The 72,089-nt window shown below is 35.2% G+C and overlaps 1 protein-coding gene and 1 pseudogene across 1 annotated transcript; both read right to left on the reverse strand.

The window, feature by feature from the left end:
- Positions 1-29,279: 29,279 nt before the first annotated feature.
- LOC114379678 lies at positions 29,280-31,795 on the reverse strand (annotated as a pseudogene).
- On the reverse strand, positions 30,844-39,376 carry LOC114378907 (proline-rich receptor-like protein kinase PERK12). The gene is made up of 6 exons (XM_028337493.1): positions 39,109-39,376; positions 38,920-39,006; positions 34,132-34,202; positions 33,938-34,014; positions 30,944-31,009; positions 30,844-30,850 (listed from the first exon to the last, which is right to left on the reverse strand). Exons 1-6 carry the CDS (start codon positions 39,374-39,376, stop codon positions 30,844-30,846), a joined length of 576 nt encoding a protein of 191 aa, XP_028193294.1.
- Between the last annotated feature and the right edge of the window lie 32,713 nt (positions 39,377-72,089).

A 72,089-nucleotide genomic window follows, 5' to 3' on the forward strand; every position in this document is an offset into this window, starting at 1 on the left:
TATCCGACATCGTGGATCCTGCAGCTTCAATGCTTTTAGCAATTCCAGTATTTTCAGGCAGGATGTCCTGGACATTGTATCCGACATCGTGAATCCTGCAGCTTCAATTCTTCATTTGACATTTCATCTTGCCTTGTGCATTGTGCAGCCCGATCTTATTCTTTGACATAACGTTGGACATCATGTGCAGCAACTCCAGCTTTCCTTCATTGTCTAAGTGCTTATGTTTTAACAAAATCTTAGCCAATCTTTTAAAACTCCGTAGAGCTAAGCACTAACAATTATTATTATTATTATTATTATTATTATTATTATTATTATTATTATTATTTTCTTGTCATGAATGCTTGATTTTGAACACATTTAAATGGGAAAAGGCCATAGTAGTATTAGCAGAGTGACCTTTTGGATTGGACCACTTAAACTTGGTTGTTCATTTGATGATCTTCTCTCAAGTTCATTAATGATGATGGACTTTGTTATATGGCCTAACAGTCTTCATTTTGGAGACTAGAATGATGATGGACATTTTCGTGGCTAGATAATATTCAGAACTTCACAAGTTGATTAACGCCTAATAGCAACACTAATATTTTAATTTTACATGCAATAAGTTTATTAAGAAAGTTATTTATTCTTTTACAAAATCACGTTAAAAACTTGCGATAATTATTATTATATGATATATAAGTATCTACATATTGTATGGAAATTTTTTAATTAATTATAAGAAATAAAAAATTATAAATAAAAAATAAAAAATTTATTTAATTAGTAAACATAATATTATTTTATTGATAATATAAATACCATAAAATGTACTAGTTCTTATTATAAAAAAAAATAAAATAATTTAATTTGAAGATTGTTCAAATTGTACTTTATAAATATCTCATTAAAATGATTGAAGAAATTTAATTGAATAATTAATTATAATATTATGAAATCATGATGTGGAAGCTTAATTAGACTAACATTCTTACATTTTTTGAGCACGACTTTGACTCACAAAACCTTAGATGCTATTATTTTCTTGTAGACAAAACTCAACATTACTTCAGAAAGTCTTGATGAGTTCAAGATAACTTGTTTGTGGCTTATTGTAAAAGTGTCTGGCACCACAAAATAATAGAGTCTCGTTGAGCTTTAGATCCACTTTTCGAGTTCCTGAATGTCGAAAAAGTGCTTCACATGAATGGGTGGTTCATTGTCTATGTGGATAGTAGTGATTTCCAAGGTTGGAATAATCTCGACAGCAGGGGAGTTAAAGGTTTCCATTGTAGGGAGTTTGAGAATTAGGATTTGAATTTTAGAGAGGAAGATGAGGTGTTTTAAAGTAATAATTAATACCAAGAGTTTCTACATTTTAAGGTTTTATAGTGGGCTTTTTCAAAAGCAATCCTTAAGCTTGTTTTCCAAAACTGACTCAACAAAACACGTTACATGTTTCGATATGAAAACGATGTGTTTTATATAATAATAACAAATGCATGATATATCATTCATATATTGAACGTTGTGAGTGTATGTTAAAGTCTGTTGGACAATATATCCTTGGATGTAACAATGGACAACATATAAAGATTAAATCATTCATTAACAGAGATCATCCCAAGTTGACTTCTTGACAAAATCAACCTTTCTTCAGTTAATGATTTTGTAAAGATGTCAACAAGCTGATCATGAATGGGTACGAACTATAAGTCCACTTTGAACATGATCTCCTATGAAATGATGTTTAATTTATATATGTTTAGCTCTAGAATGCAATGTTGGATTTTTTGAAGGACTAATAGCAGTTTTATTGTCACAATAGATGAGAATTTTACTTTCATAAATATTGTAGTCTTCAAGCGGATTCTTTATATAGAGTAGTTGAGCACAACAACTTGTTGCTAACAAATATTCGACTTTAGTAGTGGACAATGTAGTTGAGGCTTGCTTCTTGCATATCCATACTACTAAGTTGCCACCAATAAAGTGACAACTTCCACTTGTGCTTTTTCTTTCAACTTTATCACTAGCATAGTCAGCATCATAGTAGCTTGTAAGTATCAAACTTTCTCTACTTTTGAACATAAGATCAAGATTAGAAGTTCCAATTAGATGTCTAAAATGCATTTAACTGCAGTTAAGTGAACTTCCCTTGGTTCTTCTTGAAATCTTACACATAGACAAACATTGAACATAATATTAGGCTTTGACAGAGTGAGATAAAGTAGTAAGCTAATCATTGCTCTGTACTGAGTCCCGTCCACCTTTAATGATTCCTCGTCCAATCCAAGGTATGTCGTGGGGTGCATGCATTGGAGTCTTCATTTCTTTTGCATCACCCATGTTGAATTTCTTTAATAATTCTTTCATATACTTGGTCAGATGAATATAAATGCCTTTGAGTGTTTGTTTTATTTGTTCAACATCAACTTCCTCTTGGATTAAGCCATTTAGAAATACATTTTTTACATCCATTTGGTATAGCTTCATATTGCTATAAGTTACAAATGAAAGTAAGATGTGTATTGCCTCTAAACAAGCTATAAGTGCATAAGTTTCTTTGTAGTCTATACCTTCTTGTTGTGAGTATCCTTTAGCAACTAACCTTGGTTTGTTTCATACAACCTTACCATTTTCGCCTAGTTTGTTGCGAAAGACCCATTTGTCTCCAATAGTCTTCTTTTCTTTTGGAAATTCAACTAATTTCGAAATATCATTCTTCTAAAATTAATCAACCTTTTCTTGTGTTGGTCTACCCAGTTGTCATCTTGCATTGCATCATCAATGTGTTTGGGTTCCATTTCAGAAATCAGTGTAGTGTGTTTTTGTGTTTTGACTGATGATCTTGTTTGAACATGATCTGCTAGATCACCAATAATTTGACTTTCTACATTATTTCTTCTCATGATGCATCTAGTGGATGCTTCTTGAAATTCTTGTTGAGTGGACGCTTCTATATCTAGATTTTATTTGGACGAACTGGTTGCTATAGAGTTGTCGTCTAGTCGTAGATCTGCAAAAGACTCATCTAGTTCTGATAAATATTTATCAAGCTTATTTTCATCAAATCTTATATGAATAGCTTCTTCAACTACCAAGGTTTTTGAGTTATAAACACCGAATGCCTTTGAAGTTTCAGAGTATCCAAGAAATATCTCACCGTCACTTTTTTATTCAAATTTTCCCAAGCTATTCTTTGTGTTGATAATAAAACATTTGCATCCACATGGATGAAAATATAATATGTTGGGTTTTCATCCTTTTCAAAATTCATAAGGAGTCTTTTTAAGGATAGGTTTTATGTAAATTTTGTTTTGAACATAACATGCAGTATTCACCTATTTAACCCAAAAGTGCTTAGGGGTTGAATTATCATTGAGCATGGTTCTAGCCATTTCTTGTAGTGATTTATTTTTTCTTTCAACTACCCCATTTTGTTGAGGTGTTCTTGGTGTTGAAAAATTATGAAGGATTCCATTTTCTTCACAAAACAATTGAGACTAGTCATTTTCAAATTCTTCCCCATAATCACTTTTGATTGAAGAAATGCATACTCATTTTTCATTTTGAATACATTTACAAAATTTAAAGAAGATACCGAAAAACTCATCTTTGTGGTTTAAGAACATAACCCATGTCCATCTAGAGTAGTCGTCGAATACGACAAGTCCATACCTCTTTCCACAAGTGGACGCAATTCTAGTTGGACCAAACGGATCAAGATGTAGTAGCTATAGAGGTCTAGAGGTAACAATGTTTTTACTAGTAAAAGAGTTTATAATATGTTTCTCCTTTTGACATGCCTCACAAAGTAAATCATCCTTATATGACATACTTGGTAGACATCTTACAAGGTTGCTTTTTTGTAGTTTGGAGATTAACCTCCAACTTGCATGACCAAGTTTTTTTTATGCCATAAGTGATTTTCCTTGATAGATAGTAAACATGATATTTTTTGATCTAAGAGTTCTTCTAATATAATTTTGTAGAGGTTGTCTTTTCTCATGGCAGAGAATAAAGGAGACCCATCTTTACATAGAACGACACACTCATCCTTATTGAAGGAGACACCATATCCACTATCACATAATTAACTTTTGCTCAATAGATTGTGCAACCCTAAAAAACCAAACCATTCAATTCCAATTTCCTCAAACAAATTCTCAATCAAACCAACACACTAAAACACATAGAAATGGAGATATTATCACAAATGTGGTTTCTATTAAGGTTACTTACCGTTCTCTAGAACATTCTTCCATTGCAGCTTCTTTCGTTGCTTTATTCTCAATTACTACTGCGGCGTCAACCTCAACAACCTGTACCTCAATGTCGCAAACCACTCCCCCGCCGCCACGTGCCGCCATTAACTCTCTCCCGCTTGTCGTTGTCGAACCACATCTCTTTCACCATTGCGCCAAACCACACCGTCCATGATGCCTTTTGAGGCCACCACGACGCATGGACGCACCACGTGGAGACTGCATAGGACTCACTCAAGGAAAGGTGCAACTTCACACTCCACCTCCTGAAGCACCACCGCCATGCGCTCCACTCGCCATACCTCGAGCACATGACCTCACACGTCGAGGAGTTCGAGCTCGTCTCAGGCTAGCGGAGGCTATTCACCAACCACACCCCCGCTTCTGGCTCGTTCGAGTCAGGTTGGGTCTTCATCCCCTTCTGTCACTTGTCCACCTTTGAAACCCTAGCCCTCGAGTCAAAACTCAAGAAACTAATTTGAACCACTTGCACAGTTAGATATGAGACCCATTAACACCAAGCAAGACTACCTGATGTGTTTGTGTAATGTGTGATGTGTGTGGATGAAAGACGGAGAAAGAGAGAGAGGATAATGAGTTTATGTTTGTGATGATGCTTCCCGATAAGGAGAACACACGAGAATGATATGTACCATTCAAACATGGTTTTGTAAAACCATTTTTGTACTCATGTTCAATCACGACGGTTTTGTAAAACCATTTTTGTAATAATCGTCCTTAAACTCACAATTTGAAGATTGTTATTCGAAAATCATCTTCATCGTCAATGAACTTAATTACAACACTGTCAACGCGTTATTTTCAAAGAGTTTTTGCAAACCATCATTGTTGGCATGTCGTAATAAACTATTTTTGTAGTATTGCAACTTAAAAAATAATTCTGAAAAATTTCCTCCTGTAAATTACTTACACGCCCTGTCCCCAAAATTACACATGGAGACTTGAATTTTCACATGAATAAGTTTGTTTCACTAACCTCTTGTCAACAATGTTAACTCCACTCTAACACGAAGAAATATAATGTCATAATTGCACACCAATAATACATGCATAGTTAAAATTACTTAAAAGCTTTCTTATTGAGCTTTAAGACACTACAGTCCATTAATCACATCAAAAACACAAATAATATAGACCCAGATTTAAAAATTCCTTCATGTTTCATTTTTCTGCTTTCATTTCACTCGAAAAAAATAATTAACAATTTATTTTATTGTCGAAAGAGAAGCAAGACATACAATTAAAAAATAAATAGAAGTCACTATCTAGAGTATTGATAGAGCTCCAAATTGATTTGTTTGGGCTGCACCACCAATAACACAAAAGAGAATATGTACTTTTCTTTTACAAAATGAAGCATAACTGATAATAAGTATTAAAAAGAACTTAACTGGTTAGAGATGAGTCCACGAAAAGTCCATTCTCCGATAGAAACACACGCATCAATGTATCCTTGTGCTTTATCTCTGCCTACAACATAGAAAAAGCCGTTATGCTAATTTACAAAAGAAAATCGAAGAAAAGTTGTAAAGTGCATACGTGAATGTGGGAGAAAAGATTGATTTTGACAAAGTTGTTAGCAAAACGAAGCAAGCTTCTAACCGTATAAGGGTTTATTTTAAAAGGAAACAAATTTTTACCAAAATTTGTTCCACCATTCGTTGTGGTTCGACAAGAATAGCCCATTAGATCCTTCTACAATCTCTTTTCTTCCTCCACACCTCGAAATCTTCTACGTGGCATCATCGACTGCGCCTCTTTCCTCACTGACTGCTCCTTCTGCTCCATCGTCTTCAACCTTGTTGTCCTCTTTCTTTCATCTCATTTACTTCTCTTGAAATCTTCTAAGCAACATCATTCCCTTTCATCTTTCTTTCCACTCTTTGGCTCTTCCTCAATTTCCGTAATAATTTTGCCCTTCTCTTTCTTTCATCTCTTTTGCTTCTCTCTTTCATGTTGAAGGTTGCGGTGAAAGAAGATGAAAGGGTAATGAGAGAAAGAATAGAAAAATGAAAAGGTGCTCTGAGAAGTAATTGTAAACATGACCGGGAGGGAAGAGCGATAAAGGGAGAGAAGAAATAGAAAAATTGGAAAGTTAAAAATATATTTAATGCTCAGTTATTTCCATTATTGGTTTCCAAGTTAAATGTGTTCTCTTTTCAAAATCCAACTATCTTATTATAATACTCCAATTATAAAGTTGTAGACAATATAATAAAATTACAATTTAAAAATCATAATAAATACAGAAATAATAAATTAAAGACTTAATACTCCAATTAAATTTGGAATTTAAATTTTTTAATATATATTATATAGATTAAGTGGATCAATTAATTATTTTCATTTATATATTTTCGAACACGAAGCATTTAAAATTGAGTTTCATGGAGCAACACTAATGGATTCATGAGCGTGCATTAATTGCTTAGAATGGAGATAGATTTATTTATTTATTTGTTTAATAAGAGTATCCAAGAAGTAATTGCATGAGAGAATGACACATTAGCAAAATGACTTGCAAGAAGCCACATTTCAAAATTTCATAACAGAAGAAACCTTCAATTAGTATAATTATAGATTATAGACGGGGCAAGTTAAAAAGTGATGGTAATTTCTTTAACTATTGTTTAAAGGATGGTAAATTATAGGTCAATAAATATATAACCTTCGGGCTAAGGGAATTATGCATCATTTGTTGGCAATCTAGTGTGGTAAAGAATAAGACCATTAATTCTAAGAAAGGAAGCCTTAAAGAAAAGATATTAAGATACTAGTAGGACTATTGTATAACCAAGGATAACCAAGAAGACTAGTTCACAACTAACCACTAAGCTTTTGGTGTTAAATCTTGTGACTAGTTTACTCACCCATTCCTTAATTTCTAGTGACTAACTTATAGTGTTTCCCTTACTTTTGGGGGTGCCAACATGATATTGTGATGTGTGTTACAACTAATTGACTTCTAGCCGAATAACTTTACTTGCACTACCTTATGTTCAAGAGTCATGTTTGATTAAGTGTTTATTGATTTATGGTGTTTATATAAGAATGCATAGTATGAACCTTTTTGAGCTTTTTATGTGATTATATTTTTAGTGATTGGATGTTGGTTTTGGGTATTCTAAGAGTTCTTTATGATAGCATGCTAAGGATGAAATGTTAAAGATTGTAGAACAATTGGGTGATCATGAAACATACAACATATCAAGAAGCTCAATAACAATTAAATGTGTTTAGCATTATTGTGTTAGAACTTATCTTGCTTCATTTTTTTAAATATCACTAGGATCTTTTAACATTATACCCTTGGAAATTTCTCATATGTGTGAAAATATTACATACCAAAATTTGAAATTTTCAATGGAAGTTGAGTTTTATAGAAAGTAACTCATGCTGAAATTTTGTGAGTTGAATTCAAAACTTATATAATTGTTTATTTACTATTTGACTAGGATTTCTAGTAAAAAAAAAAATAGGACAATAAACTTATATGTGTAAATGATATGCTCCTTTACTTTTATAGCAATTTGGATTAATTTGCATAGGTAGAAAAATAAAGATGGCTTTAGATGACAAAAAAATGACTTCAATAACTTCTTTTGCCTTTTTTAGTTTGGTTATATTTGAGCACATGAAAAGCACTTGAGTTTGAAAAGTTGTTTTGTCTTCATATGTTTATTGTTACTTTGGAATGTGTTTAGAGAGTTATTAAACATAGAAGTATTAAAAATAATAATGGAAACTCACCTTATTTACCCTTTATTCATTCATTATTATTTGGAAAAAATAATTATGAACAAAATAATTCATGATTTTTGGTGTTTTAAGATTTGGCTCTTAATAGTCTGTTCATTTTCATATGTTAAAATTTGAATTTTGAAATGTCCTAATTAAGTTATTATTGTTGTTGAAATGACTGCTTTAGTCGTTACATGTCATATTGACTTAATTGTTGACTCCTCTAAAAGATTCTAATATTTACAATTTTGTAGTTGCATTGTATGAATTGGTAAATGTAGTTCAACTTTATGAACATTAAAACACAATTGTAACCCTTTAATGTTACATCTTACTTTGTTGATCACCTTGTGGTGTAAATGTATTATACTAAAATAAAAAGATGTTACCAAAGCTTGTTTCTACTTAATATACCTTAAAAACGAATGATATGATTTGGATGGAGTGTAAATGTATTTTCTTAGAGACTAAACATGAGTAGTTAGTGGGAATATGCACCTAATATATTGAAAATTTATATGAAATAGAAATCAAAAGATTTTTCTTACCAAAATGTGTTCTTCGTTAGTACATACTTGTTGTTTAGATTTTTAATTGTTGCCTAGAATCTTGTATTAATTTAGAATTGAATTGTTTGCATGCAATAGTTCTCCCATTTGAGTTTTGGTAGAAGTCATATTTCTAGATCTTGAATTATGCATTTGATTGAGCATTTGTAGTTTAATATTTTCTATTCTTCTTAGCTCAATTGACATCTTTGTTACCCTTTTTTTCTCACCTCAACTCAGTTTTGGTCTTAGGCAAATGATTGAGCTTAATCGAGAATTGTAGCTAAGATTTTGTGCTTACTTAACCTATCTATCTTGTGCAGGACCTAGAAGACACTACAAAAATCTAAATGGAACGTGTGAGTAGTCCCTGGAAAGTTGAGAAAAAGATCTTCGATTTTGTTATAAATAAGCTTTGGCCAATTCTGCCATTTAGAAAGTCAAATTGAACTTGGAAGTTAGAACCTCCGCACTTGAAGAATTGGGTTGCAAGTTTGGGCTTTTGTTTTGTGTAGTTAGTTAGTTAGTTACTAACACTATATATATTAGTGTTAGTTAGTTAGTTAGTGAGAGAACTTCATTTTGTACAAAACTTGTTGTGCAAGCTTTCTCTTTTTCTCTCAATTGTTCTTCATTCTTCTTCATTTTTTCACTTCTGTTCCACCATTTTCTTGCAAAATATTTCATGGTTTTTCCATTGGTGATGACCATGAAGGGCTAAACAATTAATCAATCCAAGGATCCACTCCAAGCAAGGCTGAATTTGAGTTCTAGTTTGGTTTTTCTACTCTTTGTGAATGTTCTTTCTCTTCAAACCCATTTTCATTTTTCATGATTGTGATTATGTTTAGGATTGAAAATGGATTAGGTTATGGATTGATTTCCTAATTTCGAAATTTAATCACAGATTGTTTGGATGATTACCCATTCTAATTTGCAATTTCAAACAATTTAGAGATTGATTCGATTGAACTTTCTCTAATGCATTTGAGTGAACTTTCATATTGAACATCATTCATAGTAATTGTGATAATTCTATTTGCATTGGTTTGGTGAATTGGATTGATGCTTTTAAACTTGAATTGTGTTATGTTCTTGTTCTATGTTGTTTCTTTAACTCTATTTTTGTATTTTCGCAATCTCTTACAATCGCTTACAAATTGTTTGATAAAATTCCTCCCCTTTGTGTTTATAAGTGAATGAATGTAGGAACCATATCGAATCATATTTCTGAGTTCGACCTTGGTTAATCATGTGCTATAGCATTCCCTAGTAAATTTGTTTTTGAACGATTCAATAGTCTTTATCAGCATTGTACAACTATGGTAAAATCAATCGTTATTGTTTGTATGTTGCCTTAAATATTAAAGTAGGTAAATCTAAGAATGGTTGTGCATCAGGTTGAGCCAACAGTGGTAGTGACAAATACTTGTAACTTGTAACTTGTAAAGTTACAGGATGAGTGACAAATTTTGAAGAAAGCATCAGTTAGTGGAACTTCACCAAGTTCCTTAACTCAAGCTTTACTCCAAACTTGTTACAATCGGTATTTTTTGTCCTCCCAAGCCACTGTTGGCTCAAACACAAATAAAAAATATTTGTTGGTTTAATTGCACAATGACTAATACTCTATCATCTTATAGATGGATAAGTAGTTTCAACCTTTAGTTTTTTCTCTCAAGATGAACAAAGTGTTTTGAGAGTTATTCTAAACTTTACAAGAATTTACATAGAGAGCTTTTTACATAAAGAATGAAATAATGAGCGCTTCAAAATCATACTTCATATCTTCAAAGCTTCTGATATATATAGGCCTCCTTCAATCAAGTATTCATTGTCTCTAAACAGACATATTTCCTCTCTTAAGCTTGCCTCTGAAGAAAATGGTCGTTGCGACATTAAATAAATGCATTACATGCACATACTTCTTCATGTTGAGAAACCACTCTCCATCACTAGTGTGTTAAACACTACTATATGAAGCCACTTCCTTTTATGTCTGAGCAGGTCTGTGTAGAAGAGCTCTTCTTTTGATGGTGATTGAGGAATTTTAGAACTTAGCTTCATTTATTCTTCATAGGATTCAAAAATTCCTAGGAGAATGTGTCTGCAAAATAGATTTCAAACACATGGTATTAAATGATCTTTAATTTTGTATCAAATCATAATTTTATCTTGCTATCATCTGAAACATCAGACATCGACTTCACAAATCATGTTCCGATAGTGCATGAGACATAACTCTTAATCTTTGTATTTTTTTAGATCTAATAAAAATAAATAAGGTCCTGATTCATTTTAAGACAAATATATTTTGACTTAACAATCTCCCTATTTTGATGATGTAAAACAAACAAAATTTAAAAGATGAAAGCAGACTTATAAGATATCACATAAAAGTATTAGTCAGTCTTATCATATGCAAAGAATATATATTAAAAATAGATCATAAAGCATCTTAAGACTTTGAGATGAAGTTTGAGTAGATAACAGAAAACACATCATTTTATTCATATAAAGATTTTCAGATCAAGAAGATGTGCTCTATGTAAAAACTAAAAAGTTCCAGGGTACAAAGAACCATAATAAATCCCCCTGAACTGATGCTTTCTTCAAACTTTGTCACTCATCCTCAGATGATTTTGAGCTTCAACATTTACTTTTTCTCCCCTTGAATTGATCTTTTCTTAAAACTTTGTCACTCCTCCTCAGATGATGTTGAGCTTTAGCTTTTACTTTTTCTCCCCATTTTGTTTGGCAACTTCTTCATCAAGTTTCCTGAGAAACTCTTCACTAGAGTCACCAGAATTAGATGAGAGATGAATAAGGCTACCAGGTGGCATTGGAGGACGAGGAGGTTTCTAGCCAATGATCTTCTTATAAAAGTAATCTCAAATCATGAACCATTTGCGAGCCTCCCCAACATGAGCATAATCCTGCAAGGCTTGAGCAAGGTCTTCTCTAGTTATAGCTAGTTCAACTTCAAGCAAACAGACATAGGCATAGGAGGGTGAAGGATCATATACCTGGACAACCATGGAATCAAAAGCATCTTCAACATAACATTCAACTTCTCCAATGATAGGATCCACATGGTGTGTGAAGAAGAATTTGGAGAAGGGTAGGAACACCACAAAGGAGAAGGTGCAATCAGACATAACATATAACTCCCTTGTCCATGTACATACCATGTTGAAAGGAGTTTCTTGGGTGAAGCAAGTATGGTTTAAGGTTTGATAGTATCGCCCAACTTCATGATCAATTGCATCTGTAGGTGGCTTCTCATTAGGGTCCAAACCAAAGCAACATTTCTTTAGTCTATAAAACCTCTTCATGGCATACCAATCTCTTAGAGATAAGGGGAGCAACATGAGCAACATGGTGAACAACCTAAGGCTAAAGCTTGAAGCTCAAGGAAAAGCTTGAAGAAGTTTTTGAAGAAGTTTTGGCTTTTACATGCCCAACTCCTTTGAGTGGCATTTGTATTGGTTGTTGCATCTTAGTATATTTGATATCTATTTTGCATTATGCATCATCATGGTTATTATGAAGAAAAGTTTCTAAGTTAGGAAAATTTCTTCAAAGGCAAAAACTCTCTATTTTTAATTGATTACAAAGTTGTCGTAATCGATTACAACAAGTTGTCTGAAGCTTAAAGAGTTAAGTCTCATATTAGTTTAATCGATTATGATACTATTGTAATTGATTACATTATTTTTTGAGACAATGACTAATTTATTCAGGAGCCTCTACTTTAATCGATTACCAGGTGGATTAATCGATTACTTGTCTCTTGTTTGAGTGTTTAGAGGTGAACAAGAATACTTTAATCGATTACCTAGAGCATTTACTTGACTACATTGTTCTTGAGTTGTTTTCCAAATGTTGGATGAACACTTTAATCGATTACTTATATAATCTAATCGATTACTTTGTTAAAATAATTGATTACCTTATAGATTTAATCAATTGCAGGAGGCTATAATTGTTTTCTCTATAAATAACCAGCTTGTGTTCTCATCTACATATCAAGAGATTATTAGAGAATACTTAATACATCTCAAAAATAATATCTTAGCCTCAGAATGAGCAAGAATTTGTGCTATTATTAGTGAATAAGAGAAGAAAAGAAAATAGCTTTATAGTAACTCACAACTTCTAAATTGTTTGGTTTGAAAGATCTTTTCTTGAAGATGAGTTATGTCTTTTGAATAGAAGAATATCACCTTCTCAATCTAGCAAGGTTTTTGAGGAATGATTGGTCAGGTTGTATCTCTCCTACTTGGTTTTTCTTGTGTATGGTTTTTAGACGGTCTTTTTGTTTATGCGTGAATTGCTTACAACATGCTAGAATAGAGTTTTCTAGTTTGGGCTAAGAGTATGGTTCTCTTAGGCTTATATTCACAAAGGATCCTAGTGTTGGGTGCCTTATTCTTTTTTTCCAGGTGGAAATTGTAGATTGGTTGTGATTTCCTGTAAGGATTCTTAATGCATAGTGCAAATTTAATTCAAGTTGTGGATTAGATAACTAGATTAGCTTCTTTAGAAATAGAGAGTGAAGCAATATAAAAGATTGTGTCTTTTTTCTCTTATTCTAATCTTTTTCTCTGATTCAAGGTTTAATCAACTCATTCAAGTTTTAAGAAAAGTCATTTGAGTATTAATCAAGATTTTAAAGATTCAAGTTTTATGACTATGAAAGATAGGATGTTAATGAAGGATCATGTTTAAGGAAGGATTGATTAAGTATTAATTACGTTCAATTCATATTTTTTTTGTGATACGATCCATACAAAAGTTTTTTTGTAACTGTGTTTTTTAAAAAAGTGCATTTTGTTTAGAAATCCAATTCACCCCCTCTTGGTTTATTGAGTTCCATCATATTTTTTCACAATCCAGATTGGTGAGCACAGTCTTTTGTTTAAGAGCTTCAAGCTCAAGTTTAAAAAGATGATCAAGTCAAGCTTTAACAACTGGTGGAGCATCTTCATCATCTTCAATCAGCAACTCCTTACCTTTGCAGTAATGGGCCTTTTGATACAAAATAGGCTTATTAGTGCCTATCTGAAATTGAGTGTCTAGGGGAGCTAGGCAAGAGAATTATGACCCCAACATGAAAGTCATGTGAGTGTTGAACCTTTGAATTCTATGAAAAGAAAATTTCCTTGATTTGATCTCTTCTCTATAGGTAGAGCTTCATTTGAGGCCATAGTCTGATAGCTCATAGTCTTGAAAGTTCACACTTTCTTCAGGTTCTTCCAACTGAATCTCCTATGTTTGAAAAGTCTCTATGGACTTGGTGCGATCCCAAGGAAGAACAACACTGAAGGTACATAAGAGACACATCGACTATTATAGATCCAAGGGAGTAGAGAAAGGCATTTCAGCAGACTCAGACTCTCTACTTTTCCATACACTTGCACCAGGAGGATACATTTTTCTATCTGTAGGCCAATGCTGAAAAATTAGAATGTTAGGGTCGGGAGTAGCAGTCTGTCTTGAAGGGAACTCCTTGACCACTAGTTCTTTATTACCATATACGCCAAATGTGTACTCCTCTTCAAGCAAGGTATCCCAAGATGAATAAGAGAAATGATCAATACCTGGAAAACCTACATTCCAGAACTTGGTGAGGTTCTATTTTTCCAACTCCAATTGTTGCATCTCTAGATGAAGAGTGTGAGTCTCAATATCAACATTTTCCTTCCAAACTCTATTGCAAGTCTATCACTCTAGAACTATGTATCCTTGAAAACAATGAAACAATCTAGTGTGAAGGTACAGATGCACTTGAACATCTAGTTGTGTCTGAATAGGCGATCTTGAAGGAAAGATTCATGTTGTGTTTTCCTATTTAGTTGGTTTCATCAATCTATGATTGAGCCTATGGGAGATTTCTGAGACCCGTAAGGGTTCTTCATACTTCATCATCTATGTCCTTGCTTCTAGACCCTCCATCATTACCTCTATAGAAATAGACTATGTGATGTAGCTCCATGTAGAGCTTGTAGGCATTGGATCTTTATCATCCATGGAGTCCTTTGCTTCTTGAAAATCAATGGCAGTAGAATGGAGAAGGAGGAAAGGTGATTGGAGATGCCACTTTAAGGAGAAGATGAGTCAAGAACAAGCTCACCACCATAGGAGGTCATGGATAAGAGCTTGAAGATAGGAGAAGATGAGTGGAGGGAGAAAGAGAGAGGGGGACATGAATTTTATGCCTCAAATGAGGTCTAAACTTTGAAGTCTAATTTCTCAACTGATCAAAGTTGAAAAAATGCACACACAAGGCCTCTACTTATAGCCTAAGTGTCACATAAAATTGAAGGAAAATTTGAATTTCTATTCAAATTTCACTTGAATTTGAATCTATGGAGCCAAAATTTCACTAATTATGATTAGTGAATTTTAGCTATGGTTCAGCCCACTAATCCAAGATCAATTTCATGATTCTCCACTAAGTGTGCTTAGGTGTCATGAGGCATGTAAAGCATGGAGGACAAGCACAAAGTGTGACTATATGATGTTGCAATTGTGTGTAGCAAGAAAATGCTCACCTCCCCCTTAGGATGGTCCAAAATTTAATTGGATTGAGCTTAATGCATGTAAAGCATGGAGGACACATCAAATAATGCACTTAATGCATGCAAAATTACAAAACTACCCCTAATACAAAAACTAGTCTAGGTGCCCTAAAATACAAGGGCTGAAAAATCCTACATTACTAGGGTACCCTCCCTACAATATGGAGCCCTAAATACAAGGTCCAAAAATAATGAAACCATAATCAAATATGTACCAAGATAAGTGGGCTCATACTTAGCTCATTGGCCCAAAATCTACCCTAAGGCTCATGAGAACTCTAGGGCCTTCTCCTGCATCTCTGGCACAATCTTCTTGGAGTCTCGTAGCCATGACTTTGGTGATGGGTCCCCTCCTCGGGAGGATTGCATCATCCCCTCCCTCTTAAAGAGGATTTGTCCTCAAATTTGTAGACCCCTCATCATTTGAACCAGCTACACCAGCAAAAGGGACCAAATAAGTAATGTCAAAGGTATTGCTAACTCCATACTCCTCTGGGAGGGCTAGCCTATAAGCACTATTGTTGATCCTCTCCAAGACCTGAAAAAGACCATTACCTCTAGGGCTAAGTTTGGACTTTCTCTTAGTAGGAAATCTATCCTTCCTAAGATAGAGCTAAACCCAATCCCTTTTATTAAGCACCAACTCCTTCCTTCCTCTATTGCCTTTAGCTGCATACACCTTTACTTGGTTCTCTATTTGGTTCCTAACCCTCTCATGTAATTTCTTCACAAACTCTGACCTAGATACCCTTTTTTTATGTATAAAAGAAGTGTCAAGTGGAAGGGGAATTAGGTCAAAAGGTGTGATAGGATTGAACCCATAGACAACCTTAAAAGGTGATTGCATGGTAGTTCTATGAACCCCTCTATTATAGGCAAACTCTACATGAGGAAGGTACTCATCCCAAGACTTGTGATTGCCTTTTAGGAGAACCCTTAACAATATGGATAGAGATTTATTCACTACCTCTATCTACCCATCAATCTGTGGGTGACAAGTGGTAGAGAAAAGGAGCTTAGTTCCTAGCTTAGCCCATAAAGTTTTCCAAAAATGGCTAAGGAACTTAGCATCTCTATCAAACACAATAGTCTCAGACAAACCATGAAGCCTCACAACCTCTCTAAAAAAAGGTCTTGAGATGCGACTAGCATCATCTACCTTGTGGCATGGTATGAAAGGTGCCATCTAGCTAAACCTATCCAGCACCATAAAGATAGAGTTTACACCCCTCTGGGTCCTAGGAAGCCCAAGGACAAAGTCCATACTTATATCTACCCAGGGTGCAGATGGAATGGGTAAGGGTGTGTATAGCCTATGAGACATCACCCTAGACTTGGCTTGTAAACAAGCCACACACCTAGTGCAATACCTATGGACATTTTTTTTTCATATGGGGCCAAAGTAATTTTTCCTTGGGGAAGATAAGAGTCTTATCAATTCCAAAATGCCCCATTAGCCCACCCTCATGACTCTCTTTGACCAACAACTTTTTAATGGATCCTTGGGGTATACAAAGCTTTCCCTCCTTGAACAAATACCCCTTAGCAATGTAGAATCCATCTTGGGCCTTGTGCTCACAGCTAGCATAAATGGGAGAGAAGTACTCATTAGAAACATACAATTCCCTTATGTTATCAAATCCTAAAATTTAAGCTCCAAGGGAAGAAAACAATGTGTGTCTCCTAGAAAGAGCATCTGCAACCATATTGGTCTTTCCCTTTTTATATTTGATAACATATGGGAACTCTACCCATTTTGCATGCCTCTTGTTTAACTTGCATTGCCCTCTAATGTACTTAAGTGATTCGTGATCACTATGAATAACAAACTCCTTGGAAATAAGGTAATGTTCCCAAGTTTAGAGGGCTCTAACTAAGCCATAAAGCTCCTTATCATATGTGGGGTAGTTGAGAGCGGCACCATGAAGTTTCTCACTAAAGTAAGCAATAGGGTGCCAACCTTGCAACAACACAACTCCCACACCTACACCAGAGGCATCACACTTGTCGCAACCTACCCTTTAGTGGGAAGGCGAGGTGAAATAGAAGGTGCGTCTTCCAAAAAGGAAAACGCGTGGAAGTCGCCAACAACGTTTATTCGAGGAAAACATTAGAAAAACCAAAAAGAGGTATGTGAATTTTGAAAATAAGGGTTTAGGAGTTATTTACGCATAGGGAAGGTATTAGCACCCCATACGTCCGTCACAAGGGACGACAACCTTTAATCGAGTGTGCATAATGTGACTTCAAAATTGTTTATTTTTCCTTTTTATATTTTTATTTTTTATTTTTTGGGGTCAACAAGGGTGTTGCCCTTGCTCCTACGTATCCTCAGGTGCGATAAGAAATTCAAAACTACGTAGTTCTTTAAGTATGAAGTTTGTGTGTTAAATTGATTTTTATGTTTTTTAAAGATTCATTTTAATTGCGAACAAAAAGTCGTTTAAGGCGTTGGACCTTGAAATGACCTTTTAAATTTGAAAAGCAGAGAGAATCGTTAAGGCGTTGGACCTTGAAACGATCTTTTAAATTTGAAAACGGAGAGAATCATTAAGACGTTGGACCTTGAAATGATCTCAAGTAATATTTGATAAAAAAAAATTAGTTATGAGTTGGTTTTATCTTGGTTTTTTTTATTAACTTCTAATCTCTTTAAAGACAAGTTTACAACACTAGTGATCGATTAAGATTGAACTTTACGAAGAAAAAACGAGATCGCCAATGATAGACGGAGGAAATGAATATGCACACAAAAACAAGGGGGACCCCTAAGGGTACATAGATCATATGCAATCCTCAAAAATAAAAACTAACCGACGGTCGCACGAAGAACACCAAACAAGGAACGATGTAGAGATTGATCATAGTCGCGATTCGGCAATGCCTCAGCTTCGTTTCCTCTTCTTTCTTCTTCTTCTTCTTTCTTATGTCTCTCAATTCCCTCCACCTTTGGACCTTTTTAACCTCCCCTCAGCCTCCCTTATTTATAGGAAAGTGGGCATTTGGTGGACTTGTAGCTCGCCCAGGCGAGCTCATGCCTTAGTCATGAAGTAACTGGCTCGCCCGGGCAAGCTGTAGCTTGCCCAAGCGAGCTTGTTTCTTAACATTGAAGTCTTTTGGTGGCCTAGGCGAGCCAAAGGCTAGCCTGGGTGAGCTAGGGTCTAAGAAACTCAATAAAAAGACCCTTTTGCCCCTCCTTTTCAGTATCCTTCACATTCTTGATCAAAACATTGAATGATCTTTTGTCTTGTGCGGTAACTTGTGTTGGAAAACCCAGTTTGGCTAGTGGGAATTAGTGAATGATAGTCCCCGGACAAAATTAGGGTCTGACAGTTGCCCCTCTTTACTTATCTTTTATTGGAAATAAAAGGGAAGTAAAGATAAGGACACTAATTTCATTCAAGCGACCTTGCTATTTGATTGGGAAACTGGAAAAAACCAAGGAAGTGAAACTGAAAAAAACATGAGGACATTGAAGTTTTATGAAATGTAAAACGGAGGACATTGAAGTCTAGTAGAGCGGAAGACATTTGAAGTTCTTCTTTTTTTATATTATATTTTTTATTTTAGCATAGAAACAGAGGACGTTGAGTCCTAAGAAGCACAAAGACAAGGACATTGAGTCCTAAGAAGAACAAAGACAACGACATTGAGTCCTATAAAAGACAGAAGATGTTGAAGTCTTATAAATTGTAAATGACATAAGACATTGAAGTCTTGCATATGTAAAAGACAGAAGACATTGAAGTCTTTGAAATGTAAATGACTGAAGACATTGAAGTCTTTGAATGTAAATGACAAAAGACTTTGAGTCCTATAAAAGCATAAAGACAGAGGACTTTGAGTCCTATGAAAGATAAAGGCGAGGGCTTTGAGTCCTGTAAAAGATAAAGGCAAGGACTTTGAGTCCTATGAAAGATAAAGGCAAGGACTTTGAGTCCTATGAAAGATAAAAGCGAGGACTTTGAGTCCTATGAAAGATAAAGGCGAGGGCTTTGAGTCCTATGAAAGATAAAATCGAGGACTTTGAGGCCTATGAAATCATAAAGCAAAGGATGTTGATTCCTATGAAACAAACCAATAGGTACTAGTACCAAAGGGCTTAACCTTATAAGAAAGCAAGAGGTTGACTCTTTGAGGGGGCCTCTCATCTTAAACTCAAAAGAGAGAACATTAGATTCGAGAATTTGGTATATAAAGAGAAATCTATGCACTTATAACCTAACATGATTTTTGGGATGCAGATGCATGCAAGCTTCATCTTGAAATGCAGTAAAATGCAAAAAAGTTTTGAATCATGAAAATTGTGTAATACTCATGACATTCTTTCCTATTTTTGTGATTTTGGTTTTGATTTGATTTGATTTTCTTTTTTTGGAAAACACAGATTGACTATCTCTTTTTGAAATACGTGATAACTCATGAGACCTCATCCTATCTTTTGCAAATCTCTTCGGGGACTCCCTCAGAGTGTATATTTTGTTTGATTTAGTCACTTGACAATTTTGGAGTGACGACAATGGAGCTGTTTGACATTTAATCAATCAACCGAAATATTGATCCTAGGGTTTTCCCATGTCCTTTCATTTAAAACTTTGACGATTTTGCACAGCAAGAACATATAAGGCTTTGGGACTGATCGCATGTACCATGGAAGGATGGCAATGGATGGTTAAACTTTGGTGTATGGCCAAACGAAACTTTCCTGACTTGAGATTATAGAGTGATGCCAAGGGTCTGTCAATCTCGCCAAAACATTATGACATGGGCTGATCACGAAAGAATTTATATAACGAACCTACCCTTAGATTCGAAAGGAATCTCAAAGAGTTTGCATGAGAGACTAACATCAGATGTACCCTACTATCACAATTGTCTTTGGGCATATTCCACGAGCTCCTGGTCAAACGAGTTTTCTTCTCCAATGTGCAAGTGCAAAACCTCGAGGATTCTCTTATATATATATATATATATATTATTTTTTTTTCAACAATCACAAGTATGCGTGGGTTCCATTCCAGAATCCCAAATTAAAAGTAAAATTAGTCATTCCTTGATCCACATGGGCTTTATTGAGCTTGTAACGTGGTCAAGGGTAAGAGGGCTATGAAAGAAAGGATTAGAGAGGCTCAAAGAGTGTTTAAGGGTTACATTGAGTAAGAACCTCGAGAGCGTTGCTTGTACCTTTTGGGTTCGGCTCTACTCCTTTTGTCTCATACATTAATCCTTATTATACTTTTGTGCCTTCCTTATAAAATTGAGAGATCTTTTGTCTCTCTTTTTCTTCACTCGCCTTTGGTGGAGTTTATTTTCTTTTTCTTTTCATTGTTGCCCAACTTCATGCATGTGTTGTTTGTATTGCTCTTCCCACCGGTTTAGTAGTGGTTCCTACTCAGGGTTTTTATGTTGTTTTTTGTGTTGTTTTTAGAAAACAAATATGCATTGGCTCAGAGGGGGTAGCAAGGGATAAATTAGTGTTTGGGATGTTGAAACACGGCCATGTGTCATTTCGAATCTTGACTAGATACTTTTATAGTTTGGATTTTGGGACAAAAACTTTTATAAACACATTGTTGATTGTTTTTTCCTTTTTTATTTTTTATTAATCCTAATTTTTGCCTAGGCCACCCTTTCGGATTTTCAATCTACTAAGTGAGAACTTCTAATCTGCCCTTAGGTTCGCTTGAGGCTCATGCATGGTGCCTCTCATTGCCCCAGTGTAGGGCTCTGAGGTATCTATTGTTGTCTTTTGTCATGACCTTATAGCAATAAAAGAAATTGTGCAGGTTCTCGTAAATGAATTTTCAAGGACGAGAAATATTTAAAAGATTTTCAGTTGACAGATTAAGTCAAATGACTTCTGTTCTTGATAACTCACTTTTCTCTCAAAAAGAAAACTTTTAAGAATGATAAAATGAGGTCACATGAATGTTTGTACTTCTTATTTTTGATTTGGAACATAGTCAATCAAACATTTTTTTTAACTTTTTACTTTACTCGTCGTTTACGGCACCCTCACCAAACGTGGAGAATGAGCAATTTATGATTGAATAGACTTGGAGATCAACTTAGGAGCGCAGGTCACTTGAGCAAACAAACCAACGACTTACATTCACATTTCAGTGAAAGTTAAATAAGCAAAGATGTAATTGTGAGAGAATGAGAGACAAAGACATCAAATTTATCCATATTATTATCATTCTGATTGTTCTTTATAGTGATACATAAACCTGAAAATCCTAATGAGTCATTGGACACATCTAACAACAACCTTCAAATTTCTCCAAGCATCATACAGAGTATTGCTTGACGACATTTGAACTCACAAGCGATTTTCCTCCTCGAATCTCAACCAGCCTGTATCAATCAGACTTTGCACCTTATGTTTTAGGGTTATACAATGCTCAATGGAATGCCCCGGAACTCCCCCATGATAAGCACATGTCACGTTGAGGTTGTATCCTCTGAGAAATGGAGGTTGAGAAATCTTTGCTGGGCAGCGACTGTAGCCATATTGACCTCCATCATCCTTCTCATACTCATCATGGCTTCCATCATTGTGGTTATTTTCTCTTTCATGGCCTCCATGTCAGCCTTCATCTACTTTTACACCTCCTCTATTTCACTTATTACTCTAGCCCTGGCACGCGTTCGGTAAGGGCATCGTAAAACGCGTTCTTTCATTTTGATAACAATGATTACAGTTATGATTTCAAGGAAAGAATGCAATGAGCAATGCAACCAATATGAAAAGAAAAATAAGCATGGATGTATGTGAATGATGCATTGTTGAAGTATTGCAAATTTTTACACAAGACATTCAATAGAACATAGGGTCGAATCAATTCAGACAACATTATTCATTACATCTTGTCAGAGTCAAAGTGCAACTAGAAATACAACATGGACATCAACAATCTCAAAATTTTGTAATTTATTTAGCTCAATCACGTGTTGGCAGTAGCCAAAGAAGCTATGTAAAACTCGATCCATCTTTTGCCCTAACTTTTGCTAGTTGGTAACCTTCATACTTGACCTTGACTTGATGAAATCCTTTTCTTAAAAGCATGTGCTTGGTTTGTCCCCATAATCCAAGGAATATAAATTTTGATTTGTCAATACTTCGACAACCTATCATAGAGATGAATGACTAGGGCATACGTATGCTATGCATGACATATGTAATTATGAGATCGACATGAACGCTCGAAGAACCATCCTTTCCTAGTTAACAATGCATTAGGTACCATGTTCACGTGATTTTCAATCATTTTCAAGAGAAATGAGTGTATAACCCCAACATGGTTTGTTTATAGCTATCATCATGGTACCCAACGCATGTAACTAAGAATGTGGTGTAAACTTTCATGCTTCATTGTGACCTTACATTTTGTTCTTTTTCTTGTTTTTAATTTTTTTGTTTTTTTTTTTTGGAAAATGCAAGGCATGAGCAACTAGGTGTTAGGATCATGCATGAGTGAACATAACATGCAGACAATGAAAATAGAATGTATGCAATTGCCAAAACAAAAGCATGCTAAATGTAGATGTATGATAATGCAATGACTTATGCAAATGTGATGTGTCGCAACTTACCCTACGACGGGAAGGCGAAGGCCAAATAGATAAGCCAAAGCGTTCATCTCCAAGGGAGAAAACGAGCGGAGTCGCCACCAACGTTTATTTGAGGAAAACATTAGAAAAACCAAAAAGAGGCTTGGGAATTTTGAAAAAAAGGGTTCGGGAGTTGTTTATGCATAGGGAATGTATTAACACCCCACGCACCCGTCACAAGGGACAACAGCCTTTAATCGAGTGTGCAAAAATGTGACTTCAATATTATTTATTTTCCCTTTTTATATATTTTTTTATTTTTTGGGGTTGTTCTAACCTACCCTCTCGCAGATTTTTTTTAAAGGATAAAAGGTTTGGGAGTTGTTTACGCGCGGGGAAGGTATTCGCACCTCACGCATCCATCTCAAGGGATGACAATCTTTAATCAAGTATGCAAAATCATGACTTTGATATTTGTTGATTTTCCCTTTTTTATATTTTTTGTCTTTTTTGGGGGTCGACAAGAGCGTGGCTCTTGCTCCTACATGTCCTCAATTGTGATGAGGAACTCAGACCTACGTAGTTCTTTGAAAGCAAGAAAGTTACACGTAAGGTTGATTTTAGATTTTTGAAAGGTTCATTTTAACCGATAAAAGTGAAAGAGATCGTTAAGGCACTACTAAAAAAATGAGTTTTAACATCATCCTATTAATATTGGTTATTTGAAAATCGATGTCGTTAAACACTTACAACATCGATTTTCAAATAACCGATGTTAAAACTGAATTTAGTGTGATTTTAACATCAGTTATTTTAAAACTGATGTTGTAAGTGTTTAACGACATCGGTTTTCAAATAATCGATGTTAAAATCATACTAAATTTAGTTTTAACATCGGTTATTTCATAACCGATGTTGTAAGTGCTTAACGACATCGGTTTTCAAATAACCGATGTTAATATAAACTCTTTTTCTTTAATTATTTATATATTTTTTTAAAAATCATATATTGAGTTATTAATTATATTTTAATTAAAAAATATATAATAATTAATAAACAATAACAAATTCAAAAGGTAATCATTTAAAAATTAAACTAATTTTTTAAAATAAATTTTGTAATTTTAATTTTATTATTTCATGATTATCATTTCAATATAACACACATTTATATAAATTATTGCATATTATTTCATTTGAAAATAAAAAAAAAAACTATTTTTAATATAATAGAATTTAACTTTTATAGAATTTTTATACAATATTGGTAAAAATAATTATATCATAAAAAATTAAAATTTATTATTAATATATTTTATTTAATTATTATAAAAAAATTTAGTTTTTTTCTTCTTAAAAAAGGTCATAGTTTTCAATACTTTTTGTTTCATCCTACCAGTCATCCTTTAAAATAGAAAAGGAAATAGGCCATGAAGTTCGAACCAAATTGGTGGAGTATAGATTAAAATAAAAAAAAAATACTAGATTTGAAATTAGAGTTGGCTTAATAACTCACTTGCTACTTTTATAGGAGGAAATAATTAAGGACGAGAATCATCAGCTTAGCTTGTTTCAAGACCGAAAAGAAATAACTAAACTAACCTTATAAAAAATAAGTTTGGTGATTTCGTTTCATATATTTATTTTATTAAAAAATATATTTGAGATTTCGATGATTAATATTATTTGTGATAATTGTTCCCTTAAAAGAAAACATCATGTATAAATCAAATCAAGGTTTGAGTTAACTAATTTACACAATCATTCTTTTTTTAGAAGAAAACTTATATGGTTGTATATTATACTGTGTAGCTAAATAAATGAAAACTAAATTGTTGATTGTGTCTATCAACAAACACTGGTTGTTTCAACTTAACCAATCATTCAGTAATCTTACGTTCTAAATATATCAGTGTTTAATATCTAGGTGAAAGGGTTTTTCGTTCATAGTATTTCTATATGACTTCAACAAAATTATATATTTTTTTAATTTAATTTCATTTTTAGAGTTCACTAGATTTATTCAAGTCTTTTTTTGTTAATGATTCAAAGTCTAAATCAATTACTAGTTAATAAAAAATATTAAAGAAAATTAAGTTTGCGTGATCGTTAATCTTTTGTATAGCGTCTTCTTTAAACGCGTCGCCAGGAGGGAAAATAAAGTCCCTGCATGTTTTATTTGGATATCCATCCTAAATATAACAATCCTAAATTGGATTGTCTTGTTTATTATGCTTGCGTGTTAGAATAAGACACGGCTAGAAGAACCTCCGCACTCACGTTACAGTATAATCTTTTCAAAAGTAAATTAAGGTATATTCATTGTTGTTAAAAAAATATTATTAATTAAAATATTCAAAACCAACGAAGTTTTGAACCATTTTATTTAAAATTAATAATAAATACACTCTTATTTTCTTTATTTGGTCTTGTTTTAACAATAAAAAACAATACTGACCTTTTTTTAACTAATTAAAATATTTAATAAAACATATTAAGTATTTCTTAATGTATTAAGTTCCAAATTAAAAAAAATATTATTCAAGTGGGTAAATTAATTTGGCACATTAATGTGGTGTAAAGCTCTGTCTTACCCAATATATCGCCAATCACCACTCATTAGTCCATCGTATCTTACCTGCCTTGAAAAAAATTTCCATACATGTTAAGTTAAATCACTAAAGGAGTGCAAATTTGATTGGAAAAAAAAAAGAATATAAATAGATTTTAGAAGAGTAACTAGTAAGTAACCCGTGTATACGCATGGATCACTTGATGAACCAAACTTTAAATGTTGATGTTCATGTGAATTTAAAACCCGTGCATAGGTATGGGTCACTTGATTAAGGGAACCTCAAAGGTTGATGTTTATGCGAATTTAAAACTTGTGCATACGCACAGATCACTTGATTAAGAAAACTTCAAAGATTAATGTTCATGTAAAACAATTATTTCAAATCATAAAATTAACAAACTATATTAAGATGAATCTCATGAGGCTCAAACATAATAAAGAAAATAAATGTTTAAAACTACAAGGGTTAAAAAGTAAAAAAGAAACTGTAGTTAAATTCAGAATTGAAATTTCAAATAAGTCAAATAGTTTTTTTTATAAATATATGGCAACATGTCAATTATAATACAAATTACTCCATATTTATATTTATCAACTCACATAACAATAAGTTGATTGTTAATTTACATTTAAACACTTGAATTTCAAGCAATTCAGCAGTGACCATACTATTTCCTCTAATTACATGCAATAAGAGGGAAAAATTATCGATTTCAAATCCATGTTCATGTTCTGTTAACTGCAATATCTTACCAACTTAAATTTAAAAGACAATGCAAAAGAATAGGACTCACCACCATCCCTATGGCATTTTTCTCATTGCCATTCACTTCACCACCAAAACAAATTCAAGTGAGAAATGAGAGGAACACTAACGTCTTCAAATCCCGTGGTTGTCCTGACCTACTCATGGTGGAGAGAAGGGATCACAAAAGCGAACGAAAAAATATGATAATAGCATGACTGCAATTGTAAAGAAAATGAAACACGAATTAATAAGAATGAAGAAAGAAGACATAAATCCATAACACAATAGCATGAAATTTGAAGTTGAAGTACCTCTCAAATAGCTTGAACATTCCATCAAAATAATAATAATAATAAACATGCATAAAACAAAGCACAAAGAAAGAACCTTGCAAGCAGGAAAATCAGAAAGGGGAAAAAACCGAAAAAAAATCAGCAAAGAAGAAAAAACATGAAACAAACAACAATAACTAAATAATAATAATAATAATAATAATAATAATAATAATAATAATAATAATATAAATGTTTTTTTAGCATAGCTTGTTATCTTCTCTTCCAATCTCTTTTTCTTGGCTTTTTATCTCTCTAGGAATTGTCGCAACCTCTTGCAAAACCAAATAATTGAACAAATAATAAAAATAATTTTAACATTTATAATATAAATGTTTACAACAAACAAAAATCAGACAATTGCAGATCTGGCTTAATAATAATTAGATTCTAATCCAACTAAAGATAAAAGTTAAGAAAGGAATAAAATAAAAATCAACTACCTTCTTCCTAGATTTTACATAGGTATTCAACATTTAACTTGACCAAATTTTTGTACTCAAGCAAAATGGAAGCAAAGAATCATGTGTATTTTCTCAGCACTATCACAGCCAATTGTAAAGAAAAAATTTCAAATGACCAGGGAATGAAGGATGGGGATTAAAAAGGGAATAACAATGATTTAAAATTTCAAGTTAGATGTTACAACTTCACACCATCTTGCAATGAAGATGAAATATGTGTAATCAAAATTTACATAACTATCAAACAGCCATTAGATGGATAATCTAATAAAAAAAATTTCATGGACTTGCAGAGAATATGCAAAATCATGAAAGCATATGTAGATAGCAAGGAATAGCAGATAACCATAAAAGCAGTGATAGTCACCTATTTTATACACGGCAAGTCCATGAACTTAAAATTCAAACCTAAAGCAGTTTTGGAAAGATAAAAATAAAAATCATATCACAGCCTCTCTTCTAGAATAAACCACATAATCAGAATGTTATTCATATAGCATAAATGTCATTTCATATGCACAAACACTCAATTTTCAATCCTTCCATAACATATAGTTGCATTTATTTCAGTTTCATATCCACTATAGCAAACCAACGATTTAATGATAATAATATTTTTAGTCCTTTTAAAATAGATTACCTCCTGGTGGGATAAGACTGTTATTGTTAGATTACCTCAAACAACTTCACTACACTAAGGTTGACTTATATGTGGGTATTCTGGAGGGGTACATTAATATGCCTAGGGGATGCGTAAGACATCAAATCTTATTAAAAATATATAGGAAGATTCAAAAGTATAGACAACATGAGTTTTCAAAATCCTCCAGTTGCCATCCAAAACATTAGGGATATAGTATTCATTTGTAAACCATTGAAACAAACTCATTGTCATATAGGTAACTCGATCTTAACTTATGTCTCTTTTATAATTATTTTTAAAATTTAATTTGATTTTTTATTTTATATTTTAGTTATTTCAATTATTTATCTTATAAAGATTTACTTTTGTTATTTGTTTTTCATTCAATTTAATCTTCTGATTCATTCTAATCATTTAAGAATTAATTTTTTTTTTATAGAAATAAAGTCAAAAGGAAGGGAAAAAATTGAATAATTTTTTTTAAATGGCAGTCTCAATCAATGATACTTGTTAATCACCCACGTACCATCATAAAAGATTATAAAAGTAAATTTATTGTCAGTAAAGTACATAACAATACAGCCAAATCCATGATACTGAAGGATGTTTACTGAATTACAATATTCTTTCTCACTGAACTACAATATTCTTTCTCCACCTGCGGGAACTGCTTTTCTCATTCACATGAAGTCTTTTATATATGAACCTTAAGAACAAGGGTGCGTGAGTGTCAAGGAAATGAGTGAATTCTTGCTCTCTAGGAAATATCAGCTGGGTACCTAACCGAATGAATGGAATAGGAAGTGTTAAAAGGCAAACAACAAAAGTGTATGCCAGGACCAAATAAGGGATCGATATCTTGTAAGTTTAGGAACATAAACATTACTTATCTATGTTTCATCATTTAAATAACCACTATATTAAGATGAATGTCATGGGATGATTCACAATTGCACATATAAAATATAAAAATAACATGAGTAGCCAAAGCCAAAGAACTTCACAATTGCACAACCCAAGACCCTCTCTAGACATGCAAATATCTTGATTGGACAAAGAAGGATCGCAATTAAATTTGTAAAAAAGGAGAATACTAACTAACCAATGGTCTGCAATGGCTGGAAATGCAGAAGCAAGATATATGAGAATAGCACGACTGAAATTGTAAAGAAGAAAATGAAGTTAAGAAATTTCAAAGGATAAATTCTTTATTTTCTATCGTATGCCTTCTTTGCTAGGCTAGGCCATATAGCTAATAGAATACTTATTCAGCTGTTCAAATGAAACAGTGTGAATGATATTAACAAAAAGAAAGATAAAGGAAAGATAATAATGCCCGATAATCTATAGCAGCGGCAATTCAATTAGAATACAGTTGAATTGGAATTTCCCTGGACATGTGGTTTGCGACTCATTTGAACTAAAGAATTTTCCCTTGTCAATATATTTTTACCTACCCAACAGATTGGATAATTATTCTTAAAGAAAGAAATGAAAGAAAAGAAGCACCGTTAATTAACGAAATAAGACAAAATGAAAGGTTGTTAGAGAAAAGAATATATATAGACAACGATAGGATATTGTAAAGTGGCTAGAAAAACGGCCAATTCTTATTCTCTGACATTAAGCCAAATAGATATTAAATAATGCATTGTGAATGTGAAATGCAGGAAAAATAGCATGTCTGATAAAATTCTTACTTTCTTCCCCACCCATTATTTTTTATTGATCAAACTATAAACTGGTTGTGTGTTTCAAGCTGTTTATTTTTTATTATCTTGTTAGAAAATTAGACTAAGGTTTCAAATCAATCGAACTATGACTAATTTTTTTTTATTAATGCAATCTGTTTTCAAAATATTACATGAGACATTTATATTGAAGCTAGAGAAATTAAATGATTGCTATGATTCTATTCCTCCATTCTCTTGTTCTCCAAAAGAGGGACAATGGGCGAGTATGATTCCGAGTCATCATAGACTTTACACTCTTCCTTTGCTTGCTCTTGGCTTTTCCCCCAAATAATAGCATAAAAACCAATAACCACTATGGCTGTTCCAAGCACACTGTACATAAACAAAACCATACTCACATAATTGTCCTTCTAAGACTAAAGTATTTTTAATTTGCATTCACACACACGCAAACAAAAGGTCCCCCTTTCATAATTGTAGTCCTTAGACTAAAGTATTTTTTAAATTGCATTCATTCACACGAAAACAAAATTCTCCCATTAATAAAATCATAAGTCCATAAGTGGACACACCTCCAATTTTTCTTATGATTGAGACATGAAAGAAACATATACCTTCCAAGATAGATAGAGTCACCAAGAAAGGCAATTCCTATGATGACCGCAAAGATGATTCCAGTTGGCTTAAACATTGCCACATAGAGAGGGCCCTTCTTGCTCATGACCCATATATGAACAATACTTCGAAGGGATACACCAATTATTGCCTACATTCAGAAGCAGATCAAGTTAATCGAAATTCAGAGCAAGAAATAGAAGACTCATGCTGATATAGGAAATAGTATCACCATTTATTCTTACTTGCAATGCAATAGCTATCAAATTCACATCAAATCCTAATCTCAAAGCTTTTGGATCCGTTACCGAAATCCGTCAAGGTGGGATAGATAGCATAGCAACTAATGTACCGTGAGTGAGCACTATCACAAGCTCTGCAAGGTAATTTCTAATTATCCATGTCTACAAACATCAAAGAAAGTAAAAGTAAAATCGAGATTTTGAGCATTTTTATTGTCTTGTTTGCAAATAAGCCAAAATGGTGTTTGAGATTTGCATTGGTTACCTAAACTATGAACAAAAATGAGAGAACAAAGCTATGACCCGCAAGCAACACTGCCCCTATTACCCAGTCAAATTGCTCAGATGAAACATGTTTTTTGGGGAACAATTTATTTGATGGATGATTCTTTATGACTGCTTGGCCTTTGTACAGAGTAATTATTAAGGCTCCAGCGATTGATACCAATGTGCCAATGGACTTGGCCTGAGTACTGTTAGCTTTCCAATCCAATTTTTCCATACTATAAGGACAATTACCAAAAAAATAAGCTTGAGAATTAGTTAGAAAATTATGCAAGACTACTACTATAAGGTTGTTTGGTTTAGTGGATGAAAATAGAGAGAATAAAAATAAAAGATAATTTTTTTAATTAAATTTGAGTGTAAAAGGTGTAAGTCCCACATGGGACTCACAAAATTTCTCTTCTCCCTCCCTAAACCAAACAGAGCCTAAGTCTATAAGGTATTCCAAATTAATATCTTTGGAAATTGGTTGCACTTATCACTGCAATAATTAGCAAGGGTTCATTGCTGAGATCTTAAGTCACAAGCTCTTTGATATGTTTCAGTGCCTTCAAGAGAAAACAGAAGTTACAAATGAGAACAGTAATAAAAACCTGAAGACGATGACAAGTATGAAGGTAAAAGCAGGGATTAAATCAAACATTGCAGTGGCAAAAGTGGGAGAGTCGTAACCTATTCCAAAAAACCTGAGCATCTGAACACTGCAACTGCAAGACACACAAGTACCAAAAAATATAAAAGGACAACAAAAACATGTGCTCCTCTATAATAACTGCTTGTTATAGTCCTGAATCGCTCCTGTCCAGCTCCATCCCACTAAACAAAACACAACAAATGACTCCAAGCTTGGCATGCATGTGGCCATAATCATGAATATGATCAAGTGAAATGATGATTTCTCTTTGATTCTCATTATCCAACACCGGCAGAGGTGAATGCAGAAATTAGGATAAATTACACCAAACAAACTAAAAACACAATAATATAGATCGGGGGCATTATAAATGAAGTAGTCGGTAAAAGACATTGATTTGTGTCAGTGAAGTGTGAATACTCACAATTTGTAGCTTGACGGTTTTCCCCTCCAGCTCCACGGTTTTGATTTTCTGAAAATAAAATAAAAATGAGTGTTGGGCCATAAATAGAAATAACAAAAGAGAAGAAGAGTGATAATTATGAAATCAACTCCAATGGTACTTACGTAGCTGTCGACCTAGGAGTCATCCTGAAACGAAACGAAGAAACAAAGGAAGTGAACAAAAAGAGAGATTAGGAGAAGCAAATAAAGTGATGACTCACAACGAATCTGAGAAGCAAGCAGGATTTTCCAACGGAAGAGTCGCCGATTAGGAGAAGCTTGAACAGATAATCGCTGAAACCCAACCAAACCCCAAATTAAATTAGCAACACTTCCTCGCACTCTAAATCAAGCTTGTTGGAGAAAAGAAGGAAGAATGGAAGATTGAAGAGTGGTGAGATGAAGGCAGACTCGATCTTTGTGTGGCACACGTCTGAGATGAAGGCAGAGCAAAAATGCACGTGTCAACAAATGAAGCAACGTGGCACACCCAAAAAATGAAAACTTTCCATCTAAAAAAAACGTGGCACAATCAGAGGAGTGGCAATTGGACACTCAAAATGACCAAAAAACCATTAAAAGGGACAAATGTCAAGACCTCAACCATGAGCATTTTAGTAATTTTTCCATACTCTAGTTTTAGTATATAGATATTGATTTGTCCGTTTCTATTTTCCGAAATCAATAATTTTTGTAAGACTCCAAATTTCCTTTTTTTTTCTTTTTCTGATAAACAAAAGAAAAGAAAGTGGTCCACATTCCGCAATGTCATGACCCATGACCAGTATAAATCAAGAAAGACAGCTCAATTACAAGCTATGAATATGTCAAAAAATGGATTTGCATACCAACATCACTTATTTAGATAGGATAAGACTGAGTACCTTATCATCTTCATCTGGACAAGTTGTCAAGATCTCGAAAAAACTAGACAACTTTGGAATATTTAGAAGCTTTCCCGGGGATATGCCATACTATCACGTCCAAAATCAAATAAAAAATTCTATTACTGAATTTCAAACGTCTATAGCTAATGAACTTCATCAAACTGATTTGATAGTGAAATAAATATCTAGAGAAATTAATTCACCAAAAAAAGATCTAGAGAAATTATGCACAAAGAAAATTAGGAGAAGATAGACTATTTTTGTTGAGAAAATGTATGAAGATACATAGAATACTAAGAGCAAAATATCCAAGCCAAGGCAAAACCTTTGGTCACAAACACAATGCCGAATACAAACTCTAAGGCTTTTGGTGCCCTCTCCTATTGAAAAAATTCCTATTCAAACAAATCTCCTTAGACCTTCTTTTCTCTGTCCCCTAACTCTCTTTCCTAAATCCTCTTGCCCCTTTTAGATTATGCTTGTGAGGGCTTTTAGTAACAAACCCAGCCTTAGTAGTTGCTGGGTTAGTTGGATTGTGGTTTGTTGAGTTAATTGGATCTGGGTTTCCTATCAGTATCTTAATGTTTAAGAACTAAGGAAGAGTCAACAATGGCATCTTTAATAGCATAAGCAATATTCAAATAATTAGGAAAAACGACAGACATGCCATTAACTGTCCTATCTTTAGGAGCCTGGACCTAAAATATTTAGTAAATTTTTAATGTTGCTTCAAAACTTTCTGCATCAATGAAGACTATGAATATGATTATACCAAGTCATCCAATTGATCCAATGGCTCATATTAAATGGTGCAACAGTGCACCCAGGGGTGTGCCATCATAGACTTGTCCAAACAATACAAGTTGTAAATCTATAAAACAGGACCAATTTGAAGGTACATTCATGTCTCATGAGTGGTTTAAAACTCTAATTGAAGACAATTTGTCCTATTAAATTGTTGTGAGATTGTAAAAAACACTAAAAGCCTCTTACTTAATAATAATATATGGACTATATATACACACATGATGGTTTTGCATGACAAGACAATCTGTACTCATCTTTCCTAACAACTCTAGAGGAAATCTGTAGGAAAGACAAAGTGTCAAAGTGATTATTCATATCATATTCTATGCCAATTCATTAATAGACAAAGACTAAGGGGGCATTTACTTGCAATTTTGTTTTCTGTTTTCATTTTCTGTCTTCACTTTAATTACAAAATTACCACGTTATTTTCATTCTATTTCCTATTTTCAAAGATTTGTACAGAAAACATTGAAAACAACTTGTTAAGGTAGTTTTTGGCTCAACTTTTTTCAGGTTCTCTTTTCCTTAAAGATAGAAGTCCTCCAATTAGCTTCTGTGAAAGCTCTGTTTGTTGTCTTTCCTTCATTAACAAAAAAATGCTAATTTTATCTTTTATAGCTTTTCCAAATTTTGTTTGACCCAACTTTTCCTTTTAAAGAGAATAAATGCCTAAAGAAATTTGGCCAAATGCTACCAAAGTTCAAAGCTAACTTCCCAACTTTGAATTAAATTGTTCACCTTCGAAAGACACTTTCTCTGATATTTGCATTCTCCACAAAATGAAGAGTACTTGCCTGATTTGATATGATAATCTATATACATTAGTACCCTTTCTTTATGTTCAGGAAAAGGAAACATACCCAAAGGTTCCCATGACCCTAGTTGATACATAGGTATTGGCAGCATCAGCTAACCTCGCAAGTCCAAAGTTAGCAACCTGTACTAAAACAAGGGTGAATTACCATCCAAACATCGTATTTAGAGAAAACTAATGTGTCTAGATTGAAAAATAAATTTCACCATAGCACATGACCAAAACAAAATGTATGCATACCTGTGCCTCATAAGCATTATCCAAAAGTATGTTTGCGGACTTTATATTTCTGTGAATAATCTTTTGGCTGCCTAGAGTTGATAAAATAATTTAGTTATTCATATTTGAAATAAAATATGAAATATAAAAATCCAGAAGTTTGTTGCAGACAGTTGTCTTCCGAATAAATAAAAAAATCACGCGCAATGTAATTCCTTAGTTAGTGTTGGTAAATATTTGTGTTTTAATTTCAAATTTATAAATATATATTAATTATATTAATTCTATTTTATAAAATAAAATATTTATTTTATATTTTCTTAAGATTTTCTTTTAATGAGTCAACTAGTTTGTTATGTTTGTTGTGACAACTGTAGGTTGGTTTTCCAACAGTCATATTTTGTTGTTGCAAAAATGCCTATATATATATATATATATATATATATATATATATATATATATATATATCTTTTCTCTTTTTCTAAAATAGGATATAGAGAACGTCTGGTTTCTTTCTCTAAAAAAAAAATTGAACTTATTTTTATGAGAGCAAGAGCATTGGTGTTCAGAAGGTTCAGGGATCCTTTCGCTGCACACGATTGGAACCAACGGGTTGTCGTATCTAGGGAGAGGAGCGCAATCAAATTTTCCTACCAGTGCAGTGGGGCATTTTCTCTCTAAGGATAGCGTTTACGCGCTTCAACCCAGGCTATATCTTTTTTCCCCTAATTTATTTTTTTTCTTGTGCTTATTGTATGTTATAATGCATTATTCATATATTGTCAATTAAATTTATTTTGCTACTCTTATTTTGTTATTTAATTCAAGACTGTGCATCTTTTTCGTATTTATTTTCTTTCATTTTTTATTTTATTTTCTAACAGTCTTAGAGAGAAAAAGTTTTAGAGAGAAAAAGTTTTATACTTTCTTCTTGCATAGTCTTTTCTGCAGTAGCATGATGTTGTATCAAAATATCTATAATGGATATGACCGAGTTCCTACCTAGAAAGCATGAAAAATTAATGGATGAAAACACAATGCATTATTCATTTCCTGAAATTTTAAATTAGTATGAGATTGTTGAAAAATATTTTCTTTGTCAATTATATTTTTGTTTAAGATAAAATGCTTTTAGAATTAGTTTGTGTGAAAAAAAAAACTAAAAGCATCTCACTACTTTCATTCCTGCCTTAGGAAGTTATCTTTTACTTAGTCAAATGATCATGTGAACACAAGTCTTTAAAATCAGGACGTTTGTTGTTTGGTTTTTTAATTTCTATTGTTTAACGTTATTATTATTATTGCAAGTATTTTGTTGCTACATGTTGACTGATTATCTCTTTATATATAACTCATTGATAAAAGATAAGCCTGTGAAAATATAACACACAAAAATAATAAAATAAACACTTTGGTGAAGCTTTATATTCTGCATGTCGTATTCTTAATAGAGTACCTTATAAAAAAATTAAAAACAAAAAAAAAATCTTTATGAGCTATGGAGAAAAAGAGAATCAAATCTGAAATATCTTAAAGTGTGGGGGTGTCTAGTAAAGGTTAATATCCCTATTAATAAGAAAAGGAAAATTGAAAAAAAATATTAATTATATTTTGTTGGATATTTTTTACATAATACTACTTATGGATTCTTAGTTATTAATTCAGAAGTATCTGAAATTTCTAATGGTACTATTATGGAGTCTAAAGATGTGACTTTCTTTGAAAATATTTTTTCTTGAAAAATAAATTGTTAAATCTTTGTATGGTTTGAAACAAGCTCCAAAGCATTGACACAAAAGTTTGATTAAGTTATTCTTTTGTATGATTTTCAAATTAATGATAGTGATAAATGTGTGTATGTGAAGCAATTTAATAATAATGAACATGTTATTTTATGTTTGTATCTGGATAACATATTGATATTTGGTAGTAAATGAATTTCATAAATGATGTGAAGTTTTTCTTGTCTAGAAATTTTGATATAAAAGACCTTGGTTTTGTAGATGTGATTTTGGGTACTAAGCTTATAGAGAAAAATGATGGTATGATTTTTTATCCAATCTTATTATGTTGAAAAGCTATATATTAAAGAAGTTTAATCATTTTGATGTGAAACATGTTTCTGCTCCTTATGACTCATCTATTGAGTTAAAGAAAAGTTTGAGTAAACGCATTTTTTCACATAAATATTCTCAAATTATTGGTTCTATGTTGCATTTGACAAACTTCTCTAGGCTTGACATTGCATATGCAGTTGGTACATTAAGAAGTAATTGAGGGGTTTAATGATGTAAATTAGATTTCTGATTCTGATGAAATAAAATTGACAAGTGATTATGTCTTTGCTTTAGCTGGTTGTGCAGTATCATGAAAATCTACTAGAAAAATTATTATTTAACATGAAAGCAAAAATTATTGCCTTAAATACTACTATTAGTGAGGCTGAATTTCTTAAAAATGTATTATGCGATGTATACCTCAAATTCCAATGCACTGTGATAGTCAAATTGTTATATCTAAAGTGACTAGCAAAATTTTAATGAAAAAAGAAGACACTTAAGAGTGAGACATAAGTCTATAAGAAATTTGATTTCTCATGTTGTCATTTCTCTTGACTTTGTCAGGTCAAAAAATAATATTGCGGATCCGTTTACAAAAGGGTTGACGCGTCAACAAGTACTTGAGTCATCGAAGGGAATGAGATTGAAGCCCATTATTTTGTTACAACAATGGACACCCGTCTCCGTGTGATTGGTGATCCCATGAATGGAGTTCAACGGGTAACAACGAAATTGTTTGTTGACTAAAGTACACCAAAATGAAATTTGGCGGAGCTGTTCCATTTCTCATTCCTATGACGAGGCGTATTATAAATTGTGGCAATATTAAGGTTGAGGTATTTATATATGTGTATTCTTGGTTTAAAAAATACCTCTTAATGAGTCCGATGACAATTATTGTAGGGGTGGGGGTCACAACTCACTCTTTGAGGATTCACCTAGTGAGTGTGGTGGTGGGGCCGCCACTATGAGATATGGGCTAATCTCTAAGGGACACTCACGAAACAAGATACAAGCGCAAGGCCGTATAACGCGCTACCACTGATTAGAACCTAATTGAACGCCAATATTGTAGGGGTTGTGTACTAAAGTCCAGTTAAAGAATATGTAGTTCAAGACAATCAAGTCACTACATTTTTCTCGGATGGAAGTTCATAAACACAAGGTATAAGACTCAAACCCGGAAGGTTCCTTATACCGAAATACAATATCACATGCTCTTTCTCTTATGTTTTTATACAAATTATCTTTCAAAAAATATATTTTAAAATTTTAAATTATGTGGGGGAATGTTGGTAAATATTTGTGTTTTAATTTAAAATTTATAAATATATATTAATTATATTAATTCTATTTTATAAAATAAAATATTTATTTTAGATTTTCTTAAGATTTTGCTTTAATGAGTCAACTAGTTTGTTATGTTTGTTGTGACAACTGTAGGTTGATTTTCCAACGGTCATATTTCCAACGGTCGTATTTTGTTGTTGCAAAAATGCCTATATATATATATATATATATATATATATATATATCTTTTCTCTTTTTCTAAAATAGGATACAGAGAACGTCTGGTTTCTTTCTCTAAAAAAAAATTGAACTTATTTTTATGAGAGCAAGAGCATTGGTGTTCAGAAGGTTCGGGGATCCTTTCGCTGCACACGATTGGGAACCAACGGGTTGTCGTATCTTGGGAGAGGAGTGCAATCAAATTTTCCTACTAGTGCAGTGGGGCGTTTTCTCTTTAATGATAGTGTTTACACGCTTCAACCCAGGCTATATCTTTTTTCCCCTAATTTATTTTTTTTCTTGTGCTTATTGTATGTTATAATGCATTATTCATGTGCTGTCAATTAAATTTATTTTGCTACTCTTATTTTATTATTTAATTCAAGACTGTGCATCTTTTTCGTATTTATTTTCTTTCATTTTTTTATTTTATTTTCTAACAATTAGGTCCTCAAAAGGTTGAAAATATGCTTCCTCTTCTAAATGTCTACTTTGTGTTTGTGATAGTTGGAATAGTTGCTAACCTCCTACCCAAAATTTACGTTTGTTTTTAGTTACAAACACGCTGGTGTTTAGAGAAATGTTCGAAAGAGCGAAGCATAGTCAATAATTATGTGATGTCCTTAAGATACAATGAAACATAAACAGATAAAGTGAATCAAAAGTACCAACGATCTTTCTTAAAGCGTGAAATGATCTTCATAACACTATTGAGATCTAAAAGGTATTCATATTTTAACTTGTAAGATCTTCTAGGATTTAGGATAGTTCTCTGCTTTAGAAAAATTTCATACATCAGTACATAATCTTCTCATAACTTCCATCAAACATCAAGCAAAAATAAGGAATGAGAGGATAACAAATTAAGAATTATTGAATTGTTGGCCCATAATTCATGGAGAAAGGGTAGCTAGGAGTGTCTTCAGATAACGGAAAATTATGACTCACTCGACAAGGATAAAAGGAGTATTTCAACACATTACTTGAAAACCTATACACATCATATAATGAGTTTAACTGAACCCACTTAAACCATCTGGGTTCCGCCTAAAATTTGTTAGAAATTAAAATTGAATTGTGCAGTTCAGATTTTCTACACAACATTTTCACAATCATTTCCCCAATTGTCAAAAAGATTTTTAAAATGCTGCATTCCACTTGAAGAATATAGAGGTTATGTTTAGATAAAAAAAATTTATAAGCACTTATGGGAGAAGAAAATAAATACAGATATGTTTACAATCCTCATGCAGATATGCTAAGCCCTTTGCAGCACCTATTGCAATCTCTAGCCTCTTGGCCCAATCTAACACTGGCATTCCACTTTCTGTAATAATACACATATGATCATGAGAACCAAATGAAATACAGAGAAAACATGAACTCCATTATCATTTTTGAAGAAAAAATCAAGGGAAACTCACGTTACCATGCAAGTGATGATCTTTGAAGAAAACATACTCATAGATAAGAATTCTTTGCTGCTCACATATGCAATAACCAACTAATGCCACCAAATGTCGATGATGAACATGGCTGATGATCTCCACTTCAGCCTTGAATTCCCTTTCTCCCTGTCCACTACCAGCCTTAAGCTTCTTTACTGCAACTATTTTTCCATCTGGCAGCCAACCTTTGTAAACACACCCAAACCCTCCTTCCCCAATAACATTTTGAGTAGAAAATGCATTGGTCATTTCCATAATCATTTCATAGGTAAAAAATATCTGATCACTTTTGAATTGAGTTGAGTTGAAAAAAGCGCCTAAATGCCGCATGCTCATATTCCCATTTCCATAGTTGTTTACCAGGGGAGGCGATGGGATAGGCTGTTGTACATAGTAATGCCCATTAGAACCTGGTGGCCATCACAATTAGACAAGAAAATCAAATGTAGCAAGGCAATGAATAAGTAAAGAGAAATGTCGATTGGTATGAAAACTTAGTGAAAGACATGTCTGAAAGTGAAATTTCTCTCTCTCAACAATAATTTCTCTCCCAGGATAAAAAATTATTTGTTACAAATTTCCAGAAAAAATTATTTGTTAAAAATTATTTATTGGTAGGTTACACACTTATTTTTTTTAATCCCCAAAATATCTTTTTATCCTTATTCTGGATTTTACCATGTTATTAATGTAGTTAGGACAATTATGTTTAGTTACTAAATCTGTTGATTATTTAAGTTGGTTACAAAAGTTAAACTTTGTATAAGCATGGCATTTACCTAATAATCATAGTTTGCTGTACAATGAAACATATCAATACAAATCCATCTTTCATCTTTAAGCTCCCTAAGACTGATATCTTATACATATAATTATTATTATTCCAATGAATCAATCCCACTAGTAAGCAAGGTTATAAGTGAGCTAAACTACTCATGAACTATTCAAACTCAATTCGTTAAATATTTCAGTCAAACTCAATTCTCAACCAAATTTCTTTCCTATCATCTGCTACTTCCTCCCATTTCTTTTGTGATCATATGATCCACCACCTTCTCCACTCCTAACATACCCTCCACCCTCACTTATGCTACCACCACCAACAAAGCCTTCACAACCTCCACCATCACTAGTGTTACTACCACCATCAAAGCCTTCACAAACTCCTCCATTAGGAACTGCTCCTCCTCCACCTTTGAAATCCAACAACCCTTCTTCATCAGGTTCAGGACAGTGATTTCCGAACCTAATAACTATCCTTATTACTATTATTATGCCTCAGCTACATCTTCTTTTTTTGTTCATGTTATACCTTTCTTCCTCTTGGTGTCCTTGCTTCATGGATTATTCTTTTGATGGTAAGTAAGAAACAAGTATATATACGTATAGTGTACAACAATGTTGTATAGAAATGTTGGATTATTTGTTGGGAAAATGTAGGGTATATCATATAAGTAATTACTATAGAAGTTAGGAGAAATCCTTTGTAAATTGTGTCAAAATAAAGTTTATTATTGATTGATTGATTTTTTTTTCAATGTTACATAGAATCTTGTATTTTATATTTGTTTTTACCCAAGCTATGAGAGTTATGTATAGAAAGTAAAAGCCTAATTAATGTTAAGATTATTATACTAATGTGGTTGCATGTCTTTGTAGGCTGATAGAGTTATTTTGTCTTTAAAACATGAGAAACCTCATTGAACATACCAGAACCGTCCTTATTAATAAAGACTAGTTCATGTTGCATCCAACATGAGAAACCTCATTGAACATACCAACTTGCTTTGGATATAAATATATCAACATAGTTGGCTTCCATGGTTTTCAATCATTTGAATAAGGTCTAATAGCTTTAATATTTCCTACCTTTGTATTGTTTTACTTCTTGTTTTGATTGTTTCCCCCATTCGTGGTATAGATTATATCAAGGACTTCAGAACTACATATTTTTCTGTACCATTTTATTGCATCCCTGCACTCGTTGTGGTTGTTAGTCAGCATCTTTTGAGGTATGTATCTGTTTATGAAACTACTGTGCTTATTGTACGCCCTTGTTGAAATATAAGTATTCTTTGATATTAGTAGTTACGTGCATTATGAGTGAAACTTAGTTTTCTGTTTGAGATTCAATACACTGATTAATACAGATAGTTTGAATTAATCAGTGTATTGAGTCTTGAATTGTCCGCTTGGACAGATTGGGAGGACATTTTTTATAGCTGATTCATACGTAGAGGTAAATTCTCTTTTGCATGATTTGAAGAAAATTCGGTGTACTGCATTTCAGATTGTTCTTCAGGTGCATATTTGACTGTGGTGATTGTGCAACATGTCACCATTTTCATCTTGTGTACCTGAAGACCAATGCGAAATGTTGTTGAAATTTTGTCAATCTAACAAAATAGATTTTACCTATACGTTTGAATCAACTATAAAAATGTCTTCCTGAATGGGATAGAGCCACACCTTTAATGAAAAAAGTGAGTTTAACATGCATGATATATAACTTAATGATTCTGATCAATAGCAAAGATGAAACATGGATTGAAGTTGGATGAAAGCATCATGCATGAGTGATGAGTATAAGAATGGGGTCGAACAATTCCTATAATTTACACAACTTAATGCTAAAAGTTTGGGGGGGAAATTTTTCTGCCCGTGTGTTAAATGTGTGAATGGGAGATGACAATTAGTAAATGAAATCAGATCACATCTTATATGTCACGACATCATTCCAAATTACACAAAATGGATATGGCATGGGGAAGTGCTCGACATCCCAACTGTTTCCCGCACTGAGCCAGTTCATGAAGACACCGGAGATCGTATAGATGACATGATTCGTGATCTTGGACAAGACACTTTTGAACAAGCACATGCACCTTTGTATGACAACATAGAACGTGATTCAAAGATTCCATTGTATTCGGGGTGCACAACTTTCACACGGTTGTCAGCAGTGTTAGCTTTGGTCAACTTAAAGGCAAGATTTGGGTGGAGTGATAAAAGCTTCACTGCATTGCTGGTGTTATTGAAGAACATGCTTCCTGAACATAACACATTGCCGAAAAATCACTACGAGGAGAAAAAGATTTTATGTCCTGTGGGAATGGAGTACTAGAAGATCCATGCATGCCCTAATGATTGCATATTATACAGAAATCAGTTTGCAGAAATACGATAGTGCCCCATGTGTGGGGTATCACGATACAAAGTATAGCATAACGAATTCAGTGATGATGCAACAACCAATAATTGTCATCCTGCAAAGGTCTTCTGGTATCTTCCCATAATACCAAGGTTTAAGCGATTGTTTGCTAATGGACATGATGCAAAAAACCTTAGATGGGATGCAGATGACAGAAAAAGGGATGGACTACTCCGACATCCGGTCGATTCTCCATAATGGAAGACAATTGATTGTTTGTATCCAAATTTTGGAGAAGAGCCAAGGAACCTAAGGCTTATTCTTGCTTTGGATGGAATGAATCCTTATGGTAACTTAAGCACAAACCACAATTCATGGCCTGTTTTGCTGATGATTTACAACCTCCCTTCTTGGTTGTGCATTTTGCGAAAATACATTATCCTATGTATGATGATAGCGGGTCCAAGGCAGCTAGGGAATGATATTGATGTATATCTCACTCTGTTAATTGAAGACTTGAAAATATTGTGGGAAGACGGGGTTGATGTGTGGGATGGGAATCTGCAGTAGCCCTTCAGGTTACGGTCAATGGTGTTTTGTACTGTTATTGACTTTCTAGCATATGGAAATTTAAGTGGATACAATGTCAAAGGGCATCATGCATGTCCTATCTGTGAGAGAAACACAAGCTTCATCCAACTGAGACATAGAAAGAAGACAGTATATATCAGACATAGAAGATTTTTGAAACCTTTTCACCCATATCGGCGATTGAAAAAAGCTTTTAATGGAAGTCAGGAGAATGAAAGTCCACCACAACCATTAGTTGGAAACGAAGTGTATGATCGGGTAAAGGACATCGCAACTATATTTGGGAAGACCTAAAAGAAGCATCATCTCCCATAAACATGTGGAAGAAAAGGTCTATATTCTTTGATCTTCCATACTGGTCTGATCTACATGTGCGTCACTGTCTAGACATTATGCAAGTGGAGAAAAATGTCTATGATAGTTTAATTGATACCCTTCTTAACATCAAAGGCAAGACAAAGGATGGTTTGAAATGTCGTCAAGACTTGGTTAACATGGGAATACAAGAGCAGTTGCATCCAATATCACAAGGTCATCGAACATATCTACCCCCAGCATGCCACACAATGTCAACAACAGAGAAGAGAAGTTTTTGTCAATGTTTGCAGAATGTAAAAGTTCCACAAGGATACTCTAAATATCAAGAGCCTTGTAGCCCTCAATGATCTGAATTTGGTTGGCTTGAAGTCTCATGATTGCCATGTCTTAATGCAACAACTATTGCCTATCACGATTCACGGGATCTTGCCTGACAAAGTTAGGGTTGCGATAACCCATTTGTGCTTTCTTTTTAATGTCATCTGTAGCAAAGTCATTTACCCTCAATAATTGGATGATTTGGAGAATGAGGCTGCCATTGTCCTTTGTTAGTTGGAGATGTATTTTGTAACGACCCGCCTCATCGCTACGGTATCCACACTCTAATATTCAATAATTTTAATTTTTATTAAAAGAACTCCCTTAATTTTGCTTATGAAAACCGAAGTAATTTTTGTCACAACATGCATTCATCCAACAACATGCCATTACTTAAGTGAATATACATAATTATATAGAAACAGTAACTCGGTACACGTCATACACATAAATGAAAATTAAATCTGTTCATAAGTATAATTAAAATCCCAGTTTTACATCTTTAACTCAACAAAATAAAACTTAAAAACCAACTACGGAGGAGTTGATTACAAAACACAACTCTCTCCCAAAATAACGCCAACGTCATCACGTCGGCTCGGCGGCTCCTCACCAAAATCTTACTCCCTGCACCCTGTCACTGTCATTCTGCTCCCACGAACAAGGTTCGTGATCATCACAGGTTTCAACCACACAATACAAAATTGTAAGGGTGAGTTCATTATAAAAAGAACCAATACCAATTCCAAATAACCACAATTAGCAAGGAACATAGGCACACATGATGAGCATACACAACAATCATTATTCAACACTCATATCCAACAAATATTCATCATCCACATCCAACAATTACTCATCATCCATCCATGGACCCAATCAAGACTGCACAGAATGATGCATGCACCTGACTCAACACTCAGATGCAATGTGGTACGTACCAACAACAACCAAACCTCAGGAAATAGCCTAAGCGTGTCCACACGACACTCTCACTTAGGGAACTGTGTTGAGTTTGTCGCGACCACCCGGTTGTTCACGTAACAACCCCCCTCCCATAAGTGATCAGCCTGGGAGCCCAAAGGTGTTCCCTACCAGGTGACAACCCCCTAGTACAAAGTACGCTTGGCCACAGTTACTGTATTTCCTATGTCGTATAAGCTATGATCACGGCCAAAAGTAAGTGCCAAAGACCATGGACCAATTAAAGCGCCTAAGCATCCCCTCAAAAATGCTTAGATTCTCTAACCATACTAGTTACCCACGTTTGGGCCATCCGACAAGGTCAGTGCACTCTACCCCCCCATGACATACACTCCATACGATGTATGATCATGGCCAAAAGCTAGTGCCAAAGACCCAGGAAGGTCAGTGCACAATGCCCCCCATGAAAATACACAACATGCACATGCCAATGCATTTCCAACATCAATCAACATTCCATTTCCATGTCATTCACAACATAAATATGATCTCATCTCAATGACGTTATCAACAACAACAGAAACCTCATTTCATATTCACATATTCATCAATAATAACAATTCATGTTGACATGGTCTTTATTAACAACGCCATCTCAAATCAATATCATCATAATTATCATTATCATCACATATCAATTAAAATCCTTAATAGTGACATCAACAATAAATCGCATTTCGCACACACACACACACACACACACACACACACACACACACACACACACACACACACACATATATATATATATCACATCCCATTAGTTCAAACGTAATTTTCTTTGAAGAAAAATCAGCATGCAACAGGGACAGGCAAATATCCTCATAGCTAGGTTCCCTGACCCTAGCTATGGTGTTAAAATGGTAAATTTTATAATAAACTCCCCTCACCTATTGTGAGCTATCCCCCGGTTTCCTCGTCACGTCACTTGGAGATTTCTTCTTTGTCCTTGATTGACGGTTCCACGCAAACCTCTACCATGCCAAAACAAAGGAGACTTAATATGGATTTCAGAAAACAAAGCTAATAACAATGCTCTGGGTCAAACACCCACATCACTACATAAGAGCGCTGAGAGCATTTTGGGTTTTACAAAGGGATATCATTTGGAAGTTCCGACCATGCCAATGTGACCGGGATTCAATGTGGTTTCTTTGAGAAGCTTTCTCAAGAGACTTCTTTGAGAAGCTAGATCCTTATCTACCCACACCCCTCTATTAACTAAATTAACCTCCTTGAAAATAATTACGGATAAAAATAATGCAACAAATAATCAAACATCAAACATAATTACTATAGATATATATATCAGGGTGTTACATATTTTCCTCCATCATTTTTTGACATCATGGTTCACCTAATTGTTCATCTTGTGAGGGAAATTCGGTTGTGTGGTCTAGTTTTTTTGTGGTGGATGTATCCAATTGAGCGGTACATGAAGGTGTTGAAGGGTTATACCAAAAATCAATACCGACCAGAAGCTTCCATTGTTGAAAGGTATGTTGCTGAAGAAGCTATTGAGTTTTGTTCACAATACATAGAAACAGTTCAACCTGTCAGGGTACCAAAAACTCATCATGACCAGACACGAGGAGGTAAAGGGACACGAGGATACAATGTTGTAACCATGACTTGACAAGATGTCTCATAAGCGCATTTGTATATCTTGAATAACACACAAGAGGTCGTTCCCTACATACGAACTCACAAAGAATATCTCACATCTATTCACCCAAAAATGAACATGATGAAATTGTTGCAAGAGCATAATAGAACTTTCATAAACTGGTTTAAAGAAACAATCATTAGTGATGACAATGCTTCCAAAACATTAAGATTGTTGGCTATTGGTCCAAATCTAAATGTCCCCACTTGGAAGGGGTATGATATAAACAATTATTTTTTCTACACAAAGTCACAAGATGATAAAAGTAGTGTGCAAAATAGTGGGGTCATTGTGGAGGCTCATTCTAAACACTTTTCTAGTGCATCAGATAACAACCCAATTCAAGCCTTAATGCCATACTTCGGAGTTATTGAAGAAATCTGGGAGCTTGATTATAATCAATTCAGAGTGCCTGTATTTAAATGTCAATGGGTTAATGGAAATACCGGTGTTCATAGAGATCAAATGGGATTAACTTTAGTAGGCCCTAATAAGGTGGGTGTCGCAACGTGCCCTTTTGCGGGCGAGTGAGGCGAGGCTCACGGGTGCGCTTTCCAAAGAAGGAAAGATGCGTGGAGTCGCCACCAACGTTTATTTGTGGAAAACATCGAGAAAACCGAAGGAAACCGGTCAAAATGAAAATTCTAAGTTCGGGAGTTGTATTTACGTTTGAGGAAGGTATTAGCACCTCTTACGTTTGTCTCGAAAGACAACAACCTATTTTTTAGAATTGTGAAATTTGTGTTACCTTAACTTTTATTTCTTTTTATTTTTAAGGTCGACAAAAGCGGGGCTTTTGCTCCTACGTACCCTCCTTTGGAGTGGAAATCAGACCTACGTAGTTCTTCCTTATGCGTGAAACAGGTGATTCTTTTACTTTGAAGGGTGATCATTTTAAGGCGTTGGACCTTAAAAATGATCCCTTTTCACTTAGTAAGAAACTGACATGATAAACTTTAAAAAAAAAACTATTTTTGTGGACGAGCTTGACTAGGCGAGTTGATTTTAGCCTTAGTTTCACTTTAGTTATTAGTCAATTCAATTAAGAATGAGAAGTCCCAAAGAGAAAACGTCCGATTGATCTTACGCTTTTATTTTACTAAAAGGGTATTTTTTTTATTATTATATTATTATTTTACCTCTTTTTTTGATTTCCAACGTGGTTACGGCACGACCGAACGGTCGGAATTCATTTCAAACGAAAGTAACGGATGATACAATTCAAACGATCAGTGGAAACTTATTTCATTTTTAGATTAAGCGAGAAATGACTTAAATAAATGGCTCAAGCACGTCAAAAGGGGGTATGAAAAGTAAATGAAAACGAGAATGAAAATACATGAAACAAAATGTGGACCACCACGGGTACATATAATGAATTGAAAAACTTAGTTTGAGGTACTTACCCGTTGAAGACTGAAGAACGATGAAGAACGAATGAAGAACATCGAAGAACGGTCGAAACCTTCGCGAAAATCCTCACGAAAATGTTAGGGAAACGTTTCGGAAGCGCCTCGGCTTGGATTTTCTTCACGGAAACAATTTTTCTAAGCAAATTCGAAAGAGAGAGAAGTGCCTAAGGGGCTGAACCTCTTTTCCTTCTCACTTCCTCCCCTATTTATAGCAAAATAGGGGAGATGCTTGCCGCCCAGCTCGCCCAGGCGAGCTAGGTTGCTTCCTCCAGAAGCAACAGCCTTCTGGAGGAATCTTCTGGAGGGCCCAAGTGTGGCCTGATTGCTATTTACACCCCCCTTTTTACTAAATGCACCCCCTTTTTCTATTTTTTTTGTAATTCTTTTTCCGTAACGTTACGAAACTTTACGAATTTCATAATGATACTTATTTTCCTTCCGTAAGGTTACAAATCCTTACGGATTATGTATTTACTCCTTTTTTATCTTTCGAAGAAGTCACGGAAACTTTACGGATTGCGCAAAAACAACTCTTTTTGATTTCCGCCACATTACGGAATTTCACGGAACGCGCAAGCCCGCTTCCTGTCGATTTATGAGACGTCTCGGGACTTCATTTATTGCATGTCATCAAGTAATAATCCCCGGACGAAATTAGGGTATGACAGTGGGCTACATGGAAGAACTATTCTTTATGGCAAAACAAGCTAGGCAAGTGTTTTACATCCAAGATCCAAATGATTCTAGATTATCAGTGGTTATACAAGGAAGACCAATTGGTATTAGGGAACAAAATGATCATGCAACCCTTGACATTTGTGAGACTCCTCCTTTTTCCACAAAAATTTCTTCCTTTAGTGAACAACCTAAGGTGGATGACGTACATGCGATTCATAATGATCATGATGAAAGTTTATGGGAGAACATTCATGCTTAACCGCGTTGTATCAATGTAATGTTTACGATATTATGTTATTTGTTCTTCATTTATATGTAACGTGTATATTTAATTTTTGTTACGTAGATGCTATTTTTATATCCTAGAACATTAATCAATTTGTTTCATTTGCACAGGGTCATGGGAACACCGCCAAGGTCCCCTCCACAGTCAGATGGTAATTCGGAGGCTACGCCTAAGAAGACAAGACAATCCACACGTCTTAGAAGGTTGACATTAAGAACCTTATATCAGCCTAGACCAACGGTTAGTGTCGATCCTGCAACTAGAAGAGGATCAAGCCCAAAAAAACAAAAGTTCCACAGCTATTTAGGGGTCGTAGCTCAACAAAAGATCCCAATTGTCCATAGCAATTGGAAAGATATGCTGAAAACTCTTAAGGACCTAGTATGGGATGACATTTTGGTAAGTCAAGATAACAGTTCTATGTATTTATTTTGTTGGTTTTTATATTTCAAAATGTTTACATCTACTAAATTTGACATGATGAATATTTTATGCAAGCTAAATTTGATATCCCAGAAGCCTCAAAGGCCAAGAAGAAAGTGATGTCCATGGTGGCCACTTAATGGAGGCAATTTAAGTCTTTGCTAACCACTAAATTTGTCTATGTTGACACTGAAGGCCAACAGAAAGAAGATCCTTCTATAAAATATGGTATGGATCAACAAACTTGGGATGAATTTACTGCAAGTCGTAAGACCCCTACCTGGCAGGTTAGATGTTTGTTACTTTTAATTTTAATTAGGTATAGAAATGTAGAATTTTGTTTGAATTAAATACATGTGAATTCTATATAGTGTATCACAGGCAATTCAGAAAAAGGCACAGCAAATTCAAAAAAACAATGGCTGCCCCCACGTACTGTCTCGTGGGGATTATGATTTGCTTGAGAAAAAACTAATAGAGGAGAAAAGAAAGAAAAGACAAGAGGAGGAAATGTTGATTGAGAATACACCCTTTGATCTCGAGGACCCTCCATCTCCCATTGAAAGGCATGTCAAGTGGAAAATGGCTTGCACCAAGCGATATGGGCAGATGACATCAGAGGCGGCACAAGAAATATCCGATAGAATTGTGAGTTCATGGTTCACATACAATTTGAATGTAATTTTTGTTTGTTTTATAATAACCACCTCATTTGATGTATCTTTATGTCGTGCTTGTTATAGTACTCATTACAAGAGCAGACGACATAGGGTAGTTTTGTTCCCCATGGTCGGGACGACATACTCAATACAGCCATTGGGCGATCGGAGCATCCAAGTCGTGTTCATGTAGCGGGGTCTGGTATGACCATTAGTCAATATTATAGTAGGGCATCACGTGGCTCCAGCAATTCCTCTACAACAATAACCCAACAACAGTTGGCTGACATTATCAAAAACCTGAAGGAACAAGTAAGGAATGAGTTTGAAGAAGAACACAACCGGAGCCTGGACAAATTGAAGCAAGAGTTGAAGGATGCCATAAAAATTGAGTTTTCTCAGATGGGATCACAGTACTCACCCCTTATTCAGGTAGATTTACAGGCATTAGGTGCATGTGTTAGCACCAAAGGGAGCAATGTTGAAATTACTGTGAACCCATCAGGCGACGAACATCATGGTTGTGTAATATCGACTATGGGGTTATATGTCCAACGAGAAAATTGTACAGTGTTGATGGCCTTGGGGAAAATATGTGAGGGGGGGTCATGCATTCACAATGTGGCTTATGCTGATGATGTGGTAAAGGTGACTGTTGAAAAATTTTTAGATGGTGACGCCCAAGTCCCCTTCCCGACATTAGAGATACAATATGTCAAGCAGACCCTTCAAACATTCATTGCATGGCCAGCAAATCTTGTGAAAATTGTGTCATAGGAGGTAAACTTTATGTTCGAATATTTGTTGCATGATTTGTGTACATCAATATATCTTAGTTGGTGACATTATTTTAATTCTTGTTTTCATTAACAATATAGGAGACCCATGTTAGTCCAAAGAAACTGCCTGAACCAGTTCAAAGGGCAACAAATGTTTTTGAAGATGATCCATTGCTTCAGCTGATTAAGAGCCTATATTACATTTACGAGAAGCCCGTTGAGTTGATGTGGGATGGCAGTAAATTTGGGATTCCAAATGATGATGCATCCTTCTTCTTGACATTCTCTTATGTAAATGAAATAATAGCAGGTGACAAATGTTTGAACATAGCTATACTACAGTTATGGATGATGTAAGTAAATTTAATATGATTCATTAATAATTAATATTTGGTATCATATGCATCACTATCAATTTTGATGTATTTGTTATCAAAATAGGTTTATGTATGAGTGGAGCTCAACTTTGGGTCATGCTTCGGTGTATGGATTCCTTGAGCCTCAGTATACACCATGCAAAGGACCGACGTGCTGAATGTGAACATTACATACAAGCATGGCTCAAGGAATCTCAATGAGAGGTGTACCTAGGAGCTTACTTAAATCAGTAAGTTCTATTAATGCAAATGCTTATAAATAATGTTTTATTTATATGTACCTAATTTTTGTTTAATGTAGGGCCCATTGGCAATTGGTTGTAGTGTGTCCTGCGACCAATGTTGTTGCCTGGTTTTGTTCATTACGTAAGAAGCTTGATATTCATATCAAAATTGCAATTAACAAGTTAAGTTTTGTATTGAACCTTATTTAATGCAATGTAAACTTTTAATCAACAATTTTTTATCATCGTATACACGTTCATCGTGCTATTTTTGTAAGCAATGCAATGAAGACAGTAAAGATAACTGTGGATGGTACAAATGATCAAGGAACTCCTAAGTGGATTGAAGTAAAGGTTAGTCATCCAATTAATGCTTATTTATCACTAGTGATCTTCACATGGTAACTTCAATACATTTATTTGATTGAATTATTATTTATATCGAATGTAGAGCCATGTTCAAAGCGGAGGCTATGAGTGTGGCTATTATGTGATGCATTGGATGTGGAACATCGTAAGCAGGGTTTAAAGAATGATTAGAGCATGGTATGTTTGGTTCAACAACTTTAAATTAGTACTTCAGTATAATTTTCATTCATTTTACATGTACGTGACTTATTATTTGTATTTTTCATATTTTGTAGTGGTTTACTGATGGAATGTCGTTAGACATGGAAACAATAACAATGATTCGCTAGAAATGGGCAACATATTTTCTAAAAGTTCAAAGCATTCAATGTAGAAAGCCGTAGATGATATAGGACATTGAATTTTTATGAATTTGTTGGTTATTGTGAACATTACAAACACAAATGTATAAATATTGGCTTTTGTTTGACAATAAGAAAAGAAAAACATACCTCCTATAGTAGTCATAACTCTTGCAAGAGCCTAAATGAAGAACTTCATGACTATTATGAAGGAAGGCATAGGTCACATCTTAGACCTCACTCCCATAGGAGAGAAAAGGAAAGAAAGCCTCAAGAGGCTAACATTAACCTCCCATACTTCCATTGGAAGGACAATGTAGAGGCTAACTTAGATTGGAAAATAAGGGTAGAGCAACAACTTAAAAGGAAGTCTACTTCAAAATCTTATGGCTCTCACTCTTATCCAAAGAAAGACCAAGGTCAAGGCATCTTAAGGGTGACACCTTCTAAGCCCAAAGATGATAAGGGGAAGACAATAGAAAAGCAACCCCTTAAGGCTAGTATGCAAGAGAAGACTAGCTCCATGAAGTGCTTTAAATATCTTGGAAGAGGACACATTACTTCTCAATGCCCCACCAAGAAAACCATGATTATGAGGGGCCAAGACATTTATAGTAGCCAAGATGAGGCTACTATTTCACCTTCCTCTAGTGAAAGTGAAGAAGCAAAATAGGAAGAATCTAGTGAAGTGATCTACCCCCAAGAAGAAGGACAACCTTTAATATTTAAGGAGGAGTGTAAGGAGGTGTTAGTCGCCTTATACGACTAAATTTTGTATAGAAATCATTTTCCAAAACTTGTATAGTTCCCCAATTTATGGTTATCTTTAGTTATTTTTGTAAATAAATTTTGTTTTATGGATAAAGTTGTCTCTAGAATATGTCCATTGGAATTAATGATGAAATATGTGCAATTTCAGGTAAATAAATTTTGTTTTATGGATAAAGTTGTCTCTAGAATATGTCCATTGGAATTAATGATGAAATATGTGCAATTTCTGGTAAATAAATTTTGTTTTATGGATAAAGTTGTCACTAGAATATGTCCATTGGAATTAATGATGAAATATGTGCAATTTCAGGTAAATAAATTTTGTTTTATGGATAAAGCTGTCTCTAGTCATGAAGTGCCAAAAGTGACAGTTGAGCTTAGCTCATTAGTGGGCTAAGCGCGCATCCACCGCTAAGCGCAGCTTCAGCATCAAGGTCGTGCGCTAAGCGTGATATCATTGCGCTAAGCGCAGCATGTGTCTTCAGCCAGGCTCAGCGCATGACTGGCGCTACGCCCGAATCCCCTTACCCGCGCTAAGCGCGAGGGTGGTGCTAAGCGCAACGTCATGAATTCAAAGACTATTTAAAGCTTGTTTTGTGCAGAATTAGGGTAACAAGGCCCAGGGCACAGAATTCCATAGACACCATAGTGCCTATTTCAGGAAAAGAGCTCTGGAGGCAGCAAGAGGATGACCTTTTGCAGAGATACCTAGGTTTTGTATGCTTATTATTGTTAGGGTTTCTTCTGTAATGGCTAGCTAAACACCCTAGTTGGGGAATTCTAATGAACAGCTGATGTAAATACCTAATATCTAATTGATTATGTTTTTTGTGTTCAATGCTTCCTTGAATGCTTAATGTTTGTATGCTTTTGGTCTGATCATCAATTTGTGTGCATAGTTAGGTGACTTTAGCATTGGGAAATGTACTGTTGCCTTAGAACTTGATGGAAGCAAGATCAAAACTTAGTCTTACAAGAAGGATCTGCGGATTAAGTTTTGGTTTTAATTATGTTGTTACAATAATGTTGTTTATTCTAGGCCTAGTCTTACAAGAGGGATCTGTGGAAGAAGCTTAGGCTAAACTTTCGTAAGCTGCTTGAGCTGAGTCTAGTCTTACAAGAGGGATCTGTGGACGAAACTCAGTTTAAGTTAGTCTAAACCTAAGAGGGTTGTCTCAATTGGGCCTAGTCAAACAAGAGGGATCTGAGGATGAAGCTTGGATTGATTCGGTCTGACGAAAGATTAATGTTTAGTAATTTAGACTACAACATAGAACATAAGAGCATGATTGATTAGAGAAATATATTTATATGCTTCAGCTTGTTTGTTAGAAAGACCTAACATTTCTACCTACTGCTATCATTTTTACTTACTTTTCATTTTATAGTTTTTAGCATAAAAGTTAGTTTAAATTTTGTTTGAAATTATCAATCATATATGTTCTCTCAACAATGCTTCATTTTTGAACTTAATTCAGGCTAACATTAGTTTCTTGTGTTCGATACTCAGATTCATCTGTTTTAATTTTTAAATACTTGACGATCCGGTGCGCTTTTCGGCAAACTGGATTTCCCTTGAATATATTTGAACGAAGAAAAAGTGGATCAAAAAGTAACCGCAGGGGAAATCCAACAAAGTATTTATGGCGCCGTTGCCGGGGAACTAAGTTGTTAGTAGAATTTAGTTTAGTTGTGCAGCATTGCTTTATTTTTGCTTTATTGATTTATTGATTCTTTTGACTAACATAGTAGTTATAACACATTCATTGTTCTTTTGAATTGGATAGTTGTTGTTTTGTTTTCTTGTATGCAAAGAAGATCTACTGCAAGTGATTTGATCCCCATTGATTTGGAGATTAACGCCACTTGTAGAAGGCGTAATCAAGAGAGAATTAGAAAAATTTTGCAGGATTTAGAAGCAGCAGCAATTCCAGAGGAAGAACCTCAATCTTCCGAGGCATCTTCTAGTTTTCCTATTGCAGGACATTCTCATTTAGATTATATTGAAGACCACATCATGGTTGAAGAGCCAAGAAGAGTCACCCTGGAAGATTATTCGAGTTCTAATGTGCCATAGTTTTTCACTAGCATTGCTCAACCAGAAGTTCAAGCACAAACCATTACATATCCACCATCATTGATTCAGCTAATTCAGAATAATTTGTTTCATGGTTTACCAAATGAAGACCCATATACACACTTAGCCACCTACATAGAAATATGCAACACTATTAGTTTGGTTGGAGTGCCTGAAGATGCAATCCGATTGAGCTTGTTTTCATTTTCTATATCAGGAGAAGCTAAGAGGTGGCTTCATTCATTTAAAGGCAATAGTCTTAAGACATGGGATGAGGTTGTCGAGAAATTTCTCAAGAAATATTTTCTTGAGTCTAAGACTGCAGAAGGCAAAGCCGCCATCTCTTTTTTTCACCAATTTCTCGATCAATCTTTGAGTGAGGCCTTGGAAAGATTCTGTGGTTTATTGAGAAAGACTCCCACTCATGGATTCCCAAAATTGATACATCTCAACATTTTTATAGATGGGTTAAGACCGCAGTCCAAGTAGCTATTGGACGCTTCTGCAGGTGGGAAAATCAAATTGAAGACCCCTGAAGAAGCCATGGATCTCATTGAAAATATGGCTGCAAGTGACATTGCTATTTTGAGAGATAGAGCTCACATTCCTACTAAAAATAGTTTATTGGAGCTAACCTCCCATGATGCATTGTTGGCACAAAATAAGTTGTTGTCTAAGCAACTTGAGGCATTGATTGAAACATTAAGTAAGTTGCCAACCCAAATTCATTCTGCACATACTTCACATGCTTCTGTTTTGCAGGTTGCAGGATGTACCATTTGTGGGGGAGCTCATGAATCTAAATGTTGTATCCCTATTGAAGAACAACCCACTCATGAAGTCAATTACATGGAAAATCAACCCAGAAACAATTTTAATGAAGGAGGATTTTCTGGATTCCAACATGGCTAGCAATACAATCAACAACAAGGACAATGGAGGAACCACCCTGGAAATCAATTCAATAGAGATCAAGGTGGACCATCCGCAAGGCCACAACAACAAGGACCTAGTCTTTATGATTGCATAACGAAGCTGGAAGAGACTCTAGCTCAGTTTATGTAGGTTTCTATGTCCAACCAGAAGAACACAAAGTCTGGCATAAAGAATCTGGAGGTCCAAGTGGGATAGCTTGCAAAGCAATTGACGGATAGATCATCAAGCAGTTTTACAACTACTACAGAGAAAAATCCCAATGAGGAGTGTAAAGCTATGATGACTAGAAGCAGAAGGGCAATCCATGTGGATGAGAGTGAAATTGAGAAGAAGATGGAGGAACATAAACAACAGCTGGCACCTAAGCCAACACTTGAACCCGTTTCTGATTTTTTAGAACTTGAAGAGATTAATGAGGAGGCTGAAGATGATAAGGAAGAAGAGACACCAATAAAAGAGAGAGAAAAAGAAAGAATAACAGAAGAAGAAAAAGAAAAAGAAAAAAAAGTTGAAAAATGAAAAACAAAAAAAGAAAGTTGTTGATGATGAGATGAGGAGAGGCAAGAGTGAGGTAAACACTTAAAAGAAGAAGGATACTAGTCCAAATGAAGGCAAGGAAGTACCTTATCCTTTGGTACCTTCCCAGAAAGAGAAAGAAAGACATTTGGCCAGATTTCTTGATATCTTCAAGAAACTGGAAATTACTTTACCCTTTGGAGAAGCACTTCAACATATGCCCCTCTATGCCAAATTTTTAAAAGATATGCTGACAAAGAAGAACCGTGTCGCAACATGCCCTTCGCGAGCGAGCGAGGGCGAGGCTCACGGGTGCGCTTTCCAAAGGAGGAAAGATGCGCGGAGTCGCCACCAACGTTTATTTGTGGAAAACGTCGGGAAAACCGAAGGAAACTGGTCAAAATGAAAATTCTAAGTTCGGGAGTTGTATTTACGCTTGAGGAAGGTATTAGCACCTCTCACGTTTGTCTCAAAGGACAATAGCCTATTTTATAGAATTGTGGAAATTGTGTTACCTTAACTTTATTTCTTTTTATTTTTTGAGGTCGACAAAAGCGGGGCTCTTGCTCCTACGTACCCTCTATCAAAGAGGAAATCAGACCTACGTAGTTCTCTCTTAAGCGTGAATCAAGTTATTCTTTTTACTAGAAAGGTGATCATTTTAAGGCATTGGACCTTAAAAATGATCCATTTTACTTGGTAAGAAACTGAAATGATAAACTTTCAAAACCCTATTTTTGTGAACGAGCTTGACTAGGCGAGTTGATTTTAGACTTAATTTCACTTTAGTTATTAGTCAATTCAATTAAGAATGAGAAATCCCAAAGAGAAAACGTCCGATTGATTTTTCGCCTTACTTTTACTAAAAGGTATTTTTTTATTATTATATTATTATTTTACCTCTTTTTTTATTTCCAACGTGGTTACGGCACGACCGAATGGTCGGAATTCATTTTAACCAAAATTAACTTTATTTTATTTTTAGATTAAGCGAGAAATGACTTAAATAAATGGCTTAAGCACGTCAAAAGGGGGTATAAAAAGCAGACGAAAACAAGAATAAAGATACATGAAACAAAATGTGGACCACCACGGGTACATAGAGTGAATTGAAAAGCTTGGTTTGAGGTACTTACCCGTTGAAGACTGAAGAAAACGAAGAACGAACGATGAATCTTTGAAGAACGGTCGAGAATCTTCGTGTAATTACTCACGGAAACGTTACGGAAACATTACGGAAGCGCCTCGGCTTGGATTTTCTTCACGGAAATAATTTTCCACAGCAAATTCGAAAGAGAGAGAAGTGCCTAAGGGGCTGAACCTTTTCTTCTTCACTTCTTCCCCTATTTATAGCAAAATAGAGGAGAAGCTTGCCGCCCAGCTCGCCCAGGCGAGCAAGGTTGCTTCCTCCAGAAGCAACAGCCTTCTGGAGGAATCTTCTGGAGGGCCCAAGTGGGCCTGGTTGCTATTTACACCCCCCTTTTTACTAAATGCACCCCCCCTTATATATTTTTTTGTAATTCTTTTTCCGTAACGTTACGAAACTTTACGAATTTCGTAATGATACTTATTTTCCTTGTGCAAGGTTACGAATCCTTACGGATTTATGCATTTACTCTTTTTTGGCTTTCAAAGAAGTTACGGAAACTCATGGATTGCGCAAAAACACCTCTTTTCGATTTCCGCCACATTACGGAATTTCACGGATTACGCAAGCCTGCTTCCTTTTGGATTTCTGAGACGTCTCGGGACTTAATTTATTGCATGTCATCAAGTAATAATCCCCGGACGAAATTAGGGTATGACAAACCGGTACATCCATAGTGACGAATTGTGGTGGAAGGAAATTGTAGTGCTGTGATTCAACACATTCTTCCACCTAAGCACAAAGATCCAAGAGTTGTCACAATACCGTGTTCCATTGGTGAGGTTGCTATAGGTAAAGTTCTCATAGACTTGGGAGCTAGTATCAACTTAATGCCTCTCTCCATGTGCTAGCGACTTGGAAAGGTAGAGATAATACCTACATGTATGACCCTCCAGTTAGCTGATCGCTCCATCACAAGACCGTATGGAGTGATTGAAGATGTTTTGGTGAAGGTGAAGCACCTTATATATCCAGCGGATTTTGTGGTTATGGATATAGAGGAAGCTCCTGACATCCCCATAATATTGGGCCGCCCTTTTATGTCCACGACCAATTGCATAGTAGATATGGGGAAAGGCACACTAGAATTGAGCATGGAGGATCAAAAAGCATCGTTCGACTTATTTGAAGCAATAAATCATCCAAGTGATATGAAAGTTCGCTTTGATCTGGGCAAGGTAGAACAAGAAATAGAAACACTAGCTATAACCATGGCACTGCATTCTCCTTTTGAAAAAGCATTGGTTAATCATGTAGAATATCTCCCTAAAGAGGAGGAACATGAAGTGCAGACTTGCATCAAAGAATTGGAAGGTGCAGGAGAAATCTCTGAGGGACATTATGCATTTGAAGAGTTGAAGAATAGTGGGCAAATAGAAAAACCAAAAACAGAATTGAAACCTTACCTACCCATTTGAAATATGTGTTTTTGGAGAACAATGACTCAAAACCAGTTATTATTAGTAGCTTATTGAAGAAAACAGAAGAAGATCAGCTGGTGCAGATTTTGAAGAGACACAAAGCTGCCATTGGATGGAACACATTTGACTTGAAGGGAATTAGCCCATCTTATTGCATGCATCAAATTAATATGGAAGCTGAGTACAAACCAATGAGACAGCCTCAAAGAAGACTTAATCCAATCATGAAAGAAGAGGTGCGTAAGAAGGTGCTTAAGTTGATGGAAGAAGGCCTTATTTATCCCATTTCAGATAGTGCATGAGTTAGCTGTGCAGGTTGTCCCCAAGAAAGGAGGTATGATAGTCATTAAGAATGATAAAGATGAGTTGGTATCCATAAGGACTGTCACTGGGTGGAGAATGTGCATTGACTATTAGAAGCTGAATGATGCCACCCGAAAGGACCATTATCCACTCCTTTTCATGGACCAGATGCTTGAAAGACTTGCCAGGCAATCCTATTATTGTTTTCTGGATGGATACTCTGGCTATAATCAGATTGCGGTAGATCCCAAAGATTAGGAGAAAACTGCTTTCACATGCCCTTTTGGTGTATTCGCATATAGGCGAATGCCCTTTGGCTTGTGTAATGCTCCAGCAACATTTTAGAGGTGTATGATGGCTATTTTTTCTGATATGGTGCAAAAATGCATTGAAGTTTTCATGGACGATTTCTCTATTTTTGGGCCATCTTTTGAAGGCTGCTTATCAAACCTTGAAAGAGTATTACAGAGATGTGAAGAATCTAATCTAGTTCTCAATTGGGAGAAATGTCATTTCATGGTTCAAGAAGGAATAGTGTTGGGGCATAAAATTTCAGTAAGAGGGAAAGAGGTGGACAAGGCAAATATTGATGTAATTGAGAAACTACCTCCTCCCCTGAATGTCAAGGGAATAAGAAGTTTCCTAGGACATGCAGGGTTCTACAGGCGATTCATAAAAGATTTCTCCAAAGTAGCCAAACTGTTGAGCAATTTGTTGAATAAAGATGTTGCTTTTGTGTTCAATGAAGAATGTATGAGAGCATTTAATGATTTGAAAACAAAATTAGTGTTTGCACCAGTAATTACAACACCAGATAGGGGCAAGAATTTGAGTTAATGTGCGATGCAAGTGATTATGCTATAGGTTTCAAGCTTGGACAAAGGAAAGGAAAATTTTTTCATACCATCTACTATGCCAACAAAGTTATAAATGATGCACAGATGAATTATGCTACCACAGAAAAAGAAATGTTGGCAATTGTCTATGCACTTGAAAAGTTTAAATCTTATTTGGTAGGCTCAAGAGTTATCATCTACACTGATCATGCAGCTATTAAATACTTGCTCAACAAGGCTAATTCCAAACCAAGATTGATAAGATGGATTTTTTTGTTGCAAGAATTTGATTTGGTGATTCGCGATAAAAAGGGATCAGAGAATGTTGTAGCTGATCATCTGTCAAGATTAGTGAATGAGGAAGTTACAGCAAAAGAAGTTGAAGTGAGAGATCAATTCCCTGATGAATCACTATTTTTAATAAGTGAAAGACCCTGGTTTGCTGATATAGCCAACTTTAAAGTTGCAGGAATCATCCCAAAGGATTTTAATTGGTAGCAGAGGAAGAAATTTCTGCATGATGCTTGATTTTATATATGGGATGATCCATATCTGTTTAAAATAGGAGCTGATAATCTCCTAAGAAGATATGTGACACAAGAAGAGGCCAAGAGTATTTTATGGCATTGCCACAACTCTCCATGTGGTGGCCATTTGGTGGAAATAAGACAGCGACCAAGGTTTTGCAATCTGGATTCTTTTGCCCACACTTTTTAAAGATGCTCATCACCATGTGCTGCACTGTGATCAATGTCAAAGGATAGGTGGTACATCTAGAAGAAATGAAATGCCCTTACAGAACATTTTAGAGGTTGAGGTGTTTGATTGTTGAGGGATTGATTTTGTAGGTCCCTTCACTTCATCCTGTGGTAATGAATATATTCTAGTGGTTGTTGACTATGTCTCCAAATGGGTTGAAGCAGTGGCTACTGATGCAATCCTACCCCCCAAGGGCATTGGATAGAAGACTCCAAGAAGATTGGACCAAAAATGCAAGAGAAGACCCTAGGGTTCTCATGAGCCTTAGGGTGGATTTCGGGCCCATGGGCTAAGTATGAGCCCACTTATCTTTGTACATATTAGATTAAGGTTTCATTAATTTTGGGTCTTTTATTTAGGGCTCCATAATGTAGGTAGGGTACCCTATAAATGTAGGATTTTCCAGCCCTTGTATTTTAGGGCACCTAGACTAGTTTTTGTATTAGGGGTAGTTTTGTAATTTTACATGCATTAAGTGAATATTTGATGTGTGTGTTGAGAAATAAATTTAATTGAATTGGGAGAAGCCCAATCCAATTAAATTTTAGAGGGGGAGGTGAGCATTTTCTTGCTACACCCCATTGCCATATTATATAGTCTCACTTTGTGCATGTCCTTCATGCTTTACATGCCTCATGACACCTAAGCACACTTAGTAGAAAATCTTGGACTTGATCTTGGATTAGTGGGCTGAACCATATCTGAAATTCACTCATCATAATTAGTGAAATTTTGGCTCCAAAATTTGGCTCCGCAAATTCAATTTCAAATTCAAGTGAAATTTGAATAGAAATTCAAATTCCCCTCCAATTTTGTGACACTTAGGCTATAAATAGAGGTTATGTGTGTGCATTTTTCCAACTTTGATCATTTGAAAATTAAACTTCAGATTTCAGAGATCTCTTAGAACACAAAATTTCATGCTCTTCTCTCCCTCTCCCTTCATTCATCTCTTTCTTCCTCCAAGTTCTTATCCATGGCCTCCTATGGTGGTGAGCTTCTTCTAGACTCATCTTCTCCTTGAAGTGGCATCTCCTCTCTCTCTTCCTTCTCCATTCTGCTGCCATTCATCTTCCAAGAAGCAAAGGAATCCACTAATGAAGAAGATCCTAGGCCTACAAGCTCCAATGGAGCTTACATCATGATGCCAAGACTGTGGTGAAGTTTCTGAAGAAGAACATTTTCTCAAGATTTGGGGTGCCTAGAATTCTGATTAGCAATGAAGGTACACACTTTTGCAATAATCAGTTACAGAAGGTTTTAAAACAATATAATGTGACACACAAAGTAACATCACCTTATGATCCCCAAACAAATGGGCAAGCAGAAGTGTCAAACAGGGAATTGAAAAAGATTTTGGAGAAGACTGTCGCTTCCACTAGAAAAGATTGATCTGTCAAATTAGATGATGCTTTATGGGCATACAGAACAACATTCAAGTCTCCGATAGGCTTATCTCCATTTCAAATGGTGTATGGCAAGTCTTGTCATCTACCAGTGGAAATGGAATATAAAGCATATTGGGCATTGAAATTTTTGAACTTTGATGAAACCGCATCCAGAGAACAAAGGAGGCTGCAACTCTTGGAATTGGAAGAAATGAGATTAAATGCTTATGAATCTTCAAAGTTGTATAAAGAAAAGGTTAAAAAGTATCATGACAAAAAGTTACTCAAGAAGGATTTCCAACCAGGGCAACAAGTGTTACTATTCAACTCAAGACTTAAATTGTTCCCAGGGAAGCTTAAATCTAAATGGTCTGGACTATTTACCATCAAGAAAGTCCGACCATATGGAGCAGTGGAGCTTTGTGATTCTCAATCTAAAGACCTTAATAGGATGTGGGTAGTGAACGGACAGAGGTTAAAGAAATATCATGGTGGAGCAATAGAAAGATTGAACACTATTTTATGCTTGGATCTTGGATAACAGGATGATGCGTCAAGCTAGTGACGCTATAGAAGTGCTTACTGGGAGGCAACCCAGCTTTTCTTTCCCTTCTCTATCTTCACTTTTATTTCTTGCATGTAGTTAGGACATCTTGCTTGTGATTGTGATTTATTTCAGCTTATTTAGTAATGAACAAAAAGGGTTTTTAAATTATGTGTGAAGAGATAAGCAGAAAATAACTTAGAAAATTTTTCAGATTGCTTATCCGCTAAGCACAAACCTTGCGCTAAGCGCCATCTCTTCATGCACTAAGCCAAGCTTACTCGCACTAAGTGCAAAGACCCCTGATTGATTGGTTGAATGATTCATCTAAGCACACATCTCTGCGCTAAGCCCAACATCTTCACTGTAAGTTGCACCTTAAGCAGTGGACTTAGCATGGATGATGCGCTAAGCGCCACTTCCTCTCTGTGAAAATTTATTATAGCTGCACTAAGCGCGCCATTCTGCGCTAAGCCCCAGATTCATTCTATAAGTTGAGCTTTCAAGTTGGGCTTAGCGGGAAAGGATGCGCTAAGCGCCAACATCATTTTGTTTTACAATCATTGGAAGTGCGCTTAGCACAGGTAGTGGCGCTAAGCCTGAATCACTCACTGTAAGTTGAAGCAGCATGTTACGCTAAGCCTCGCATCTCAAGCTAAGCGCATATTGCAGAAAGATTTTTGGTGTTGCAAAAAGCGTTGAGCGTCGCCTGTCGCGCTAAGCCCCAAATGCTTACAGGATTTTACAATTTCAAGTTGGGCTTAGCGCGATGCTAGGCTAAGCGTATTGTTTTAAACTCAAACGTCACGTTGGCACGCTAAGAACGCCATACAAAATTCAGTTTTTAAAAAGCAAAGGCAGAGGCACTTAGGTTGCTACCTTTGCACCCAAACCTCTCCATCTTTTCATCTCTAAGCATTCTTTTGCTTTCTGCTGCATGTGTACTACTCCCCTGCATCATTTTTGCTCTAGTTCAAAGACAATCCAAGTAAGTTAGCATACTTCTACTTTTACTTTTCATGCTTCAAACCTTAGGATAGTTGATTTATGGTTTTTGTAGTTAGTTTTTGTTAGTTAAGTTACTTAGTTTCAGGGTTAGGTAGTTTAGAAGCCCATTAGAGGAAATGTGGCTGAAAGGGGTGAAAACCCTTGTGTGCATTTTTGGGAATTGCGATGAACACGCTAAGCGCGCCTACTGCGCTTAGCCTGTTCATCGCAACTGTTAATTTTTTTAGGATTTTTGATGATCGCGCTAAGCGGACCATGTCACGCTAAGCGCGTTCATCGTGGCTATTGAACCAAAACGATGCAGACGCTAAGTGTGCCTATGCACTAAGCATCACTAGTATACTGAGATACTCAGAGTAGTTCAGGCGCTAAGCCCAGCTTGCTGAGCTAAGTGCCACTTAGGTTTTATTCCTTTACCTTTGTAATAAGGCTAAGCGCGCATGTGCGCTAAGCCTAAGTGTCTTTCGGTTGAGTCTGAGCTAAGTGCCAGCATGCTGCGCTAAGCTCCAATCTTCTTCTATTTCTAAAATTGTAGACTTAGGCTAAGCACATTTGTGAGCTAAGCCTATTCTACAGAAAAAAATGTTTTTTGTGTCTTCGAGCTAAGCGCCAGCTTGCTGCGCTTAGCGCTTGAGTTAAGTTCATACGGCGTGCTAAGCTCAGCATGCTGCTCTAAGCGCCCAGCTCTGTTTTCAGTTTAAATTTTTTTGTTTTCTTGAGAATAAACTTGTACTAATCTCTTGTGTTTGTTCTTATATTTTACAGATGGCAACTCAGAAAAGAAATTCCCTTGCTTCTTCATCTTCTCAAATCATATATGATAGACATAAGTTTTCTTCCCCTAAAGCATGGGATCGTTACACAAACAATATCTTTGGCAGAAAGATCATTCCTGAAAGGAATGTGCAACTGTTGTTCAATGACTTTGAGGAATTTCAAGGGGAGTTAAACAGGAGAAACTGGCATAAGAAAATCGCGAATTTGGAAGAGGGAAGCATAGATGTGGCACTTGTAAAGGAGTTTTATGCAAATGTTTATGATCCTGAAGACAAGTCACCAAAACAGGTTAAAGTTAGGGGGCAATGGATTCCATTTGACTCAGCTGCCCTCAACTCTTTTTTGGAAACACCATTGGTTATAGAGGAAGGAGAAAGTCTTTCGGCATATGTAAGATTTGTTTCGCTAAGGCCAAATCAGCAAGAGTTAGCAGCCTGTTTGTGTATCCCAGGCAAGGGATTTGAATTGAATTCAGACGGACTACCTTTGAAGATTTTAAGGAAAAACTTGACTACTCTTGCTCAAACTTGGAGTGTCTTTTCTTATTCTAACTTGGCCCCCACCTCTCATACTTCTGACATCAATTTAGATAGGGCCAAGTTAGTATATGCACTCATACAGAAGATGGATATGAATCTTGGATCTTTCATTTCTAGTCAGATTACACTCATGGCCCAGCACGACTCCTCGAAGCTCGGCTTTCCTGCCCTAATCACTGCTTTATGTAAAGCCCAGGGAGTTCACTCTAATTCCTTGACCCATGAGAGATTAAGTCGTGCCATTAATTTGGCTTATATTAAGAAGAACTATTGGAATCTTGATGATCCAACAGTAACTTGCAGAGGACCCAGGAAGGCTAGGGGTAAGAGATTTGAGGCCCCTTCCACTTCAGCATCAGAGGCACCAACACCTCCTTCTTCTACAGTACCTCCCTCTTCTTCCACTCAGATTCCAGTTATTCCTCCAGTACCTCTACAGATGCCACTTCTAGCTTCTCTCTCTACAGGTCCATCAGATTTTATTTTTACACCACAGATGCTGCACTTCATGCTCCAGAGCATCCACAGGGGGCAGTCCATTATCATGCAGAGCCTTCAGGGCTTGGGCTTGCCCTCCATTATGAGCATGGAGGAGTTTGAGACTCAGGTGACCTGGCTAGGAGACCAACCCTCTTCTTTTGGAGGGGGTGGGGCCTCAGCAGCCCAGGAGCCTGTGACTAAGGAGCCTCCAACACCAACACCAGCAGCAGCAGAGGAGCAAACTACTCCAGACCAAACCCCACAGCCTTCTCCATCCTCTGCACTTGCTCCTGAGGAGACTCAGCCATCAGCATTGGATCATAATGAAGACCATCCACAGGAGGAGCAGGACGTTTAAATTTTTGCATTATGAACACTTTAGTTTATTTTTAGTTATTTTATGATTTATGTCATTTAAATTTCAGCTTTTATGTTTCGGTTCTTTAAATTTCAGCATTTAAATTCCAGTAGTGTAGTTGTTTGTTTGCTTGTACAAAAAGCTTGATTGAATAGTGAATTGGTTAAACTTTGTATGCAGTGGCTTGTTTGGTATGAAATGAGTGTTTGAAAATGATTTGATTGAGCAAATGTATGAATTGAATGGATTGGGGTGATTAGATGAGTGTTTTGATCAAGTTTGCAGTCTTTAGAAGAGAATGAGCATGTGATTGGAAGTATGTCTGAAAATGTTAGTTGGTTGTTAGATTGATTGTGAAGGAATGCATTAACCATATCCTGGTGAGAGTGTGATCCTTAAATTTTGAGAGAAACGACTATCATTTAGTACTGATTTTTGCGTGAATCTTTGAAGTATGGACTGGATGCATGAATTTAAGGATGATGAAGGCCATGTTTGATTATGAATAGCCACTTAGCCAAAAAGCTGACCATAGGTTTGAATGAATTATCCCTTGCACCCTGTTTAAGCTGAATGAATTTATTGATTGATTGAACTTGGAGCCTATTCAGTTGTATCTTCTGCTACCTTATCTTAGGTTGTAGAAGAGCATCATCCTCAGAAGCTGGGTTCAAAGCAAATTTGTTCCAAATTTGGGGGAGTTATTATCAAGGTAAATTTGTCCCAAATTTGGGGGACGCACTGGGTACGAATTGAAATGGTCAAAGAAAATAGTATACACACGCTGTTTATGTATGTAATGTTTTCTGTGTTAAAAAAAACTGTAAGAACAAATAAAATGAATAAGTGTGTATGCTACAAAATAATGAAAGCTAAGTGCCTAAACAAAGGGCGAGTATATGGTAGGAATGAATGAAAAGGTGAAGGTTTATCTATGGATGAATGCTCTCCTAGAACCTAAGCTTTTGAATCCTAGAAAAACCATGATTTGTTGGCAGCCTAACCCCATTACAAGCCTAGAAAGTCCTTCGGATTCAATTTTGTGTGTTCATTACTGTATGATATGAGATGAAATGCAAAGGTTGGAACTTGTGTTGGTTGTTTTTGATGGAATAAGCCTAAACACTTGAGCTTGGGTGAAACAATGACTGTGAGGTTGTGGTTGATGATCCTTCCTTGATTTCTGTCATGCTTACTAGCTTATTTCAGCTGTGACTCTAATGCGTATGTTCCTATCTTTGAAAAGTTGAATGCTTTTGAGAAGTGATTGATTTAAGCATTCCATGATATTCAGTTCATATGGTTAAATTCCTTTATGAATCAGACACAATTTTCTTTTGATTGACCATTGTCTTTGTCACTTTAGGACAAGTGAGTTGTTCTTTCTTTGCTTGAGGACAAGCAAAACTATAAATATGGGGGAGTTTGTTAGTCGCCTTATACGACTAACTTTTGTATAGAAATCATTTTCCAAAACTTGTGCAGTTCCCCAATTTATGGTTATTTTTTAGTGATTTTTGTAAATAAATTTTGTTTTATGGATAAAGTTGTCTCTAGAATATGTCCATTGGAATTAATGATGAAATATATGCAATTTCAAGTGAAAAAGAGGCTAAGTCATGAAGTGCCAAAAGTGACAGTTGAGCTTAGCTCATAAGTGGGCTAAGCGCGCATCCACCGCCAAGCGCAGCTTCAGTGTGCTTAGCACGATAGAAGAATATTGCAGGGCATCAGCATCAAGGTCGCACGCTAAGCGCGAGATCAGTGCGCTAAGCACAGCAGGTGTCTTCATCTAGGCTCAGCGCATGACTGGCGCTAAGCCCAAATCCACTTACCCATGCTAAGCGCGAGGGTGGCGCTAAGAGCAATGTTGCAAATTCAGAGCCAATTTAAAGCCTATTTTGTGAAGAATTACGGTAACAAGGCCCAGGGCATAGAATTCCACAGACACCACAGTGCCTATTTTGAGAAAAGAGCTCTGGAGTAAGCAAGAGGAGCAGCTTTTGCAGAGATACCTAGGTTTTGTAAGCTTATTATTGTTAGGGTTTCTTCTGTAATGGCTGGCTAAACACCCTAGTTGGGGATTTCTAAAGAACAGCTGATGTAAATACCTAATATCTAATTGATTATGTTTTCTGTGTTCAATGCTTCCTTCAATGCTTAATGTTTCTATGCTTTTGGTCTGATCATCCATTTGTGTGCATAGTTAGGTGACTTTAGCATTGGGAAATATACTGTTGCCTTAGAACTTGATGGAAGCAGGATCGAAACTTAGTCTTACAAGAGGGATATGCGAATTAAGTTTTGGTTTTAATTATGTTGTTACAATAATGTTGTTTAGTCTAGGCCTAGTCTTACAAGAGGGATCTGCGAACGAAACTCAGTTTAAGTTAGTCTAAACCTAAGAAGGTTGTCTCAATTAGGCCTAGTCCAACAAGAGGGATCTGAGGACGGAGCTTGGATTGATTCAGTCTAACAAGGGATCGAGGTTTAGTAATTTAGACTACAACATAGAACACAAGAGCATGATTGATTAGAGAAATATATTTATATGCTTCAGCTTGTTTAATAGAAAGACCCAACATTTCTACCTACTGCTGTCACTTTTACTTACTTTTCATTTTATAGTTTTTAGCATAAAAGTTAGTTTAAATTCTGTTGGAAATTATCAATCATACATGTTCTCTCAACAATGCTTCATTTCTGAACTTAATTCAGGCTAACATTAGTTCCCTGTGTTCGATACTCGGATTCATCCATTTTAATTTTTAAATACTTGATGATCCAGTGCGCTTTCCGGCAAACCGGATTTCCCTTGAATATATTTGAACGAAGAAAAAGTGGATCAAAAAGTAACCGCAGGGGAAATCCAACAGGAGGTAAGTGTCTCCTCCAAGAGGTTAGCTAAGAAGGAAAGACATTTTGAAATAAAGACAAATATTAAAGAAATTTCCCCTCTTAGACAACCTCCACATTTTCTCCTTTGTAAAAAGACACTTGTTAGCATTGCCACACCTCTTCGGCTTGAGTTTATTCCTCAAGTAAAGGAGTTGTTAGATAAGGGTTTGGTTCACAAGAGCTTAAATCCTTGTGCTTTATTGGTGTCCAAAATAGGTATTATTAGGCACAAAATCCCTAAAATAGGTGGTATGATGAATGTTTTGAGTGGTGTAACCCTCTTTTGTAAAATCACTCGTGCATCCAACATCTTCATGATTTGTGCACATAGGGACTCATTAGGTAGGTTTGTTCTTATTTTTAGTTTCAATACAAACTTAGGTACTCATATGGGACACCTTAGGGTTGCCATACTTTTTGGTAGGAATAATCAACATGAAAATACTGAAAAATGTATGTTTTATTGCATTACTTTTCTTAATATTTTAAATAGTGATCAAGGGATTCCCAAGAACCCTAAGTGAATAAAGGTCATTCCTGAGTGGCCCACTCCACGAAGTATAAGAAAAATTTGGGGCTTCCATGACTTAACAAGCTTTTACAAAAGGTTTGTCCCATATTTTTCTATACTTGTAGCACCACTCATTGAGTTGGTGAGGAACCATGATCCATCATGGCAAGATGCCCAGGAAATGGGTTTTCAGACCTTACCTTACTTCAACATACCAAACACCACTAATACATATGTTTTTGTTCTTTTTACAAGTGTTGAGTAAAAAGCCCAAAGTTTCAAGAACCTCAGGATTTGAGGTCAAATCCTTTTCAAGGGGGAGGGAATGATGTAATCCTATCCCACAAGGGCATTGGATAGAAGACTCCAAGAAGATTGGGCCAGAGATGCAAGAGAAGGCCATAGGGTTCTCATGAGCCTTAGGGTAGATATTGGGCCCATGGGCTAAGTATGAGTCAGCTTATCTTTGTACATATTAGATTAAGGTTTCATTATTTTTGGGCCTTGTATTTAGGGCTCCATAATATAGGTAAGGTACGCTAGAAATGTAGGATTTTTCAGCCCTTGTATTTTAGGGCACCTAGACTAGTTTTTGTATTAGGGGTAGTTTTGTAATTTCACATGCATTAAGTGAATATTTGATGTGTGTGGTTGGAAATAAATTTAATTGAATTGGGAAAAGCCCAATCCAATTAAATTTTAGAGGGGGAGGTGAGCATTTGCTTGCTACACCCCATTGCCACATCATATAGTTACACTTTGTGGATGTCCTTCATGCTTTACATGCCTCATGACACATAAGCACACTTAGTGGAGAATCTTGGACTTGATCTTGGATTAGTGGGCTGAACCATAACTAAAATTCACTAATCATAATTAGTGAAATTTTGGCTCCACAAATTCAATTTCAAATTCAAGTGAAATTTGAATTTCCCTCCAATTTTGTGTGACACTTAGGCTATAAATAGAGGCCATGTGTGTGCATTTTTCAACTTTGATCATTTGAGAATTATACTTCAAAGTTCAGACCTCTTTTGAGGCATAAAATTTCATGCTCCTTCTCTCCCTCTTCCTCCACTCTTCTTCTTCTACCTTTATCCATGGTTTCCTATGGTGGTGAGCTTCTTCTTGACTCATCTTCTCCTTGAAGTGGCATCTCCAATCATCTTTCTTTCTTCTCCCTTCCTCTGCCATTAAACTTTAAGAAGCAAAGGACTCCATTGATGAAGAAGATCCAAGCCTACAAGCTCCACATGAAGCTACATCAATTTCATCACAACATTTTATTCATGGGTTTTCATTACTTCATGAATGTGTTCATTAGTGGCTAAAAGATTGGCACTTTCATCTTGAAAAACCAAACTATTTGTTTTGTTTTATATCATTCTTTTTCCTCTTAAATTAGCATTCTTGCCACCATTTCTGTTACAAATTTGTGGGGGTGGAGTCAAAAGGCTTTTCGATTTCTTTGAATGCAAAGAAAAATGAAATGGTTCTTCTTGTGTTGTGCTTTACAATATGTGAAACTAAAGCAACTTGTGCTCAAACTAAAAGATTGGCACTTTCATCTTGAAAAACCAAACTATTTGTTTTGTTTTATATCATTCTTTTTCCTCTTAAATTAGCATTCTTGCCACCATTTCTATTACAAATTTGTGGGGGTGGAGTCAAAAGGCTTTTCGATTTCTTTGAACGCAAAGAAAAATGAAATGGCTTTTCTTGTGTTGTGCTTTACAATATGTGAAACTAAAGCAACTTGTGCTCAAATTAATTTGCCGTCATTTTTTTGTAAATTCATATATTATTGACTGAAGTTACTCAGAAGATAGAAATTCCTAATTGTCATGCACACCTATTAGGTACGTAAATACTAGTCAACTTCACAATTGAGAAGATTTTGCATTTTTCAAGCACTATTGAGATAAGTGAGCAATCAGTACTCACTGGAGGGGCACAACACTCTTAATTTTTCATGAAAAATTATCTTCTTAAGTTGATTGCTATCTGTATGGTGAAGGTGGTAGTAGCTCTTGAATACCTGGGTAACTTTTATTAGAGTGAGTATTTGTATGGACAAGATATGTTACAGCTGGATTGGATCTTAATCTCCTTCGTCGATCTTGATATGGGAATTTGTATTTCGTATTGCATGCATGGTTGACATAGGATAGTGAAAGTTTTAGTATTTAATGGGTTGCATTCAAGATTTTTTTGGGTTAATTCATGGTGAAAATTGGTGCATTGAAGCTTCATTGGGTAATCAGAGGATTAGGGTAATTTGGAAGCCATTGGATGGGTTTAAGGGTCAAGTTCGTGGCTGTTAGAAAGTTGTGAATAATACCTGTGATGCTATGACATTAGAATTTGGGTTTGGAGAAAATTAAGCAAGAAACAACTAAGGTTTTGATCCTTCATTTTTTTAATTTTTCAAATTTTCTCTGCATTGCTTTTGAATTTTGGTTGACAAAGTATTAAGTTGGTTGAGGTTGTAATTGTTGAAATGCTCTCCGGATGTCTATTTTGTGTCATGTTGAATTTCTAACAATTTTTATAGGAATTATATTGATTTTGTTAGTATGTAATTTTCCCATTCAATTTATTGTTCTTAGCACCTGGTTATGGTTGTTGTGCTATATCTATTTGTTACTTTATTGATACACCATAAGAGGATGGAAGGAAAAGAACAGTATTTGGGTGAGAAAAAAAATCTGAAATTCAACGGAAACATTAATAGGCTAACATGGACAATCTTAACCTACTAGATCTAGTTTGACTTTCTTAACAGTCTAGCTTTTTATTAGTGGAATCCTACTCTAACAAAATTCTTATTAATTCATTCATGAGTTATTTACTTAATTACTCTTTATTATTACAACGAACTTCTCATCAAATTGCTATGGTATCATTTATCTTGGATATTGCATTATGCTTTACTTTCCTGCCTTGTCTTATTTATTATGGAGTTTCTTATCAGTAATATGTACTTCATATGCTGAATGCTTTTCATTTATACTTTCCGCTAATTTTATATTTTTTTGAAAAAGAAGCTGGACTACGTCTAATTATAATTTTTCTGATGCTGTAGTCCTGTGTCTCCAATAACTAATGTGCTTCCTC

This window comes from Glycine soja, chromosome 12 (assembly GCF_004193775.1).
Source record: "Glycine soja cultivar W05 chromosome 12, ASM419377v2, whole genome shotgun sequence".
Lineage (NCBI taxonomy): Eukaryota > Viridiplantae > Streptophyta > Magnoliopsida > Fabales > Fabaceae > Glycine > Glycine soja.

Bases quoted from the DNA above. Each gene is read 5' to 3' on its own strand.
- LOC114378907 (XM_028337493.1), bottom strand. From the start codon at position 39,376: ATGACCAATGCATTTTCTACTCAAAATGTTATTGGGGAAGGAGGGTTT. The intron at 39,007-39,108 runs GTAACGTGAGTT...GTATTATTACAG, and splicing joins CAAAGATCATCACTTGCATG to AAAGTGGAATGCCAGTGTTA. The intron at 34,015-34,131 runs GTATGCATACAT...GTTTTAGTACAG, and splicing joins ATAATGCTTATGAGGCACAG to GTTGCTAACTTTGGACTTGC.